Source organism: Siphateles boraxobius, unplaced genomic scaffold (assembly GCF_051911475.1).
Source record: "Siphateles boraxobius isolate OS27281-9 unplaced genomic scaffold, OSU_SipBor_1 63, whole genome shotgun sequence".
NCBI classification, from domain to species: domain Eukaryota; kingdom Metazoa; phylum Chordata; class Actinopteri; order Cypriniformes; family Leuciscidae; genus Siphateles; species Siphateles boraxobius.
In genome coordinates this window covers 963,014-1,034,318 of record NW_027509190.1, presented here as the reverse complement: position 1 = coordinate 1,034,318, position 71,305 = coordinate 963,014, and the positions used below count along the sequence as shown (strand labels likewise).

The 71,305-nt window shown below is 41.5% G+C and overlaps 22 non-coding genes across 22 annotated transcripts; 14 read left to right on the top strand and 8 right to left on the bottom strand.

Moving 5' to 3' along the window:
- The first annotated feature begins 11,080 nt into the window (after positions 1-11,080).
- Positions 11,081-11,152, top strand: trnag-ucc (transfer RNA glycine (anticodon UCC)). Its single transcript has one exon. It is a non-coding gene; the product is annotated as a tRNA-Gly (tRNA).
- A 1,343-nt stretch (positions 11,153-12,495) lies between these two features.
- On the top strand, positions 12,496-12,567 carry trnag-ucc (transfer RNA glycine (anticodon UCC)). Its single transcript has one exon. It is a non-coding gene; the product is annotated as a tRNA-Gly (tRNA).
- Positions 12,568-36,672: 24,105 nt separating this feature from the next.
- trnam-cau (transfer RNA methionine (anticodon CAU)) lies at positions 36,673-36,746 on the top strand. Its single transcript has one exon. It is a non-coding gene; the product is annotated as a tRNA-Met (tRNA).
- Positions 36,747-37,699: 953 nt separating this feature from the next.
- On the top strand, positions 37,700-37,773 carry trnam-cau (transfer RNA methionine (anticodon CAU)). The gene has a single exon. It is a non-coding gene; the product is annotated as a tRNA-Met (tRNA).
- A 666-nt stretch (positions 37,774-38,439) lies between these two features.
- Positions 38,440-38,522, bottom strand: trnal-cag (transfer RNA leucine (anticodon CAG)). Its single transcript has one exon. It is a non-coding gene; the product is annotated as a tRNA-Leu (tRNA).
- A 95-nt stretch (positions 38,523-38,617) lies between these two features.
- Positions 38,618-38,691, top strand: trnam-cau (transfer RNA methionine (anticodon CAU)). Its single transcript has one exon. It is a non-coding gene; the product is annotated as a tRNA-Met (tRNA).
- A 665-nt stretch (positions 38,692-39,356) lies between these two features.
- Positions 39,357-39,439, bottom strand: trnal-cag (transfer RNA leucine (anticodon CAG)). The gene has a single exon. It is a non-coding gene; the product is annotated as a tRNA-Leu (tRNA).
- A 95-nt stretch (positions 39,440-39,534) lies between these two features.
- On the top strand, positions 39,535-39,608 carry trnam-cau (transfer RNA methionine (anticodon CAU)). Its single transcript has one exon. It is a non-coding gene; the product is annotated as a tRNA-Met (tRNA).
- A 666-nt stretch (positions 39,609-40,274) lies between these two features.
- On the bottom strand, positions 40,275-40,357 carry trnal-cag (transfer RNA leucine (anticodon CAG)). The gene has a single exon. It is a non-coding gene; the product is annotated as a tRNA-Leu (tRNA).
- Positions 40,358-41,301: 944 nt separating this feature from the next.
- On the bottom strand, positions 41,302-41,384 carry trnal-cag (transfer RNA leucine (anticodon CAG)). The gene has a single exon. It is a non-coding gene; the product is annotated as a tRNA-Leu (tRNA).
- Positions 41,385-41,479: 95 nt separating this feature from the next.
- trnam-cau (transfer RNA methionine (anticodon CAU)) lies at positions 41,480-41,553 on the top strand. Its single transcript has one exon. It is a non-coding gene; the product is annotated as a tRNA-Met (tRNA).
- Positions 41,554-42,219: 666 nt separating this feature from the next.
- Positions 42,220-42,302, bottom strand: trnal-cag (transfer RNA leucine (anticodon CAG)). The gene has a single exon. It is a non-coding gene; the product is annotated as a tRNA-Leu (tRNA).
- Positions 42,303-42,397: 95 nt separating this feature from the next.
- Positions 42,398-42,471, top strand: trnam-cau (transfer RNA methionine (anticodon CAU)). Its single transcript has one exon. It is a non-coding gene; the product is annotated as a tRNA-Met (tRNA).
- Positions 42,472-43,524: 1,053 nt separating this feature from the next.
- Positions 43,525-43,598, top strand: trnam-cau (transfer RNA methionine (anticodon CAU)). Its single transcript has one exon. It is a non-coding gene; the product is annotated as a tRNA-Met (tRNA).
- Positions 43,599-44,264: 666 nt separating this feature from the next.
- On the bottom strand, positions 44,265-44,347 carry trnal-cag (transfer RNA leucine (anticodon CAG)). The gene has a single exon. It is a non-coding gene; the product is annotated as a tRNA-Leu (tRNA).
- Positions 44,348-44,442: 95 nt separating this feature from the next.
- trnam-cau (transfer RNA methionine (anticodon CAU)) lies at positions 44,443-44,516 on the top strand. Its single transcript has one exon. It is a non-coding gene; the product is annotated as a tRNA-Met (tRNA).
- Positions 44,517-45,322: 806 nt separating this feature from the next.
- Positions 45,323-45,396, top strand: trnam-cau (transfer RNA methionine (anticodon CAU)). Its single transcript has one exon. It is a non-coding gene; the product is annotated as a tRNA-Met (tRNA).
- Positions 45,397-46,449: 1,053 nt separating this feature from the next.
- Positions 46,450-46,523, top strand: trnam-cau (transfer RNA methionine (anticodon CAU)). The gene has a single exon. It is a non-coding gene; the product is annotated as a tRNA-Met (tRNA).
- Positions 46,524-47,189: 666 nt separating this feature from the next.
- Positions 47,190-47,272, bottom strand: trnal-cag (transfer RNA leucine (anticodon CAG)). Its single transcript has one exon. It is a non-coding gene; the product is annotated as a tRNA-Leu (tRNA).
- A 95-nt stretch (positions 47,273-47,367) lies between these two features.
- Positions 47,368-47,441, top strand: trnam-cau (transfer RNA methionine (anticodon CAU)). Its single transcript has one exon. It is a non-coding gene; the product is annotated as a tRNA-Met (tRNA).
- Positions 47,442-48,107: 666 nt separating this feature from the next.
- trnal-cag (transfer RNA leucine (anticodon CAG)) lies at positions 48,108-48,190 on the bottom strand. The gene has a single exon. It is a non-coding gene; the product is annotated as a tRNA-Leu (tRNA).
- Positions 48,191-48,284: 94 nt separating this feature from the next.
- Positions 48,285-48,358, top strand: trnam-cau (transfer RNA methionine (anticodon CAU)). The gene has a single exon. It is a non-coding gene; the product is annotated as a tRNA-Met (tRNA).
- The last annotated feature ends 22,947 nt before the right edge of the window (positions 48,359-71,305 follow it).

The following is a 71,305-nucleotide window of genomic DNA, read 5'->3' as shown; positions in this document are numbered from 1 at the left end:
TTCCTTTCTTGAGTATTCAAGAAGCTTCAAGGAAATTGAAGATCTTAAACAGTATCTGTCTCAAAGGCCAGATCCAGTGCCAGTTTTGACAGAGGATGACAATACTGTTGGATTTGGATCCAGAGCACAAGACACTTGGAGGAAGATTTGGGATACCAGGGCAGACGGAAATGCTTTCTTTATAATGAGGCAGAAGTGTGTGCCAGGCAGCAAAATGTACAATTTGCAGCAGTATCTTTTAAAACAGCAGCAAAAACAGATGACCAAAAACACTCCTCCGATGCCCTCACCATCAGCTTCCGCTGCAAGATGAAGGGGGTGGATTGGAATCCACTGCTGCTTCAATGTATATGTAATGATTGATTATAATTAAGGTATTAATCAATATTTTTCCTTCTAAATATCAAATGAATTGAATGACTTCTCTGGAGATTTTACTTTATTTATATAAGTTACCAGTGTGATTACTGAAATGTTCTTTTCATGTATTCTTTAATGTCTGTATTTGATATCTGAATGCAGTGCTTGCTTATTTAACACAGCTTCCAGAAATGAAATAGGGACTTGTTTTGTGTTTGAGAAAGGTCTTCAATGTGTTTAAACATATAGGGGTCATTGAAGCCAATCGTTTAAGGGGCCATTTCTTTGTTAAAGCCTTTCTTTCCAGTTAGACTAAAGTTTAGCTATCCTTGAGAGAAAGAAGGTTACCCTTAATAACAAACTATCATTTAGATGGAAGTGAATCAGTCAAAACTAACTTTAGCTGGAAAAAAACATTTTTCAAGAGCCACTATAAAACCAAACCAATCTCTGTTACCTTAAATTATATCTTTATCTCTGTAAAGCTGCTTTGAAACAATCTACATTGTTAAAAGCGCTATATAAATGAGGATGACTTGACTTGACTTGACTTGTATTGTGTTTGAGAAAGGTCTTCAATGTGTTAAAACATATAGGGGTCATTGAAGCCAATCGTTTAAGGGGCCATTTCTTTGTTAAAGCCTTTCTTTCCAGTTAGACTAAAGTTTAGCTATCCTTGAGAGAAAGAACGCATTATCTTGATGTTTTGAGAGGACTCTCCTGTTTATAGTGAGAGCCTGGCCAAATCCAACCTTGGAAAAGCTGTGTGTCGGTGTGTGTGTGTTAGTCTTCTTGGTTACAGGTTAAGGAACCACTGGCATTATTGGAGATTGACTGAGTTGTTGTTCTGGACATGCTGGCGCCCAGCAACCCAAATCTGCGACCTGGAAGGTCATGACGTGCCTAACTTCAGCTGCGTAATCGATGGAGATATGCTTCAGTCTATCTGTATATGTGTGGAAAATTACTGTGTTTATCTATTTCATAGCCAATGAGAATCATTCATCCTGTAAGCAATGACGTAGCTTAGACCTTGGAAATCGTATAACTGCTGTGATCTTTGTAACTGTAAGCGGGGCGGCCTACGAACTCCTGTGCGAGTATTGAAGCTGACTTCTGCTGATGAAACTGCAAACTATCTTCAGTAAATATTTTCTTTAATTTTTTATAATTCTGACTCTGGGTCTTCATTCTTCATATCTGGTTCTGGGTCTTTAACTGTATACCCCTTACAGTTTGGTGGAGGATGCGGCGGGCAATCATTCCGTGGTGACATCTCTGGCAAATCAACACACAAGGTAGTAAGCTTTTATTAATTGTTAGGGCTGTCAGACTGGAAGAGATTTTGAAGGAGAGCGGGAGAGCCTTCACTCCGATGAGGCGAGTGGAGGAGTAAGTAGCCTTCACTCCGATGAGGCGAGTGAAGGAGTAAGTTGTAGGCCTACTGCTGAGAGGATAAGAAGTCGCTGAGAGCGTCGTTAAGGGTAACGGCAGCAGACAGCGCAAGCGAAGCGTGCTCTGTGTGGGCCCCGCTGGGCATTAATGGTGTAGCACCACCCCAGCAGAGTACGTCCCTGGACGGGAGGTCCAGTGGCACCGTAAACCTGCTCAATCTCTTCCATCTCAGATAGGGGATCCCCGAATTTAGTGAATCAGGCAGTTAGGGATACCAACAAAAATAGGGTTGTTTGCCAGGGATGCATCAGGAACGATCCCGAGAGAGAAAAAAAAAAGAAAAAAAAAGTTGTGACCCAAATTGGCATGGACCAGTATATGTAACTGTGATTTTGGAGTATACTCTGCAGTTTCATCACGGAGAAGCCAAGCTGTGTTGTTCAAAGATCGCCGCCTCCATTTCTGCAATGACTTCAGGTGAGTTTGAACTGTTATTAAGATATGGCAGACAAACTGAGTAACTTGATCAGTAACCTGAACAGTCCTGAAACTAATAGTGAGACAGAAAAGAGCGAACGCTGTAAGCAGCTGTGCTCTGAAGCCCTCACTTCAGAGAAATTTGCAGAAATTATTAAGTAAATGGTTGTCTTGATAAGTTTTGCTTCTGTTTGGAAATTTAAACAACAACTTGACTGGCTACAAACAAACAAAGAAACTGAAAAATTAAAATGTTGAGCCTTGTATTGCTTACGATGATTACAAAAAGCAAGTATATTAAATTATGGGTCGAAGATCATTTCCTTGGACAAGTGTGACTAAAGTTAAACAGACACTTTGTGAAAACAACTTAGAATATTTTGCAGCTTATGACAATTAATGTTCTGCCAATAATAATGATGAAGATTATGATTGGGCTATTATGATTAAATCAGCCACTGCTGGACTGTAAAAGAATACAGAGAACTGCTTATCAGCTCGGTTTGGATTCCTGAATGGGACACACTGCTTCAAGGGTGTGCAGTAAGTTGGAGCCGAGAGTGTTTTAATGGTGGTCATCAGGACCATTTAATACGTAACTGTAAATGCCCACCGAGAAGGTGTTTAAAATGTGATAAAATGACAACACATTTTTGGTAATAATATTGGTTTGAAAGTAGATCAGTGTTTAAATGACGACAGTGACATTTTTCGTCTGAGAAATAAGAGATAAAAAGGTCAAAAGATTGAAGTCTTAAAGTGAATCCTTTTGAAGAAAATATCTATAATAGTAATTTCTATAATAGTAATTTTTATAAGTGAATTGATGAATACAGGTTGATGTAAAATTAATGACTCCAACAGATGTGAGTTGCAAAATATATCAAAGTAACTAAAAGGATGATTGTGTTGTAATTAAACATTTTAAAAAGGTTTTAGATGATATAGAGAGACTAATCTCACAGATGATTTACAATAACTGCAAAAGTATCACAAGCAGAGAGTGCTTGCCTCGTCAAACTTATAGTGTGAATCCTAATTGGAGATTGATAAACTCCAAGAGAAAACTAAAGTCAAATATTAAACTATGGTTGAGAACTTGACAATTAAAATTGAGATTGAGAAATGTGAAACGTTATTGAGAACTAGAATAATTATTTTTATGTAAGAACAAATAAGCAGAAGTAGTAGGCTACTGAATTAACAGTTGCTAAATGTAAAATGTGTAGAAAGGCATCTGATTAAACAAACAGCTTGAAAAGTTGACCATGAAAGAGCTAGAAGCTGATGTTTTGCTTTCAAAAGATAAGTCTGCTATTGGCTGTAATGAAACAGTTCGCTTATCTAAATCTGATGTGTGCTGTGGCTGAAACAGCCAGTGCGACAGAGACTCAATCTGAATGGAAATTTGTAATGTCTAGATTCCCTGACGTGGGCAAAAGACAACTGTAAAACTATGTTTATTTGAAAACACATGTAATTTCTGGCAAAGATGCCTTAAGCTGGGATAGAGTTAAAAGATGGTAGATAAAAGTTTGATGTTAGAAGTATATGAGAGAGCAGTGTACCAGTCTTGAATGCCTCTCTCTCATTCAATGTCAGCTAAAAGCTGTTATCTGAGCCTGTGTCATAAGTGATAATAAGCTATTTATAGTAAAGCACAGTGTTTCAGTTGAAAACCATAGACACAGAGATGTTAAAAGAAATCATTACCATTCAGAGGGCAATTTGTATTTAAATGTTAAAAATGTTAAAAGTAAAACTGAATTACTTTAAAGAAGTCTTTAAAATAATACAGACCTTAAACGATAGAGGTGACATTTTGATTAGCGTATTTTAGGACCAGTAACAACTTTGTCTCATTTAGTCTCCACCATTCAGGACCGATGGCTCCGGCTACAGATGAAGTACACTGAATGTACGGCTGTGATCTAAATTCACTGAGTATAGTCTAAGTAGCTAGGTTGCTGCTTTTAAGATAGTTAATGGATTTAAGTGATTAAATACTGTTGTTATTAACCTGTCTCCCTGTGAACACTATTAGGCAATCGGAATGGCTCTGGTGACTCTTGAACGTGCCTTTCCTAAGCTCCAGAAAACAGCTGAGTTCTGTTGAAGAAAACTGATTGTATTGGGAAAGAGCGGTCACCAGTGTGTACGTGTGTACGAGTGGCTACTCAATGACGGGATGATCTTCCTGGCCAGGGGACAGCCTAACGCAGGGGGTCACGAACATTGGGCACCTCCGGATGGAGGTGTTATTTGTGAGAAAGGTATGAGAGTTGAGCGCTGATTACTGGAGGCCACCGGGGTCAGCAGAGCATTGAGAAGTGAGATGCGCTGTGAGGTTAAAATTAATGTTACGGCAGTCTGACCCAGAAATGTGAGTTCCTCTATACCACTCACCAGAAACCGCATTGATTGTATGGCTTGTTTTTCATTGTGACAAGTGTCTGCAACTATGCCAGGGGACGACACCCTGAAGAGAAGAAAATTAAAGATAAATAGCTAACGGGAGTGGGCTTTCAGGAGCCAGCTGATTCCATGAGTTGATTGCCATTATTTGCTGCGGAGACAGTAACAAAACTTAATTATATGAGGGACATGATGTTGGTTGCCATATGGGCAAGTAAAATGTATAGAAGAGTTAATGTTGAGCTAATATGTCTATAACATAGTTTTAACTCCTGAAGGTCGTTAGGCATGGTGGTGGCTAAAGATGAAGACAGGCTTTTGTAGGTTTGAGAAGAGTCTGGATAACAAAGGTGAATGGTAAAAGGTTAATGTAATAAATTTAATATTACATTTTGTCTAAATTACAGTCTTAGGAGGCTGTTGAAAAGATTATTTGTTTATGGCGCTTTTCCATTACCAGTACCAGCTCGACTCGGCTCGACTCGCCTCGGCTCGCCTCGACTCGGCTCGCTTTTCGCTCCGTTTTCCATTGCAGATAGTACCGCCACAAATAGTACCCGGTAGTCATAGCGAAGCCGCAGGAAACTGCCGTGACGTATTCTTATACGCGACACACATCCGCTACCCACACACACAGGACAATGGGGGAAATCGAGTATATGCTGTTTTTGATCCTCGGGATGTGGCTGTTTCTCACAGCAAGAAGACAAACGTTGTTTCATGAGAGGCTGAGGGCAGAAAAACGAAACACTGCTGAAAAAAACAGGAGAGTTTGGGAATTACTACAGAGTTCAGACTACGAGACGAATCCGGTTGTTCAAAGCCGACGCAAGAGGGTAAGTTATGCTAACATAGCTAACGTTTGCATATGTGTAAATACTATACTATATGCAAAGTATTTAATCAACTTTATAGCTACCAGTATTACGTACTAAAATGTGCATGGTTTATGTGTTTCAGATCTGTTTAGCTTTGCAAAGTCGCCGCGGCAAACCGTCTGTTTGGGCTTTCAACCGAGCTACCGAGTGGTGGGATGTTATTGTTCCTGGTTTCACAAACGCGCAGTGGGTTCAGAACTTCAGAATGTCGGAAGAAACATTCATATATTTGTACAACAAACTGCGTCCAGTGATGGAGAGACAAGGTCCTTCAAGGTGTTGTAGATGGAAAAGGACTGTTCTGGAACGTGTTTGCAGGACTGCCTGGCAGCTTGCATGATGCTCGTGTTTTAAGACTGTCCACATTGTGGGAGTTGGCCAGCCGTGGCAACCACTTTCCAGCTTACACCAGGAATATTGGTGGGGTGAATGTTGCCTACTACATCCTGGGAGATTCTGCCTATCCCCTGCAGAACTGGCTCCTAAAGCCATTCACTGACACTGGACGGCTGACAGTAGAACAGCAGATCTACAACAAGAAAATATGTCGAGCACGGGTAGTGGTTGAAAACGCTTTTGGTAGACTGAAGGGAAGGTGGCGTTGCCTCATGAAAAGAAATGACTGTGATGTTACAATCGTGAAATCTATGATTCTTACTTGCTGTGCTTTGCATAACCTTTGTGAGAGTCATGGAGAGGACTATGACGATGACTGGGATGCACCTGCAGCAGCAGAGCCTGTGGTGCCAGTGGCACAGGGTGTTGAGGAGGAGGGCAGACATGTACGGGAGGGTCTGATGCGTTATTTTAATTGCTAAATAAATACATTATCATTAAATATGTTGTCTCTACTGTTTTTCATTAAAGGTTATCACAGTATAAAATCTGAAAATACTTGTTTAAACCCTTGTAAAAAGGCAAACCATCCAAAAAATACATAATGATCTGGATGATCATACGATCTGGATGAGCTCACAGATACTGTAACATCATATATAAGTTTCTGTGAGGATACATGCATTCCTACCAGGACATTCTTATCATTTACTAATGATAAACCATGGTTTACTGGGAAACTCAAACACCTTCGTCATGCCAAAGAGGATGCTTACAGAAGTGGGGATAAAATCTTGTATAACCAGGCCAGAAACAGACTGACAAAGGAGATCAGAGTTGCTAAAAGGAACTACTCTGAAAAACTGAAAAACCAGTTTTCATCCAACGACCCATTATCAGTCTGGAATGGCCTGAGGAACATCACCAACTACAAGTCACCATCCCCCCGATCTGTGGACAATCAACACCTGGCTGACGATTTAAATTCATTTTATTGCAGGTTTGAAAAGCCCTCATTCACACCACACACCGGCTCTAACCTGCACTTCACACATTCACCATCACCTCCTGCAATCCCACTCCCCCCTCCTGCCATCCAACCTGAGCTTAAGGTCTGTGTGGAGGACGTGAGCCGAGTCTTCAAAAAACAGAAGACTAGGAAAGCCTCAGGCCCAGACGGCATCTCATCTGCTTGTTTAAAAGCCTGTGCTGACCAACTGGCCCCGGTCTTCACACAGATCTTCAATAGATCATTGGAGCAGTGTGAAGTTCCCTGCTGCTTCAAACGCTCCACTATCATTCCTGTCCCCAAAAAAACCAAAATCACTGGACTTAATGACTACAGACCTGTCGCTCTCACGTCTGTGGTCATGAAGTCGTTTGAAAGACTGGTGTTGGCCCACCTGAAGGACATCACTGGACCCCTGCTGGATCCCTTTCAGTTTGCTTACAGAGCAAACAGGTCTGTGGATGATGCAGTCAACATGGGACTGCATTATATCCTGCAACATCTCGACAGACCTGGGACTTATGCAAGGATCCTCTTTGTGGACTTCAGTTCTGCCTTCAATACCATCATGCCTGATCTTCTCACAGCCAAACTGACCCAGCTCTCCATACCATCCTCGATCTGTCAGTGGATCTCCAGCTTCCTGACGGACCGGCAGCAGCGAGTGAGACTGGGGAAACACAAATCCAGGACTCTCACCACCAGCACTGGCGCCCCTCAAGGGTGCGTTCTCTCCCCACTGCTCTTCTCCCTGTACACTAATGACTGCACTTCTAAAGACCCCACTGTCAAGCTCCTGAAATTTGCCGACGACACCACTGTCATCGGTCTCATCCGGAACGGTGACGAGTCTGCTTACAGACTGGAGGTTGAACAGCTGGCTGTCTGGTGCAGTTACAACAACCTTGAGCTGAACACGCTCAAAACAGTGGAGATGATCGTGGACTTCAGGAGGAACAGCCCAGCACTCCCCCCACTCACCATCATGAACAGCACTGTGGAAGCAGTGGAGTCATTCAGGTTCCTGGGCACTATCATCTCTCAGGACCTGAAGTGGGACAATCACATTGACTCCATTGTAAAAAAAGCCCAACAGAGACTGTACTTCCTTCGCCAGCTGAGGAAGTTCAACTTGCCACAGGAGCTGCTGATTCAGTTCTACTCAGCCGTCATCGAGTCTGTCTTATGCACTTCCATCACTGTCTGGTTTGGTTCAGCTACCAAATCAGACATCAGGAGACTACAACGGACAGTCCGGACAGCGGAGAGGATCATTGGTGCCCCCCTGCCATCCCTCCAGGACCTGTACTCTTCCAGAGTGAGGAAGAGAGCAGGTAAAATCATCACTGACTCCACTCACCCTGGACACCACCTGTTTGAACTGTTACCGTCAAGACGGAGACTCAGATCACTGGCCACAAGAACATCTCGGCACAGGAACAGTTTCTTCCCACAGGCCATTTCCCTTCTGAACAGTTAACACACCTCCCAAGGCATATGCCTTTAAGTGCAATACTCCCACTGTTTAGTGCAATATCCTACAACTCAGGTGATACTTATACTAAGTGATACTTAGTATTATGTTTCATGTTTCTTGTTGTATTTGTATATGTCCACTGGAAGCCTCAGCACCAAAACAAATTCCTTGTGTGTGCAAGCACACTTGGCAATAAAGCTCTTTCTGATTCTGATTCTGATTCTGAAAAAAGACACTGTTTGTAATAAGTTTCAAAAAGGTTTTATTTAAACACGCATACAAATAGAAAAAAATATAATATTAATATAAATTCACACATCCAACTATATACATATGTTACATGTAGTGCAAACATTAAATTAAAATAAACAAAGGGGTTTCAGTCCAGGGGCGGTGGAACAGCATCCCGCCGGTTCAGTGCCTGGACAAGCTGGCTCAGGGTTCCCAGAAAGGCCTGGTTGAAGGACGACATTGCAGCCATCTCCTCTCTCCTTAAAGCCGCTTCTAGTTCTCGGGCATGTGCTGCATCATCGAGTGCCATCTGTAAATGGCGCTCCCGCTGTGCCCGGTTCAATTCCAGCTGCTCGACGTCCGATGTCTGCATCTCCCTCAGGACAGTCAGATGCTCCTGTTCCCTCTTTCGTTTCCTCCGTCCTGGCCAAAAAAATAATTACAATGAATGAGTTATAAAGAAAAACGGACAAGTCACGTTTCATTCAAAGGTTGTGTGTGTTGTAAATTGTTCACATGTATTATCATTACAGCTTCTACATAAAAAAAGACAAGCCCACAACTTACTATTACTTATATAGTATATAACGACTTAACATCTGAGTAAATGTATTTAATGTATTTATTAAACATCTATTTTAGTAAATGTCAACTTTAAAATACCATGTGTACAGTATAGGTGTACGTCTGGAAAGTTATAAAAATACTGAACAGGTTTATTAATGAATCCTGCATTCCCATAACTGGGAATGCTTCCTGTTGTTATTCAAGTACGTTTACGTTATATTAATGAGTTATTGATACGATTAATGATATATTAAAAAGTGTGTACAGATTCACAGACAACAGGCTAGAAGAGTTTACTTTTTCTCCAATTATACTAACCGGTTGCCGGTGTCGACGCTGCTGCGGGTCTCGGTGTCGACGCTGCTGATCTTGTTGGTGTCGATGGTGCCGCTGGTTCCGGTGCCGACGTGGCATCAGTGGGAGTCACTGAACCATTCTCGCTCGTCGAAAAGGAATCTAGATAGAAAGATCATACAAAAGTCAACACAATACGAAAATAGCAATGGCAGATAGTTAGCGGTAGCAGCAATTGTTATCTGCGACACAAGTTTACAGTCTTCGATGTTATAAGTGAGCTTCAGCTTTTCAAAAGCCAGCCTACAGAAAACAAAACTCTCAAGCAGAGTGCGCCTACATGATTAATGTAATGTAAATTTTAAACACTTACCATCCTCCAACAGCGACTCCAACAAACTGGTGGCCGAGTCAAGTCCACCCTCCCTCCCGTTGCTCGGTGGTCTATGGCCGTAGATACCGTCCATCTGTTCGTACCACTTCCAGCTTTTTCGGTTTGAACCACTGCGGCCGTTGTGGTCCTTTACAGCTCTGTAGTCACTTTTCAGTTTTTTTAACTTTTCCCTACATTGCTGGAAAGTCCTGTTGTAGCCATGTGGGGACAGCAGTTCGGAGATTTCTTGATAAACTTTTTCGTTCCTCGTTGCCCCATCTAGCTCTCGCTGGATCCTTTCTTCGGCAACCAAACATAGGAAAGTCTGCACCTCCTCGTTTGACCACGGCGTATTCTTCCGAGTTGCCATAATAGTAAGTTTAGAATATCTGGGCAAACTATTTAAAAATGGCGGGGTTATTCTCTGGTTATTCTGGATACTCCGTCTGCCGCGTGCAATGATGACGCAGTGAATAGTGACGATTCTCTCTGACCAATCAGCAGTCGGCATTGTATTACGTCACATTTTAGTATCGCCTTAGCTCGCTTAGAACCTCGCCGGAGGTGGTACGAAAAAAAGTACCCGAAAGCAGGTACAGGTACAACTTTTACACAGTGGAAAACCAAACAAAGGCGAGTCGAGTCGAGCCGAGCCGAGCCAAGGCGAGCTGGTACTGTGTAGTGGAAAAGCGCCATTAGAGAGAGAGAGACTGTCTGAGTGGAGGCAGGGATGGTAACTGTGTCTGTCTTTCTGTTATCGGCCTGCTAGAGCAAGCTGAAGCAAAATAGTGATAATGAACCAAAATCCAGCTGACTTTTCTAAGATCAACTGAATAATGAACAGACATGCTTTGAAACTGGTTAAGAGACCATGTAAAATTAGGTAAAAGCTACAGTAAAATGTGAAGTTTAAAATCTTACTTAAAATTTAAATCTTTTTAGAGATGATATAATGAAAAGCGAACATTAAAAATGAACAGTTAAAATATGTGTCTAATATGTGTGTGTGTGATGGTGACTGCACTCTATGTCTTGTATGTGTTAGTTTGGGGTACTATTATTTCCTGATTTTGAGGATATTGTGTCATTAACCTCTTGTTTTTTAATATGGTGCCTGGTAGGTCAGGTCAATAAGTTCATGCAATTTTTTTAAGTGCCAGGTCCAAACAAAGAGAGTTTCAGTTCATCTGCACCTGCCAGCTGCTAAAGTATTGCAAAAATTATTGCTGACCGCAGAACAGGGCTTCCGGTCTACATCCAACAGTCTTGCGTTGGTGGTATAGTGGTGAGCATAGCTGCCTTCCAAGCAGTTGACCCGGGTTCGATTCCCGGCCAACGTATCACATTTGTAAATTAAAGACCTTGATTACGAGCATTCTTGCTATGGGTTCGATTCCTGGGTCTGTCCATTCTTGCTGTATGCGTTGATTCCCGGCCAACGCATTGCATTTTTCTCAACCTGTCTTTAAAACAGTCGTCCGAGGCCCCTTGCCAACTTCTCCTGCAACTCGTTTGCTGGAGCAAAACATTTGTTAAGGTCTTTTGGCAGCAGTACAGGACTGGATCTCCCCGTCGGGGAATCGAACCCCAGTCTCCGCGTGACAGGCGGAGATACTTTCCACTATACTAACAAAGAGTTGCAGAGACAGGTAGTTGTATCCGATCAGCACGGCTTCCAGGAACAGCGTCATGCGTCATTTTAGCTCAACGCTTCACAGAAGCCAGTGAATCCAAAAAATAATCTAATACCGTTTAAATATGAAGTGTCTGTATAAAAAGTGTTACATTATTAAATTAGAGACCCTTTTTTTTAATATGGTGCCTGGTAGGTCAGGTCAATAAGTTCATGCAATTTTTTTAAGTGCCAGGTCCAAACAAAGAGAGTTTCAGTTCATCTGCACCTGCCAGCTGCTAAAGTATTGCGAAAATTATTGCTGACCGCAGAACAGGGCTTCAGGTCTACATCCAACAGTCTTGCGTTGGTGGTATAGTGGTGAGCATAGCTGCCTTCCAAGCAGTTGACCCAGGATCGATTGCTGGCCAACGCATCACATTTGTAAATTAAAGACCTTGATTACGAGCATTCTTGCTATGGGTTCGATTCCTGGGTCTGTCCATTCTTGCTGTATGGGTTCGATTCCCGGCCAACGCATTGCATTTTTCTCAAGCTGTCTTTAAAACAGTCGTCCGGGCCCCTTGCCAACTTCCCTGTAACTTGTTTGCTGGAGCAAAACATTTGTTAAGGTCTTTTGGCAGCAGTAAAGGACTGAATCTCCCCGTCGGGGAATCGAACCCCAGTCTCCGTGTGACAGGCGGAGATACTTTCCACTATACTAACAAGGAGTTGCAGAGACAGGTAGTTGTATCCGATCAGCGCTGCTTGCAGGAACGGCGTCATGCGTCATTTTAGCTCAACGCTTCACAGAAGCCAGTGAATGCAAAAAATAATCTAATACCGTTTAAATATGAAGTGTCTGTATAAAACGTGTTACATTATTAAATTAGAGACCTTGTTTTTTAATATGGTGCCTGGTAGGTCAGGTCAATAAGTTCATGCAATTTTTTTAAGTGCCAGGTCCAAACAAAGAGAGTTTCAGTTCATCTGCACCTGCCAGCTGCTAAAGTATTGCGAAAATTATTGCTGACCGCAGAACAGGGCTTCCAGTCTACATCCAACAGTCTTGCGTTGGTGGTATAGTGGTCAGCATAGCTGCCTTCCAAGCAGTTGACCCGGGTTCGATTCCCGGCCATCGTATCACATTTGTAAATTAAAGACCTTGATTACGAGCATTCTTGCTATGGGTTCGATTCCTGGGTCTGTCCATTCTTGCTGTATGCGTTCGATTCCCGGCCAACGCATTGCATTTTTCTCAAGCTGTCTTTAAAACAGTCATCCGAGGCCCCTTGCCAACTTCTCCTGCAACTTGTTTGCTGGAGCAAAACATTTGTTAAGGTCTTTTGGCAGCAGTACAGGACTGGATCTCCCCGTCGGGGAATCGAACCCCAGTCTCCGCGTGACTGGCGGAGGTACTTTCCACTATACTAACAAAGAGTTGCAGAGACAGGTAGTTGTATCCGATCAGCGCGGCTTCCAGGAACGGCGTCATGCGTCATTTTAGCTCAACGCTTCACAGAAGCCAGTGAATGCAAAAAATAATCTAATACCGTTTAAATATGAAGTGTCTGTATAAAACGTGTTACATTATTAAATTAGAGACCTTGTTTTTTAATATGGTGCCTGGTAGGTCAAGTCAATAAGTTCATGCAATTTTTTTAAGTGCCAGGTCCAAACAAAGAGAGTTTCAGTCCATCTGCACCTGCCAGCTGCTAATGTATTGCGAAAATTCTTGCTGACCGCAGAACAGGGCTTCCAGTCTACATCCAACAGTCTTCAATAGTGGTGAGCATAGCTGCCTTCCACGCGGGGGCCAGTCGCATGTAGGTTTAGAGCGTTGCTAGCCAATAAGAACGCAGGAAATTCCAGGGAGGCGGGCCTGAAAAAATACACATTACAGGTTCGAGTCTCGTCTCGACCACAACTACCATAAAGTGTATCTAGATTAAAAAATGATTAGAAACTCATGTTAAGTACGATTTACATATAATAAACTAACTTTGTGCACAAAAATAGAATAAAACGTGTAAGATTTGTTGTTGTGTAGAATGTACAAAATGTGCAACTACCTTAATAAACATTTATATTATAATAGGGTTTAGTTTTCTTTAATATAGAAAATATTTGAATGTGAATAATTGTAAAGAACATTTTGATAATGTTTTAGACCTTTACATTTTACATTGAGATATTTACATTATATTTGTTTAACTATGTACAGAAATCCAATATATATATGAAATATAACCAGTAAACACCAAATAGTAAGTTTCTCGTTTTATTTATAGTACAGAAATATACATTTTATTATGTAAAACTGAAAAGGTAATGTATTAAATACTTATAGATTAAACAACAATAACATTAATAATAATAATAATAAAATATAAAGCTGTGGAGAACATAGGAAAAAAACAAGATTTTTTTAAATCAAATAATTATGTAGTGTTTAATGACAACAGTTATTAACATTTAGTGTTTACACATCTGAGCAAGATAAAATAATGCAAGTCAATAAAATTTACTTTAAAAACACTAAAGTACAATGCAAACAAGGACACAATTGTTTGATTTTAATGAACAATGGAAATAAATGTAACAATTTAAAATGATAGATTATAGATTAAACAACAGCAATAATAATATCTAAAGTTGAGGAGAACAGGAAAAAACAAGAAAAAAAGTATTTTAAACTAAACAATTATGTACAGAGTATAATAGTACCAGTGCTTAACATTTAGTGTTTTTCAAATCTGAGCAAGATAAAATAATGCAAGTCAATGAATGAACTTAAAAAAACACTAAAATACAATAAAATACAATACTTTTGGTATTTTAATGAACAAATGGAAATAAATTAAATATTTAAAAAAATAATATATATATATATACATTAAAAGTGCAATAATATGTATATACATATATGCATAAGATTGTGCAAGGAATGTCTTTGAGCTATAAACAGTATTTGAGGTCTGGGCATGTCATTTGTCAGTGAAGTCATTTTTTCTTTTCCTCAATCCACCTCTGCTTCTCAGCCTCATAGAATGGAGACTGCTGAAAGTCTTTCCATGAAATTTAATTCCCTTAGCCTGATAAAGGGAAAACACTTTAGCAGGACAGTAAATGTATTTGCCTGCCACTCCAGGGAAACCAGTGTGAATATGAGGACTGTTGGGTCCTTGTTTCAGTGGTAGGTGGCAGAATCTGCACAGACGACCAGTAGAATGCTCCATTACTGACTTTCTCTTGCTTCTCTCCTCAATCACCCTCCTATTTTCTGCCCCTCTCTGCTTCGAGGACTCCAGTTCTCGCTGAAAAAAAGGAGTCTCTGCAAAGTCTTCAAAGGGCATTCTGAAGTTGGTCAGGCCCTCTGCGGAATATGTGTCAAAAACTTTCTTGGAGCAGTAGAAGTATTTAACATCACCACCTTGATAAAAGAAATGTATTGAGGTGCCATCACCCATGTATCGAGAATTAGGCTGACCACAGGCTAAACAGGATCTAGTGTGCTTTTTTTGCAGCATATGCTGTTGTTGTTGCTGCTGAACTGCCTGCTGCTTCTCTATGATGTCCTTCACCATCTTCTCAAGCGCTGCCTGGTCCAGAAAGACAGTCTCAGGAACACTCTTTGCGGGAGGATTGACTGGGGCAGGTGGCAGTACTGTCACTGGGACACTGATGGTTTCACTGCCTGAGTGAAGAAGCTGCCATAACTGCTGTGTCTCCAGGAGCTTTTCTGGGCTGGTGTTGAGTGAAGCATTAGTGTTCTTTTTTTTAGCAAGGTTTTTTATGTACCTGCTCATGTGCTGCTTTGTGGTTGAGTGCAAAAGGCTGCTTGGGTCAGTGCAGGCACTCTGTACCATAGCAGCATATTCACCATCCACCTTTGTCAGGAGGTCCTTGCTCCCATGGTGCTTGGCCAGCAAACCATCAATGGCATTTCTCATTGGATCTGTCCATCTGTTATGGTCCAACACAAAGACTCGACCGCCTGTCTTAATGGGTCCAGTCCGAGCAGCACAGGGAGAAGCAGCTAAAGGCAGTGGTGGTGTGCTTGGCAGTTCTAAAAGAGATTCACAAAATTATTAAACGAAGTATTTGTTTTGTGTGCATAGATTAGGCAAACAGATTACACACATTGGTGCCTGTATGAATAATATAATTACCTGCATCTAAAAGAAACTCCTCAGATGTTTGTTCCTTCACTGTCACAGCACTCGGAGTAGAAAAACATTGAAAATGAGAGTCTGGGGGGTGGCCTCTGGTTCAGGAGCAAGAGGGGTCTCAGCAGAAGAGGAATCCTCTAAGCATTTCTGAAATTCAGCAAAATTAGTGTTATATGCGAGCGAGAATTATTAACTATTTGTTTTATAATAAAAAGTTTGTTATCAAAGAACTTTAAAGGCTTACCTGAGTTGGAAATGAGAACTCAGTGCCAGATGAAGACTCTTCTTGCATCCCTAGGTCTGTCTTCCTGCTTTTGTGTTTGTCAAAGTCAAGAGGCACAGGTCGACAGCCTGGCTCCACATATTGTAGGCCAAACCTCTCTCTTGTGTCCCAGCTGGAGATGTGGAAGGCTGGATATTTGGGTTACCCAGTCTCTCTTATAGATGCCCTGTTTAACTCCATCATCAAAACAGGGTCAAACACTCCAGGTAAGACAAGCCCAGGCTGCTTCAGGTCCACCAGCCGCTGATAATTCCAGCGTGCGACACCAGTCATACCCTGCGCCTGGAACAGCTCAGGAGAGACGCGATTACCCGTTACTCACTGAGCCTGGTGGAAATGAAACCCCTCTTGCTGTGAAGTGCCTCTGACAGGGATCCCGATGGGCACAGCAGCTCCTTCACCCTTGACATGATTCAGTTGTACCGAAATTTTAGCATCGAGGGTTTAAAAAGGAAGATGTTGTTGGGATCCTTTGCAAGATGGAAATGGTGAAGTACTTCTTCCACTCTTTGGACCAGCTCTCTAGGATGTGGCACTTTTGTCCTGCAGTGCGCTCTGATGTGCTGCTTTGTGGGATTAGCAGGCTCAATTCCACAGAACTTGTATGCGTTCCTCAGTTTCTCCAGGTCACTCTGATCTACTACGGGCAGAAGAGAGGAACTGGCAGAACGAGCTATACAGAGGATGGTGCTCCGAAACACATTCCCTGGTGAATCGCCGCATACAGTGAAACAAGTCTAGTTTAACCACCATGTCCTCATTGTACTTCTGGCAAGCGGCATTTACATTCTTGAGGTTTTCTGATGTAACCTCTGCCACAGTAGCTTCAGTGGTCCTCCAAGCTTCCCACTGCTGGTGCTCATACGGTCCTGGGTCCATCACTCTGAAAGCAGCACAGCAGTCCCTAAGTACATAAAAGGGAAATACATTTTCATTTTAATGTATTCATTACCTTTGCTTACACATCTTGATGTGATGTGTGATGAGATGTGATTATTCTTACCTGTCCACCCACTGGTACTTGGCCTTGGGTATGCTAGCAGCACTGTAGCGATTGGCCATCCCACAGTACATTGAACTCAAGGATTGCTCACTCTCAGACTGCAGCATCACCCAGGACAGGATCATCCAGTTCTCGTTCATCACAGCGTAGGATGACATTGTGCCAGATGAGAGGGTCACTTTTCTAGCAACTTTGCGTGTGTGATCTGATCTGAACACCTGTCCAAAAGTTCCTTGAAGGAGCTGAGTGAGAGCTGCCTCTTGCCGGTGATATTCCTGAAGCAGGCACTCCACCAGATAATGTGCAGACACAGACACCCCATGCCACCCATCAGTATCTTCGTAACCCCCAAACGAAGCAGGTGTGTCATCCTTCCTCAATGCTCCTGTGATGGTTTTCTGGCCATACAGCCCTGCTTCAGCATCCCTGACGTTCTGCACAATGAGAAGGTATGCAAGGTGGGCTCTTTCAAACTTAAGGTGAAGCACCTCAGACAGCTGGTTGGCCTTGTCATAAGGGGATTTTCCAGAGCGCCTCAGTTCATCCATCACAGTTGTACAGATTGCCTTCTTATGAGTGAGGAAGGTTGGCAAGATGTTTCTGAATTGCTGTGGTAGCATGTCCACCCACTGAGGTTTATCAGCGAACCAGTATTTTTTACATGCCTTACAGCACAGACGTGAAGCAAGGATGTAATATTGCCCACTAGTGCCAAGGATCACTCGGGGTCTTCCCACACCTGAGGACACAACATGAGGATTTGGACAGCTGTAGAGTCAGGGCAGGATGTAGTTGTTTCTAAGCCTTTCATTTATACTGTGCTCAGGTTTCCAAATGAAAAAGGGATGGAGCTGGAAGTACTTTGGTGACGGAAGGCCCATGTTTGTCTCTATAAGCTCAGGCTGAGGTGGATAGCGCAACAAGGAGACCATATTCATTAGGTGTCTTACTGGGTGTGATCCTGGCCAGAGCCCCATGGACTCCATCTCTGTTTTCATCCAAATTCTTTGATGAAGAGAGCAGTTCCAGTGGCTAATATCTTGCAAGTAGCTAGTAACAGGTGCTTCCGTCTGTGCAGACGTCATTGATGCAGGAGCTGTAGGTGCTGATTGTGCTGCAGGAGGTGGTACAGAGCCATCAGTCTGTGAAGAAGGTCTACACACAGGAGCTGGTGGATTGGGAGAACTAGAGACTGCATGTGATGGTGGTGAAGGCTGTGGCAGAACTGCACGGAACACAAAGCAAAGGAAATAAATGCATATATATATATATATATATATATATATATATATATATATATGCGTGTATAACACATTTAATGCTCGTGTGTTTAACTGTCTTTACTTTTTTTGTTCAAGTAGCTGGGAACAGGGGTTTCAGTCAGTGCAGACGGCATTGGTGCAGGTGTAGGTGCTGATTGTGCTGCTTGAGGTGGTATAAAGCCTTCACCCTGTGAAGAAGGCCTACACACAGGAGCTGATGTTGATGGAGGCTGCGGCAGAGCTGCAAGGAAAAGCACAGGGAGGAAATTAAAAACATATTAAAACACTGAATGTACATGATATGTATTTGATTGTCTTGACTACATTAAATGACTAATCATTATTTATTATTTTATTCTATGTATTTTGTTATTTATTCTAGTAATGCACATTCTGATAATGTTCAAATGTCTGTAAGTAAACAGTCCACTTTTTCACAACAAATAAAAACAGTTTAAATAGCATGCATACAATTCATGAAGTGCACTCACCCTCACCACTGGTATATTCAAACCTTAACAGTAGTTAGAACAAAAGAACATGTTTTTTCGAACAGGCAAGAACAGTGCCAAAACAACAAATAAGATAATTAAAAAACAGAAATGTAAGATAAGTCTGTATGTAACCGAATAAGCCTCCAAAACTGTTGTGTAAAGTAACCTGTTGTAGATAAGACTGTGGATCCTGTGGCTGCAGATGATCCTAAAAAATAAGCATTATAATTTGAATGGTTTCTCTCCAGTATGTACAATTTTATACCAATTTTATAAGAATTTGACATGGGTATATATAACACACATGACACGATACTTGATTTACTTACTCAGCTGTGTGAGATATTTTGTTGGAGAAATACTAAGCATCATCCTCTCCAGTTCTTCATCCTCCTCCATTACTATAAAATATGACAAATGCATCAGTAGCTAGGCAGGCTTTAAGAATCAATATAAGCAAACTTGCATGAATTTTATTAACTCACCAGGCTGATCAGAGTCAGTAATGGAAGGAACAGGTGGTCTTGCAGCGGAAGCTGATGGTGAGGGCATCGGAGGAGTGTTTTTGGTCATCTGTTTTTGCTGCTGTTTTAAAAGATACTGCTGCAAATTGTACATTTTGCTGCCTGGCACACAGTTCTGCCTCATTATAAAGAAAGCATATCCGTCTGCCCTGGTATCCCAAATCTTCCTCCAAGTGTCTTGTGCTCTGGATCCAAATCCAACAGTATTGTCATCCTCTGTCAAAAAAGGCACTGCGTCTGGCCTTTGAGACAGATACTGTTTAAGATCTTCAATTTCCTTGAAGCTTCTTGAATACTCAAGAAAGGAAATGAGGCTATCCTTGCATGGACCCTCTGGGTTGAACTGCCCAGCCTGTTCTTCTTCCTCAACCTTATCGGACAGGTACAAAGCATAGCTGCCATCATTCTCTAATAACCACTTGAAAGACTTGCCCTTGTACTTGCCGAACTGAAGAATGCATTCTCCCAACACCTCTTGCTTGTCAGAGACATCCCCTCCTCTATGTAACACAACAGAACGGGCCTTCAACTTGACCAGATTTTCTCTTTGAGGTGTTGACTTGTCCTGCAGTGAAGGGTTGTCTTTAATTCTTTTTGCCTCTTCTGATGGGTCCCGGCGTTAATGGCCTGATGGGCCTTTCCTGAAAGACACTTTGACTTTCCCTGGGAAGAACACTGTTTTCTTCATGATGCTGTTCTGAAATCAGAATGTATTCATTAGCGTCTCAGCATAAGCATTTAAATACTTACAGTAACAAAATGAAATAAGACAGTTAATACTAAAGCCTCAGTGATATATATAAAAGAGTTATTTTACAATGCTATAATATTCTATAATATTACTGTTTCTTAACTGAATAAATGCAGCCTTAGAGCACGTACTGTTTATTAAATTTGCATTATTTAATATTCATTATTTAAATTGCTTTAAAAATTTATATATGTATATATAAAAAGTTAACAAGTTAACTAATTAAAAATGTTAAATTATACCATTAAATTGTACACATATATATATTTGTTTGTAATTTAAATGTAATATATGTGTGTGTCTGATATTAATTACATTATAGGAGGACCAAACCCGCAGAAATTAAATTAATAAATAAACATGTAAACAAATAAAAAGATAAATTTGATAATAGGAAAATAAATAAAGGAATAAACGACTTGATAAAATAAATATGATTTATTCTTTATCAAACTAATTTTTGTATTATTTCCCTTAATTTATTTTCTGCTTTTATTTATTTGTTAATTAATATTTATATTTGGTAAGCAAGACCAACCAACCTAATTATCATGCACATCAAAAAAATGTAAGAATAGATATAAAAATAAAGAAATAAAAATAAAAATAAATAAAGATTAAAATAAATAAATCTGGAAATAAATACATATTGGAATAAATAAATATACAAATAAATGAATGCATAAATAAATATAAGAATAAATGGAACAAACAAATAAATAAAATAATAAATAAATACAATTAAAAATTATACAAATACATTAAAATATAAAAGCAAAAAATTATAAATTAGGGGAAAAATATACAAAAATACATTTGATTAAAATGAATCATATTTATTTTATCAAGTCGTTTATTCCTTTATTTATTTTCCTATTATCACATTTATTTATCTATCTATTTATTCATTTATTTATTCATTCATTTTTAATTGCAAGTTTGGTCCTCCATACTACTGCACATTACATCTTACTGCACTGTTAACATATATTTTAAGCATAGTGAGAGATTAGGATGAAACATTCACCTTTACAAACAAAGATACTCTTATAAAATAACAGCTGTATTCACAACGAGGAGTTTACTGTTTCTTATCGTCACAATCCATTCAACACGATAACAATACGATTACATGACAATATACATGCAATTTAAATTATAAAATATTTGAATAATAATGTATATGCGGTCACCTGAGGGAAAATCTGTCTGCAGGTAGTTTAGACAGCAACAAAACAAAACAAGTTTGCTGACAAGTCGGTAAACAAATATCTCTCCGTTCGTAAAACGGGTCTCCCCTCCTCCACTGCGAATGACTGACAGATGACACTATGCTTTTTAAACTACCCGCCACGGAAAAGCGGAACAGCGCCAGGAAGTCTACGTGTGGCCAAAGGTATATTGCATCCGTAGTGTTAAGCACTACCATAGAGAATGAATGGGAAAAGTTAAGGGAAGTTAAGCTTAACCATTTTCGACTCCCGCCGCGAAAGGTCCTCAGTTCAAAACTGGCCGGAAACAAGTGGAGGCATTTTAAATATAAATGCTGCAATTCGCTACAAACCCTTACTTTTGAGACAGTTGAAGGCCATCGTACCAAGGAGCTGTAGGCAGACTGTTCGCCTCACACGCGAAGGTTCGAAACTGGGCGGAAACTGTGGGTGGTTTTTGTAAAAATTTCATATGCGATTTTCTGTTGAGCAGGTCAGTACACTTGCAGGGATGTTTGTGGTTCAATCTCTTTAGAAAAGGACAAAAATAAAACAAATGACCATTGAGGTTTCCTGTACAGTAATAAAAAAATGTTTGGTCTGCCAACAAAATTAGCAGCTTTTGCCATGTTGAAAACACTGGGCAGTCTATAGTTTAATTTGCTTTTGAACAAGCGTGCCCTAGAAGAGGTGGGACTGACATACAAATCAAGTTTCCGTAGTGTAGTGGTTATCATGTTCGCTTTATACGCGAAAAGTTCTCAGTTCAAAACCCGGCGGAAACAAGTGGAGGCATTTTAAATATAAATGCTGCAATTCGCTACAAAACCCTTACTTTTGAGACAGATGAAGGCCATCGTACCAAAGAGCTGTAGGTAGACTGCCATGCCGAATGACCTCTATACTGTTGTTTGTGGAATTTACAGACTGTCACACTGCTTGCAGGGCAGATTATGGGAAGGAGCCATCTTCTAAAAATACTATACTATACTACTATACTATACCTCGACTATACTAACGAGGAGTTGTAGAGACCGGTAGATGTACCTGATCAGCGCGACTTCCAGGAACGGCGTCATGTGTCAAATATGAAGTGTCTGTATAAAACGTGTTACATTATTAAATTAGAGACCTTGTTTTTTAATATGGAGCCTGGTAGGTCAAGTCAATAAGTTCATGCAATTTTTTTTAAGTGCCAGGTCCAAACAAAGAGAGTTTCAGTTCATCTGCACCTGCCAGCTGCTAATGTATTGCAAAATTTCCTTGCTGACCGCACAACAGGGCTTCCAGTCTACATCCAACAGTCTTGCGTTGGTGGTATAGTGGTGAGCATAGCTGCCTTCCAAGCAGTTGACCTGGGTTCGATTACCTGCCAACGCATTGCATTTTGCTCAAGCTGTCGTTAAAACAGTTGTCTGGGGACCCTGGCCAGCTCCTCCTGTAACTCGTTTGCTGCAGCAAAACTTTTGTACTGGTCTTTTGGCAGCAGTAAAGGACTGGATCTCCCCGTCGGGGAATCGAACCCCGGTCTTACGCTTGACAGGCGGAGATACTTTCCCATATACTAACAAGGAGTTGCAGAGACAGGTTGCCACCCCCGATCAGCGCGACTACAGCTCGCTACAAACAGCCTTCCCATTTCCAGGAAGCCAGTGAATCCAAAAAAAAGAATCTAATACCATTTAAATATGAAGTGTCTGTATAAAAAGTCTCACATTTTTAAATTAAATACCTTGATTATGAGAATTCTTCCTGTATGGGTTCAATTCCTGGGTCTGTCCAATCTTGCTGTATGGGTTCGATTCCCGCCCAACGAATTGCATTTTTCTCAAGCTGTCTTTAGAACAGTCGTCCGGGCCCCTTGCCAACTTCTCCTGTAACTTGTTTGATGGAGCAAAACTTTTGTTAATGTCTTTTGGCAGCAGTAAAGAACTGGATCTCTCCATCAGGGAATCGAACCCCAGACTATAGCGTGACAGGCGGAGATACTTTCCACTATACTAAAGAGGAGTTGCAGAGACAGGTAGTTGTCCCCGAACAGCGCGATTTCCAGGAACGGCGTCATGCATCATTTTAACTCAACGCTTCACAGAAGCCAGTGAATCCAAAAAATAATCTAATACCATTTAAATATGAAGTGTCTGTATAAAACATGTTACATTATTATATTAGAGACCTCTTTTTTAATATGGTGCCTGGTAGGTCAGGTCAATAAGTTCATGCAATTTTTTTAAGCCTACACCCAATGGTCTTGCGTTGGTGGTATAGTGGTGAGAATATCTGCCTTCTAAGCATTTGACCCGGGTTCGATTCCTGGCCAACACGTTGCATTTTGCTCAAGCTGTCATTAAAACAGTTGTCTGGGGACCCTGGCCAGCTCCTCCTGTAACTTGTTTGCTGGAGCAAAACTTTTGTACCGGTCTTTTGGCAGCAGTAAAGGACTGGATCTCCCAAGTGGAGGCACTTTAGACATAAATGCTGCAATTCGCTACAAAACCCTTACTTTTGAGACAGGTGAAGGCCATCGTACCAAGGAGCTGTAGGCAGACTGCCATGCCGAATGACCTCATCAATAGGTTTCTGTAGTGTAGTGTTCATCACGTTCGCCTAACGTGCGTAAGGTCCTTGGTTCGAAACTGAGCAGAAACAGCAGTTGTCTTCTGACAGAAGATTTAAACTGTTTGCCACGCTAGGTGGGTGTAGCGCTCATTTCCTTTATACGCTTTTTAAAAAGCGTGCACCTAATGATTTATGTCTGAATCCTGAAGATGTGTTTCCATAGTGTAATGGTTATCACATTCCCCTTACACGCAGAAGGTCCCCAGTTCGAAACTGGGTGGAAACTATGGGTGGTTTTTGCAAAAATATCGTATGTGATTTTCTGTTGAGCAGGTCTGTACACTTGCAGGGATGTTTGTGGTTTAATCTCTTTAGAAAAGGACAAAAATAAAACAAATGGCCTTTGAGGTTTCCTGTACAGTAATAAAACATGTTTGGTCTGCCAACAAAATTAGCAGCTTTTTGCCATGTTAAAAACACTGGGCAGTCTATAGTTTCAGTCGCTTTTGAACAAGCGTACCCTAGAAGCGTAGGGACTGACGTCCAAATCAAGTTTCCGTATTGTAGTGGTTATCACGTTCGCTTTACACGCGAAAGGTCCTCAGTTCAAAACTGTCCGGAAACAAGTGGATGCATTTTAAATATAAATGCTGCAATTCGCTACAACACCTTTACTTTTGAGACAGGTGAAGGCCATCGTACCAAGGAGCTGTAGGCAGACTGCCATGCTGAATGACCTCTGTTCTGTTGTTTGTGGAATTTACAGGCTGTCACACTGCTTGCAGGGCAGATTATGGGAAGCAGCCATCTTCTAAAAAGCACATGCGTCTCATCAATAGGTTTCCGTAGTGTAGTGGATAACACGTTTGCTTTACAATTTTTCTGAAATGTCAGGACTTGAAATTTCAAGTGCCATAGAATCCCATACATTGCACTAAAGTGTTACTTTAAAGGTCATGTACTGCAGGTCAGTGTTACTTTAATGTTTGGTTAATTCTAGCATGAACTGAATTGCAGTGCTTTGTCAACATTACTGCATTTCTGGATAAACTTGCCAGAGGGTTAAAGACTCTAGCTTGAGCCCGCAGCCAAAGGTTAGGTTTGTCAGAAGTGGGATTCAAACCCACGCCTCCAATGGAGACTGCGACCTGAACGCCAGCTGCCGAAGGATAGTCCGTCAAAATGGGGATAATGTTGAACGCCACAGCCAATCACGTCGACGCGCTATAACATTTGCAGCCAATTAGAGAGCGCCATTCTCGACATTATAACATTTGCAGCCAATCAGAGAGCGCCATTCTTGACTTTTTCCTTATCATTTTCGACATTTGACCAATCAGAGTACAAGGAAATGTCGATGGCACGTTTACGCTTAGCACCGCTAGGAGGAGGAGTCAGGAAGCTAGCCGAGTGTCAATCAAGTTGCCGAACTGAGCCGAAGGTGTACGAAGTAATGACATATCCTGAGGGGCGTGTCAGAGGTCAAAAAGTTCAGACGTCGAGCATCACTGTCACGGAGGTCAGGCATCATCATTTTAACGGAGGACTGCGAAACTTATTTTTCGGTAACTTTAACTGTATTTTCGGACAATGTAATTTTATATTTGTATATAATTGTATATATTATAATTGTAAATATCGTGTGTGCTTTTTTTAAAGAAATAATTTGTATTATAGTAGTTTTGTTCAAAACGATATAACCTAACCGTTAGCCCCCCAACAAAAAAATGTCTGGCAAAAAATCCCATAAAGCCATGTCAGATACTGACTGGATTGCAAGGCTAAAAAAGTTTGCAAGCACAGGAGTTTGGCCATCAAATGAGGGTAACAGGCCAGCTCCTCGACAGAAAAAGTGGCATGACGTGTACCAAAGGGTGAGTGTGCTTTTGTCACCTTTGCATGATGTAATAATTGTAATCATAATCATTTAATTCAATGTCATCATTATTTATAGATATGTATGTAGATAATGTTGCAGGTATTTGAGATTTATGTTTATTTATGTAAAAAAAAAAAACTTTTTTTTTGCACTGGGAGATTCAGAGATTTGAGGCAGTGGGGGTGGGGATGTTGAGTGAATGGATGTTTTTTTGAAGGTGTGAAATGTTCCTCTCTTGTTCTTTTAAAGGAGGATACAAACTTTACTCACTCTTTATCTCTAATTTTACAGTTTGTATCTCCCCTTCAAAGAACATGAATAAAAATAAATGACAGACTACAATAAATTAATGTGGCATTCATACTGATAAGTTAGAAATGCATGTATTCTATGTTATATGTGTGATAATGTTTACAGATTGAAAGATGTCCGATGCAGTCTCGCGGCCAGACAACCTTGCTCGGAGCGGTCCCAAAGTGCATATGTGGTTTTCACACTTAAAAGGTAACAATGTAAAGATGTAACTTGTATTTTTTTTATATATGTATAATTTACTGAACAAATTCTTCTCGTTCAACAATTATTGTAGCCTATGTATTTTTGTGGTTGTCTTAAGCAGGCCACAGCCTCTATTGGACAAACACCAAGGGTTGTTGAACAACGGTCTGCCGCTACTGGACCAGCACAGGAGGTCATGGCTCAGAGTCAGCGTCAGCTCCCACCCCAGCCTACTTCTAAAATTAAAACTTATATATAAGTTTGTCAAAGGTAATAACATTTTTTTTATATATATATAATTGCAGTTTTAATATACGTTTAGTATAAAGGTTTAAGTTCAGTGGAAATGGCTGGTATGTTTTTACACCTACCTGCCAGCTGTGACACCTTGTACAGGGGCGGCTGTAGTCTGCTTATTGGTCAGTTTCACTGTCTCAGGTTGGTTTAGATCAAGTAAAATGGTGAAAGAACAATGTAACCTATGTGATCTCTCTTTCTTCTCTGGGCTCTGCTCTTGCATTCTCCTCTTCCTCTCTAATTGGGCTTTGCCATTATGGGTTAAAGGACACTCGCGTCCTTCATGGCATCTCTCTTGATTTTTCCAACTGGCTACTGAAGCTACGTCTTTCATTCTGTATTTCTCAGGTAACATTCCACTTATGCACAATTAATTATACACGTATTATTAATTAAGTCATCATGAATCTGCTTTGTTGCCATTTCAAGGGTAACCTTCATTACTGTTAATAAACACTTTCTCTTACAAACTATGTGCAAACTATTTTTGATTTTAAGTCATTTTTAAAAGGTACTTGTTAAATTACTATATACTCACATTCTAGCAATACCTTCCCACACATTTTTCTATTCTAACTGTGCTTATTTCAATCTGTATAAGTAGTAGAGTGTGGTAATACACAGACAAAAAAATAAGTTAAAGAAAGAAAGCAGGTCCTTTAGTTATATAATGAATGATAGGATCAATAGATATTTTCTCATTTTACATTTTATTATATCTTTGGCCAATGTGCTGTTACAATTCAATTTGTCTTTTCATTGAAATTGTTTTGCCCTTTTTTAGTTTACCAAACCAAGATTTGGTGGGTCCCACATTGCTGCTGCAAAGCCAAATCTGAGTGTGGCTAGGAGACCATCTCAGGCTGTTGACCAACCCAGCGCAGCAGTGTCCAGTGCCCCTACACCAAGCACCACTGTCTCTGTAAGTACTGGCATAATCCACATTGCATTCTAAGACAAATTCCACATCTGTGCACTTTTTAGAAACTTGCATTCTAAGATACATTCCACATCTGTGCACTTTTTAGAAACATATTTTGTATTCCAGGAAACATCTCAGGCTGTTGACCAACCCAGCGCAGCAGTGTCCAGTGCCCCTACACCAAGCACCACTGTCTCTGTAAGTACTGGCATAATCCACATTGCATTCTAAGACACATTCCACATCTGTGCACTTTTTAGAAATATATTTTGTATGCAGGAAATCTTATCATAATGAATTAAGAGCAATAATATACAGTTTTCACACAATATGCAGTCAGTGAACACATTTCCACAATGCTTACATTTTCTTAACAGACAAGCTATACCTCCCAACAAAATTATGGATTGTTTTTGTAGTATTTACAAATGTTAACACACACCACCCCACAATAGCAAAAACAATATTCCAAACCTTAGATACACTATAAAAACCTCGGCTTCTTCAATGATATCAGTTCAAAAACAATATATCTCAGCTGATAATAAACAAACAATTGAATAATTGACACACACCTGATTTATGTTGGGTAAATTGGGCCAACCATAGCTGATTCCAGTCTGGCTTAGACTCAGTGGCAGGGGTTATTTTTTTCTGTTACATTGACACTTATACATTAAAAGGAGGACTTTGAGGAGTGATGTTTTTGGAAACAGAAAAAGACAAACACTGTAATGTCTGGACGAGGAAGAGTAAGAGCAAGGGGCCCAGGGAGAAGAGCAGGCCCAGTGAGAGGTGCAGTGAGAGATGCAGTGAGATGTGCAGTGAGATGTGCAGTGACAGATGCAGTGAGAGATGCAGTGAGATGTGCAGTGAGATGTGCAGTGAGAGGTGCAGTGAGATGTGCAGTGAGAGGTGCAGTGAGATGTGAGAGGTGCAGTGAGATGTGCAGTGAGATGTGCAGTGAGAGGTGCAGTGAGAGGTGCAGTGAGAGGTGCAGTGAGATGTGCAGATAGAGGTGCAGTGAGATGTGCAGTGAGATGTGCAGTGAGAGATGCAGTGAGATGTGCAGTGAGATGTGCAGTGAGATGTGCAGTGAGATGTGCAGTGAGATGTGCAGTGAGAGGTGCAGTGAGAGGTGCAGTGAGATGTGCAGTGAGATGTGCAGTGAGAGATGCAGTGAGATGTGCGAGAGGTGCAGTGAGATGTGCAGTGAGATGTGCAGTGAGAGGTGCAGTGAGATGTGCAGTGAGAGGTGCAGTGAGAGATGAGAGGTGCAGTGAGAGGAGCAGGGCCAGGGAGAAGAGCAGGCCTAAGCACTTCCAAAGGCTGCAAGAACAGTAGTCAGTGATAAAATTCGTGCCACTCTCATTGACCATGTAATCAACCACGGTCTTTCGCTAAGAGAGGCTGGTAAACAGTAAAGGGAAAAAAAACTGATTTGCTTTTTACTGGAATACTGTACATGTGGACATACAGTTCCCAACCAATAAATTTAGTGTAAAAATGGTGGATTGCATGTTTTGTATGCAAATACCTGTAAAACTGAAACACAAAAGTCTATGAAGTTTTTGTAATACAATAGCCAGTATTTTGAAACCCTAGTACTTTGATTGACTGCATGTACCTTGTGAAGTGAAAACAAGTGTTATTCTTTGACAGAATAATTTCATTCTGAGTCAGATTTCCAGTGTTTTGGTAAAGTTAGTGTGTGCAGAGAAAGATGTGTTCTATTTTGAAATGAAGAGTTAGTATATATTTACAGTTTTTTTCAATTGTTTACACGCAATTTTGAAAACCTCTACCTCCTTCTCCTCTTCATCTACCTCCTTCACCTCTTCCTCTACCTTCTTCTCCTCTTCCTCTACCTCCTTCTCCTCTTCCTCTACCTCCTTCTCCTCTTCATCTACCTCCTTCACCTCTTCCTCTACCTCCTTCTCCTCTTCCTCTACCTCCTTCTCCTCTTCATCTACCTCCTTCTCCTCTTCCTCTACCTCCTTCTCCTCTTCATCTACCTCCTTCTCCTCTTCCTCTACCTCCTTCTCCTCTTCCTCTACCTCCTTCATCTCCTCTTTGAGCCCCCCCTCTTATTCTCACTCTTCTTCTTCTTCTTCTTCTAGCTCCTTCCATTTTTGTTGAAGACAGGTGAACTCACCTGCTGCCTTTTATAGCACTCCTGAGTGATGCGTTTTCAAATTAGCACATGTGTGCTTCCACTCCTGATGGATGTGCATATCCAATTCATTCATTAGTGTGGTCAATGGCAATCCGGGGCTTTGTAATGACAAGGAAGTAACCTCACAATCCTTATCTGTGTCTAAGGTGTGAAAATGTGTGTAGAGTTTTACAAATCACTGTGTGTAATGTTTTGCTAAAAGGGTAAAACAGACATTGTGTGTAATGTTGTGCAAATCTGTGGAGGGGTTTTGCTCATTGGAGTAGAATTTTGCAAATTGCGTGGAAATTTTTATTTTAGTGTGTAAACAATCATAAAAATCTGTAACAAAATGTGTTATTGAGAAGAAAATTATCCATTTGGCCAATTGTGTTTTGTTGGTGTGAGTCTGTGTTAAGAGTTTAGGAAAAAGTATCTGAAGTATGGGTAAGCGCTTGTTAGCGATTGAAAAAAACTGTAAATACTTTTGAAAACAGATTCAAATAAGCGGCGATCCTAAATTGCAATATTATTTCCCACTATTACTGTTTTTGACTGTATTTTAATCATATTTCAAAAACAAAAAGAATCTTACTGAACATAGACCTTTAAACAGTATTGTATAATTCCATCTAGGATTAGTTAAAATTATTGGACAGTTATGACTGTTTCTTTCTCTTGTTATATATGCAACATATATTATATTTCATTGCATGTTGTCTCGGTAAGTAATTTCAAATTTTATTGGTCCAAAATAATTGAATTTGCATATTAACTGTCACAACTCAGTAGAGTCACACAAATTAGTGCTAGCAGCTGACACAATTCTGAAAACTATTGGAACAAATGTATACATTTTATTCTATAACCTTAAGTACGTATTTGACATCCAATATTTTCTATTTTATATGAGGGTAGTCTTGGATAGATAAAGCGGTAATTAAATAAATGACCTGCTAGACTAAATGTTTTGTCTTTTTCCTTCACAGACTACTCCTTCGGGGGCATTACTGCAAGATGCATCTGCAGTTCGACTGCATCGTTTGTGGTCGGACACTTTGCCACCAGAGGATCACAGGTGGATTGCCAGCAGGCTTTTTAAAATGGGGCCCAAGGGAAAACCAGAGCTTCGAGACAACCTACAGCTCTGGTATTACCCACCACAGCCAGCACTTATTTACAACCAGGCTCCAGCTCCAGACAGATTTTTTTGTCATGCTCTGTTGCTGTGGATGCCGTACAAGCTGTGGAAGATCAAGGCTCTCTGTCCCAATTCTGCCTGCGGGCAGCATCAGCTGACTGGAGGCGGTCTGCACAAAAGGGCACGGCAGGTTCTGGACATCGATAGGATGTACAACATGGTCACAGAAACCCTCATCTGTACCAAGTGTAAAGCCTCGCATGTGTCCTGGAGTCAGACTGTCCTGCAACAGCTGGATCTGGGCCATCGCTCTGAATTTCGGGTCATCCTCACGCGGAAGTAAGTACACTTTAATTCCACATCCAGTTGATAGCCCATCATCACATATGTTTGCAAATACTTTACAAATCAATTACGTAAAATATATGAATGTGTGGATTTTGCTTTTCCTAAGGTATGCCTGTGATATGAGAGTCATTCGGCTCCTGCGTGAGCATGGCCTAGGCAACAGTCCCACGCGGGTCATCAAACAGCTGCGTGAGAACCACAGTGTGGAGTGGCTCCAGCGTATGGCCCGGTACACCACCCAATGTGTGGACTTCCTCAAACGACCCGGGGTGTTGCAAATACAATTCCAGGAACCCCCAGAGCCTACAGTGGTCCCAAGCTGCAAGTGGCTGCTCACCGTGTACAGCCAAGACATCCTGACAAGGCTGGATGAAATCCATGCAAGGATAACATCTACGTATGGTTCAGTCTTGAAGATGGATTCTACTAAAAAGGTTAGCAGGGGATTTTTGTTAATTTATGGTGTTTACTGTTATATCATTATCAGAGCATGAGTATCATATTCTAGATGGTGTGATGTTTCATTGCATTGCATGCTTCCTGTCATCTACTGCAGATCACTAAGAAGCTGGCTGGGACGGCAAGGGGAACGGGACTCTGGCTTACCTCTGTTGGCAATGAGTTTGGTCAGGTGCTCATGAGTGTGCTGACAGCACAGGAAGGAGCAGGACTGGACATGATGGTCGATGGTCTGGTGAAAAGGTACCAGCAGGCTAGTGTGGATCCACCTGCTGTTTTGTACGTGGACTGTGGCTGCTGCACTGATGTTGGTGAGACCAAGCTGAAAACCAGATTCAGAGGGTGGCCTGATCTCATGATTCGGTTGGACATCTGGCATTTTATGCGCAGGATTGCCATGGGGTGTACAACTGATGCCCATCAGCTGTATCCCATCTTCATGTCACGGCTGTCAGCGTGCATTTTTGAGTGGGATGCGGCTGATGTTTCTATGCTTCGCAAAGCAAAGAGAGAGCTGTTGATATCCCAGGGTTGGCCTGCGCTGACAGATGAAGATGTCAACAAGCATCTTACCAGGAATGAGCTGGCACTCCATTGCCGGAGGAGGACCTGTGGAGAGGAGACTACCATCCTTCTCCTTGAGCGGCTGCTTACAGAGCTCCTGAGCAGCAAGGGCAAAGACTCCCTGGGTGTTCCTCTCCTGGACCGAGAAAGGATGGAGCACATCTGGAATGTCCAGAAGAAGCATGTGAAATGCATTCAAGACCCCCCTGGTGTTGTGCTCTATACAGAGACAGGGAGCCTAAACAAGGGAGGCGTGCTTCTGAAGACCTACAGATGTGCCAGAGGCTCCACTTCTCTCGAGTCCTTTCATTTACACCTGAACCGTTTCATCCCAGGTATTGTCTTTGTCACACACACTGTGCATGTGTAAAGAAAGAGCATTAAGTGTTTTTGTGTGTTCCTTTAACACCTCCTAAACACTGTTGTGTCTATTTACAGGGACCAGTGCAAACAGTCTGAACTTTCAGATTTATCTGCTGGAGGGTCTACACCGGTGGAACCAGGACCGGGAGGCTGCTTCCCTGTCATCGGAGCCATCAGCTTTGCGCAGCTACACAGGAGAACTTGTTCACTGTGTAAACGGCAATTATGAAAAGCTGTTTGGCAGGAAAGTGGTCCCCACGTTTTGTCCCCCTGCATGTTACACCGGTGAGAATTATTTTATATATTTTTTATTTTATCAACTTGCAATTTCTGTGTAACCTCCGTCTATATGTCAGATTTAACCCTATAGAGTCGATTGTATCATAATTGATATGCAAGTTTCTAAAGGACTCTAAATGATCAATATGATCAAAAAATTTTAGGAAACCTGGCCTCTGTCGTCTGATTGATTATAGTCTTTTAGTATAATTGTAAAAGTGTCCACCTTCAGCTCGTGCTTCACGTTTCTTTTCATTGTGAAACCTTTACTGATTTTATAAAGTAATTGTAAGAATAACTTGTATATTGTTACTAATATTTAATGACTAGTTACTAGACTGAAGCAGCTTGGGTTCACTTGATTAGAAAATCATGTTTCATGTAAATATCAAAATGATCATCAGACTTTTCTCTCAATCATCATTGTATTGCATTTCATTTCATGTTTTGCCCACATAATTAAACGTGTTGGGCCTCTAAATAAAACTGTTTTGTTTTTTTTCTCCTTGACGATGAGCTCTATATTCTCACACTATATGAGCTACTACAAAAGCCTAATGTATCAAATATGATACACAACATTCTATTTAATTTCCGTTTGTTTATTGTTTTTATTTCAGGTGAGCTCATTGGAGTGCAGTATCTGTTCCAGCAGACTGGTCAGGCACTGCAGGACATGAATCCTGACTCTGAGCAGACAGCAGAGCTCATTGAGGACCTCAGTGTGGAGGAGCGAGATGAAGATGAGGGCTTCTGTGACATCAGCGAGGATCACACAATAGCAGATCCGGAGGCTGTTCTGTCACCACCCTCTTCCACACTGACACTGGGTTCTTCCACCCTGGTCACCAGCAGTGCCACACCTGTACTGGGCTCCACATCCCCTTCACTGATCCCTGACCCCAGACTTGTCCTCACACAGTCTCCTTCATCACCTGGACCCTCAGGGACTGCTGTCACACCTGTTCCCTCTGAAACATCTGTTTCAACTCTCCCCTCAGAGCCAGAGGATGCTGGTCAGGATGTTGATGAAGAAGAGACGGTAAATAATACTCTTTTGTATGTCTTTCAAATTAACTAGAATAATTATGATGAATTAACATCCAGTGCTTTAAATCCAGACTTTCCACATATTTTACATTTAAAAGTACAGCCTAAATTCATTTGTAAGCTGCAAATACACATCAAGTCAAGTCATCTTTATTTATTTGGTGCTTTGTAAAATGTCAAGAATGGCGCTCTCTGCTTTGTACTATATGGAATTATGCATTAGACAGATGTGATGTAATAATTGTATTGCATGTTTGTGTTTTTTAATAGGCTGTTGACTACCAAAATATCCCGGGTTATCAACATGTGGACCAGCTGGCAGAATATCTGGTGGATCTCCGGGACCACACAGCCCTCAGCCTGACCAACCAGGAAGCCAACACCATAATTGCTCTTTGGCAGAACCTGGATGACCGGGACAAGGAACGGGTGGTGTATGACAGTCGATGCCGAAAGAGACTGCTGAGTGGACGCTTCAAGGTCCCGAAGAAGCCCACTCACCCTGGTGTAGAGAGCACCACCAGATGTGTGCTGGGTGCAAGCAGCGCACCTGCTCAGTGGCCTGACTGTTGCCGTCTGGTGGAGACCATCTTCATCAGACTTTGCACTGTCCACCCAAGCCCCAAAAGAAAAGGCAAGGGAGCCCTGTCAAGATGGTCTCTGATCCTGCAAGACTATGGCAGGATAAGGCAGCTTGTACTGGGCAACAGCTTGGTGATGGGAGGAACATCCATGCAGCTGGTGGAGGTTAACCAGAACACCCTGATTCAGTGGTATAACAAAAGACAGAAAAAGCAGGAGCTGTCTGTGCTGCTTCAGGGCATTCAGTTGCCTCAGCCCCTCCCTGAAGCTCATGAGCCTCTCCAGGTAGCCAAACGTCTACGGACTGAGCCAGAACAACCAGGGGAGCAGCACCAGTACAAGCTACCAGAGAGTACAGCTGGTCAGGCAAAGCAGAGGCAGACTTCTGTTGGGCGACCCCCTCTCAGACCCAAGGCACCAGCGCAGAGTCAGACGTTGCTGACACCATCTGCATCTGGAGCATCACTGCAGATGGTACCAAATATACTTATACCATCAGCACCAGGTTTCCAGGGTGTGCCCATGTTCCAGGCTGTGCCAATGTTCCAGGGTGTGCCAATGTTCCAGGGAGTGCAAATGATCCAGGGCATCCCAATGGCCCAGGGGATGCAAATGGTACAGCCACTGTTACAGCCAACAGCTGTACAGGGCACCCGCTTACCCGCTTCACCAGCTGCCAATCCAGACGCCATGCCCAAGAGACCCTACAGGAGAACCGTAGAGGCCAACACTTGCAAAAAATGTGGGCAATTTAAAACAAGTGCTACAGGACATAGCCAGTACAGGGGCAGGGTGTACTGCCCACAGACTGAGACTGTTTCAAAAGAGGTGTGGTTGGAGGAAATGCGGAGAACCATTTCCAAATAATGTATATATTTTCATGTATATAGCATCATGTATATAGTGTAAACAGTTGTTTAAATAGTTAATACATGTTGAATATTATTTAATTGTTTTTTTTAACGTTATTTAACATTTTAACTTTTTATTTCTTGTTTTTGAAAACCTATTTAACTCTTCATTTTATTTATTTATTTTTAAAACATGTTACCAGTATTTAACATTTTAATATTCATTACTGTTCTGTTGGCATGATTGGAAAATAAAAACAAATTGGCAAGTGATTTCTTTTTGACTTTGACTTTCATATAACACTAGTTCATCAGAACACTGCAACAATATAACATTTGTATATAAAAAATATAATTTATACATTTTGTTATTCTTGTGATTGACATTTTCAGCATATTAGTTACTATTTAATGGGTTGCATCTTTGTTCATTACAAATAACAGATTTGCAAGTGTCTTGTTTGAATGTAACCTAAAAAAATACTTAATCAGATCAATAATAATACAACAACTACTAAATAATAACACTGTTCCATTGGCAATTATATATTTTTATGAAAGAATATCAAAGAAACACAACAAACAAATTACATATGTATATTTTATTAACACTGGAACAGTATGCATTCAAAAAGAATTTGCTTATTTACTTTTACTTTCATATAACACAATATTTCATCAGTACACTGCACCAATATAACATTTGTATTTAAAAAGATAATTTGTCCATTTTGTTATTCTTGTGACAGACATTCTTCATATTAGTTACTATTTAATGGGTTGCATCTTTGTTCGTTGCATAATAATGCAAATAACATTTTTTTTTTAATGAAAGAATATCAAAAAACAACAAACAAATTACATATGTATATTTTATAAACACTGGAACAGTATGCATTAAAAAATTTAGCTTATTTACTTTTACTTTATTATAACAATATTTTATCAGTACACTGCAACAATATAACATTTGTATATAAAAAATATAATTTGTACATTTTGTTATTCTTGTGAAACATTTTACAGCATATAAGTTACTAATTAATGATTTGCATCTTTGTTCATTGCATAATAATGCAAATAACATTATTTTTCATGATAGAATATCAAAAAACACAACAAACAAATTAAATATGTATATTTTATTAAAACGGGAACAGTATGCAATCAAAAATAATGATTATTTATTCAAATAATAAATATTACAAAAAGTTGTCTTTAGCTGGATTCGAACCCCGGTCTTGGTGCACACCTGCAATAGAAAACAGTGTGATATAAATGCGTGATTTTCACACACGAAGAAACCGGAAAATGTATCATAAGATCTATGCTAATGAAGGCATATCTTTGAACATCAAATTTCAGCCTTTCTTTTCTTCGTTTTTTCTTTCTCTTCTTCCCCCTCTCTTTTTCTTCCTTCCCCTTTTCTTCCCTTCTTCCCCACCTTTGTTGGACTATTGTTCCCCAGCTTGAACGCAGCGCCTTAGACCGCTCGGCCATCCTGACATGACGGCCAGTGGTCAGCTGGCCACTTCCACCTACACGGAATGGCAGATGATCTAGAATCTAGGGCTTCACCGCTCACCCGAATCGGAGCACATGCCTCGTTGGCACAGTTAGGCAGCGCGTCAGTCTCATAATCTGAAGGTCGTGAGTTCGAGCCTCACACGGGGCAGAATGGTGCTTTTTGATACACGGAACCGTGTAAATAAAGGAGCTGCTTTCTGTATTCCCTTTTATGCCTTTGTCCATTTCTTCATATGCACTGTAATTGAAATCCAGTGTTTTTTTAAGACTAATGTTGAACAAATGCAGTAATAGTATTACTCTCATATTCATGTCATATGTGTCAGTGTTGTTACAATGTTTTGTTAAGGCTTATATCATTCTTTCATTCTAATGGCATGTCTTGTTAATGCTAATGTAATGTTTTACATGACATTCCTTGAATCTTGTGTCATGACACTCCACCCCATGCCCCCAAACCCATGACATTTCATTCCAAGAAATTTCCAAGAATCCTTGCCATGAAATTCTACTGCATCTACTGCATTCCTTGAATCTTGTGTCATGACACTCCACCCCATGCCCCCAAACCCATGACATTTCATTCCAAGAAATTTCCAAGAATCCTTGCCATGAAATTCTACTGCATCTTCTTCTGGTAAACAAACACATGTCATTTCGTGAAATTCAGTTGAATCCGATTCAATCAACATGTCCATTTTTTCTGAAATGTCATGACTTGAAATTCCAAGTGCCATAGAATCCCATACATTGCACTAAAGTGTTACTATAAAGGTCATGTACTGCAGGTCAGTGTTACTTTAATGTTTGGTTAATTATAGCATGAACTGAATTGCAGTGCTTTGTCAACATTACTGCATTTCTGGATAAACTTGCCAGAGGGTTAAAGACTCTAGCTTGAGCCCGCAGCCAAAGGTTAGGTTTTTCAGAAGTGGATTTCGAACCCACGCCTCCAGGGGAGACTGCGACCTGAACGCAGCGCCTTAGACCGCTCGGCCATCCTGACATGACGGCCAGTGGACAGCAGCATTTTTGCACCTACACGGAATGGCAGATGAAATAGAATCTAGGGCTTCACCGCTCACCAGAGTCAGAGCACATGCCTCGTTGGCGCAGTTAGGCAGCGCGTCAGTCTCATAATCTGAAGGTCGTGAGTTCGAGCCTCACAAGGGGCAGAATGGTTCTTTTTGATACACGGAACCGTGTAAATAAAGGAGCTGCTTTCTGTATTCCCTTTTATGTCTTTGTCCATTTCTTCATATGCACTGTAATTGAAATCCAGTGTTTTTTTAAGACTAATGTTGAACAAATGCAGTAATAGTATTACTCTCATATTCATGTCATATGTGTCAATGTTGTTACAATGTTTTGTTAAGGCTTATATCATTCTTTCATTCTAATGGCATGTCTTGTTAATGCTAATGTAATGTTTTACATGACATTCCTTGAATCTTGTGTCATGACACTCCACCCCATGCCCCCAAACCCATGACATTTCATTCCAAGAAATTTCCAAGAATCCTTGCCATGAAATTCTACTGCATCTTCTTCCGGTAAACATCACAACATGTAATTTCGTGAAATTCAGTTGAATCCGATTCAATCAACATGTCAATTTTTTCTGAAATGTCATGACTTGAAATTCCAAGTGCCATAGAATCCCATACATTGCACTAAAGTGTTACTATAAAGGTCATGTACTGCAGGTCAGTGTTACTTTAATTTTTGGTTAATTCTAGCATGAACTGAATTGCAGTGCTTTGTCAACATTACTGCATTTCTGGATAAACTTGCCAGAGGGTTAAAGAACCTAGCTTGAGCCCGCAGCCAAAGGTTAGGTTTGTCAGAAGTGGGATTCGAACCCACGCCTCCAGGGGAGACTGCGACCTGAACGCAGCGCCTTAGACCGCTCGGCCATCCTGACATGACGGCCAGTGGTTAGCAGCATTTTTGCACCTACACGGAATGGCAGATGATCTAGAATCTAGGGCTTCACCGCTCACTCGAATCAGAGCACATGCCTCGTTGGCACAGTTAGGCAGTGCGTCAGTCTCATAATCTGAAGGTCGTGAGTTCGAGCCTCACACGGGGCAGAATGGTGCTTTTTGATACACAGAACCGTGTAAATAAAGGAGCTGCTTTCTGTATTCCCTTTATGCCTTTGTCCATTTCTTCATATGCACTGTAATTGAAATCCAGTGTTTTTTTAAGACTAATGTTGAACAAATGCAGTAATAGTATTACTCTCATATTCATGTCATATGTGTCAGTGTTGTTACAATGTTTTGTTAAGGCTTATATCATTCTTTCATTCTAATGGCATGTCTTGTTAATGCTAATGTAATGTTTTACATGACATTCCTTGAATCTTGTGTCATGACACTCCACCCCATGCCCCCAAACCCATGACATTTCATTCCAAGAAATTTCCAAGAATCCTTGCCATGAAATTCTACTGCATCTTCTTCTGGTAAACATCACAACATGTCATTTCGTGAAATTCAGTTGAATCCGATTCAATCAACATGTCCATTTTTTCTGAAATGTCATGACTTGAAATTCCAAGTGCCAAAGAATCCCATACATTGCACTAAAGTGTTACTATAAAGGTCATGTACTGCAGGTCAGTGTTACTTTAATGTTTGGTTAATTCTAGCATGAACTGAATTGCAGTGTTTTGTCAACATTACTGCATTTCTGGATAAACTTGCCAGAGGGTTAAAGACTCTAGCTTGAGCCCGCAGCCAAAGGTTAGGTTTTTCAGAAGTGGGATTCGAACCCACGCCTCCAGGGGAGACTGCGACCTGAACGCAGCGCCTTAGACCGCTCGGCCATCCTGACATGGCGGCCAGTGGACAGCAGCATTTTTGCACCTACACGGAATGGCAGATGATCTAGAATCTAGGGCTTCACCGCTCACCCGAGTCAGAGCACATGCCTCGTTGGCGCAGTTAGGCAGCGCGTCAGTCTCATAATCTGAAGGTCGTGAGTTCGAGCCTCACAAGGGGCAGAATGGTTCTTTTTGATACACGGGACCGTGTAAATAAAGGAGCTGCTTTCTGTATTCCCTTTTATGTCTTTGTCCATTTCTTCATATGCACTGTAATTGAAATCCAGTGTTTTTTTAAGACTAATGTTGAACAAATGCAGTAATAGTATTACTCTCATATTCATGTCATATGTGTCAATGTTGTTACAATGTTTTGTTAAGGCTTATATCATTCTTTCATTCTGATGGCATGTCTTGTTAATGCTAATGTAATGTTTTACATGACATTCCTTGAATCTTGTGTCATGACACTCCACCCCATGCCCCCAAACCCATGACATTTCATTCCAAGAAATTTCCAAGAATCCTTGCCATGAAATTCTACTGCATCTTCTTCCGGTAAACATCACAACATGTCATTTCGTGAAATTCAGTTGAATCCGATTCAATCAACATGTCAATTTTTTCTGAAATGTCATGACTTGAAATTCCAAGTGCCATAGAATCCCATACATTGCACTAAAGTGTTACTATAAAGGTCATGTACTGCAGGTCAGTGTTACTTTAATTTTTGGTTAATTTTAGCATGAACTGAATTGCAGTGCTTTGTCAACATTACTGCATTTCTGGATAAACTTGCCAGAGGGTTAAAGAACCTAGCTTGAGCCCGCAGCCAAAGGTTAGGTTTGTCAGAAGTGGGATTCGAACCCACGCCTCCAGGGGAGACTGCGACCTGAACGCAGCGCCTTAGACCGCTCGGCCATCCTGACATGACAGCCAGTGGACAGCAGCATTTTTGCAGCTACACGGAATGGCAGATGATCTAGAATCTAGGGCTTCACCGCTTACCCGAGTCAGAGCACATGCCTCGTTGGCGCAGTTAGGCAGCGCGTCAGTCTCATAATCTGAAGGTCGTGAGTTGGAGCCTCACAAGGGGCAGAATAGTTCTTTTTGATACACGGGACCGTGTAAATAAAGGAGCTGCTTTCTGTATTCCCTTTTATGTCTTTGTCCATTTCTTCATATGCACTGTAATTGAAATCCAGTGTTTTTTTAAGACTAATGTTGAACAAATGCAGTAATAGTATTACTCTCATATTCATGTCATATGTGTCAGTGTTGTTACAATGTTTTGTTAAGGCTTATATCATTCTTTCATTCTAATGGCATGTCTTGTTAATGCTAATGTAATGTTTTACATGACATTCCTTGAATCTTGTGTCATGACACTCCACCCCATGCCCCCAAACCCATGACATTTCATTCCAAGAAATTTCCAAGAATCCTTGCCATGAAATTCTACTGCATCTACTGCATTCCTTGAATCTTGTGTCATGACACTCCACCCCATGCCCCCAAACCCATGACATTTCATTCCAAGAAATTTCCAAGAATCCTTGCCATGAAATTCTACTGCATCTTCTTCTGGTAAACAAACACATGTCATTTCGTGAAATTCAGTTGAATCCGATTCAATCAACATGTCCATTTTTTCTGAAATGTCATGACTTGAAATTCCAAGTGCCATAGAATCCCATACATTGCACTAAAGTGTTACTATAAAGGTCATGTACTGCAGGTCAGTGTTACTTTAATGTTTGGTTAATTATAGCATGAACTGAATTGCAGTGCTTTGTCAACATTACTGCATTTCTGGATAAACTTGCCAGAGGGTTAAAGACTCTAGCTTGAGCCCGCAGCCAAAGGTTAGGTTTTTCAGAAGTGGGATTCGAACCCACGCCTCCAGGGGAGACTGCGACCTGAACGCAGCGCCTTAGACCGCTCGGCCATCCTGACATGACGGCCAGTGGACAGCAGCATTTTTGCACCTACACGGAATGGCAGATGATCTAGAATCTAGGGCTTCACCGCTCACCCGAGTCAGAGCACATGCCTCGTTGGCGCAGTTAGGCAGCGCGTCAGTCTCATAATCTGAAGGTCGTGAGTTCGAGCCTCACAAGGGGCAGAATGGTTCTTTTTGATACACGGGACCGTGTAAATAAAGGAGCTGCTTTCTGTATTCCCTTTTATGTCTTTGTCCATTTCTTCATATGCACTGTAATTGAAATCCAGTGTTTTTTTAAGACTAATGTTGAACAAATGCAGTAATAGTATTACTCTCATATTCATGTCATATGTGTCAATGTTGTTACAATGTTTTGTTAAGGCTTATATCATTCTTTCATTCTGATGGCATGTCTTGTTAATGCTAATGTAATGTTTTACATGACATTCCTTGAATCTTGTGTCATGACACTCCACCCCATGCCCCCAAACCCATGACATTTCATTCCAAGAAATTTCCAAGAATCCTTGCCATGAAATTCTACTGCATCTTCTTCCGGTAAACATCACAACATGTCATTTCGTGAAATTCAGTTGAATCCGATTCAATCAACATGTCAATTTTTTCTGAAATGTCATGACTTGAAATTCCAAGTGCCATAGAATCCCATACATTGCATTAAAGTGTTACTATAAAGGCCATGTACTGCAGGTCAGTGTTACTTTAATGTTTGGTTAATTCTAGCATGAACTGAATTGCAGTGCTTTGTCAACATTACTGCATTTCTGGATAAACTTGCCAGAGGGTTAAAGACTCTAGCTTGAGCCCGCAGCCAAAGGTTAGGTTTGTCAGAAGTGGGATTCGAACCCACGCCTCCAGGGGAGACTGCGACCTGAACGCAGCGCCTTAGACCGCTCGGCCATCCTGACATGACGGCCAATGGTCAGCTGGCCACTTCCACCTACACGGAATGGCAGATGATCTAGAATCTAGGGCTTCACCGCTCACCCGAGTCAGAGCACATGCCTCGTTGGCACAGTTAGGCAGCGCGTCAGTCTCATAATCTGAAGGTCGTGAGTTCGAGCCTCACACGGGGCAGAATGGTGCTTTTTGATACACGGAACCGTGTAAATAAAGGAGCTGCTTTCTGTATTCCCTTTTATGCCTTTGTCCATTTCTTCATATGCACTGTAATTGAAATCCAGTGTTTTTTTAAGACTAATGTTGAACAAATGCAGTAATAGTATTACTCTCATATTCATGTCATATGTGTCAGTGTTGTTACAATGTTTTGTTAAGGCTTATATCATTCTTTCATTCTAATGGCATGTCTTGTTAATGCTAATGTAATGTTTTACATGACATTCCTTGAATTGCAGTGCTTTGTCAACATTACTGCATTTCTGGATAAACTTGCCAGAGGGTTAAAGAACCTAGCTTGAGCCCGCAGCCAAAGGTTAGGTTTGTCAGAAGTGGGTTTCGAAACCACGCCTCCAGGGGTGACTGCGACCTGAACGCAGCGCCTTAGACCGCTTGGCCATCCTGACATGAAGGTCAGTGATGAGCAGCATTTTTGGACCTACACGGAATGGCAGGTGATCTAGAATCTAGGGGTCAACGCTCACCCGAGTCAGAGCACATGCCACGTTGGCGCAGTTAGGCAGCGCGTCAGTCTCATAATCTGTCGGTCGTGAGTCATTTCTTCATATGCACTGTAATTGAAATCCAGTGTTTTTTTAAGACTAATGTTGAACAAATGCAGTAATAGTATTACTCTCATATTCATGTCATATGCGTCAGTGTTGTTACAATGTTTTGTTAAGGCTTATATCATTCTTTCATTCTAATGGCATGTCTTGTTAATGCTAATGTAATGTTTACATGACATTCCTTGAATCTTGTGTCATGACACTCCACCCCATGCCCCCAAACCCATGACATTTCATTCCAAGAAATTTCCAAGAATCCTTGCCATGAAATTCTACTGCATCTTCTTCTGGTAAACATCACAACATGTCATTTCGTGAAATTCAGTTGAATCCGATTCAATCAACATGTCCATTTTTTCTGAAATGTCATGACTTGAAATTACACGGAATGGCAGATGATCTAGAATCTAGGGCTTCACCGCTCACCCGAGTCAGAGCACATGCCTCGTTGGCACAGTTAGGCAGCGCGTCAGTCTCATAATCTGAAGGTTGTGAGTTCGAGCCTCACACGGGGCAGAATGGTGCTATTTGATACACAGAACCGTGTAAATAAAGGAGCTGCTTTCTGTATTCCCTTTTATGCCTTTGTCCATTTCTTCATATGCACTGTAATTGAAATCCAGTGTTTTTTTAAGACTAATGTTGAACAAATGCAGTAATAGTATTACTCTCATATTCATGTCATATGTGTCAGTGTTGTTACAATGTTTTGTTAAGGCTTATATCATTCTTTCATTCTAATGGCATGTCTTGTTAATGCTAATGTAATGTTTTACATGACATTCCTTGAATCTTGTGTCATGACACTCCACCCCATGCCCCCAAACCCATGACATTTCATTCCAAGAAATTTCCAAGAATCCTTGCCATGAAATTCTACTGCATCTTCTTCCGGTAAACATCACAACATGTCATTTCGTGAAATTCAGTTGAATCCGATTCAATCAACATGTCCATTTTTTCTGAAATGTCATGACTTGAAATTCCAAGTGCCATAGAATCCCATACATTGCACTAAAGTGTTACTATAAAGGTCATGTACTGCAGGTCAGTGTTACTTTAATGTTTGGTTAATTCTAGCATGAACTGAATTGCAGTGCTTTGTCATAATTATTGCATTTCTGGATAAACTTGCCAGAGGGTTAAAGACTCTAGCTTGAGCCCGCAGCCAAAGGTTAGGTTTGTCAGAAGTGGGATTCGAACCCACGCCTCCAGGGGAGACTGCGACCTGAACGCAGCGCCTTAGACCGCTCGGCCATCCTGACATGACGCCCAGTGGACAGCAGCATTTTTGCACCTACACGGAATGGCAGATGATCTAGAATCTAGGGCTTCACCGCTCACCCGAGTCAGAGCACATGCCTCGTTGGCGCAGTTAGGCAGCGCGTCAGTCTCATAATCTGAAGGTCGTGAGTTCGAGCCTCACAAGGGGCAGAATGGTTCTTTTTGATACACGGGACCGTGTAAATAAAGGAGCTGCTTTCTGTATTCCCTTTTATGTCTTTGTCCATTTCTTTATATGCACTGTAATTGAAATCCAGTGTTTTTTTAAGACTAATGTTGAACAAATGCAGTAATAGTATTACTCTCATATTCATGTCATATGTGTCAATGTTGTTACAATGTTTAGTTAAGGCTTATATCATTCTTTCATTCTAATGGCATGTCTTGTTAATGCTAATGTAATGTTTTACATGACATTCCTTGAATCTTGTGTCATGACACTCCACCCCATGCCCCCAAACCCATGACATTTCATTCCAAGAAATTTCCAAGAATCCTTGCCATGAAATTCTACTGCATCTTCTTCCGGTAAACATCACAACATGTCATTTCGTGAAATTCAGTTGAATCCGATTCAATCAACATGTCAATTTTTTCTGAAATGTCATGACTTGAAATTCCAAGTGCCATAGAATCCCATACATTGCATTAAAGTGTTACTATAAAGGCCATGTACTGCAGGTCAGTGTTACTTTAATGTTTGGTTAATTCTAGCATGAACTGAATTGCAGTGCTTTGTCAACATTTCTGCATTTCTGGATAAACTTGCCAGAGGGTTAAAGACTCTAGCTTGAGCCCGCAGCCAAAGGTTAGGTTTGTCAGAAGTGGGATTCGAACCCACGCCTCCAGGGGAGACTGCGACCTGAACGCAGCGCCTTAGACCGCTCGGCCACCTACACGGAATGGCAGATGATCTAGAATCTAGGGCTTCACCGCTCACCCGAGTCAGAGCACATGCCTCGTTGGCACAGTTAGGCAGCGCGTCAGTCTCATAATCTGAAGGTCGTGAGTTCGAGCCTCACACGGGGCAGAATGGTGCTTTTTGATACACGGAACCGTGTAAATAAAGGAGCTGCTTTCTGTATTCCCTTTTATGCCTTTGTCCATTTCTTCATATGCACTGTAATTGAAATCCAGTGTTTTTTTAAGACTAATGTTGAACAAATGCAGTAATAGTATTACTCTCATATTCATGTCATATGTGTCAGTGTTGTTACAATGTTTTGTTAAGGCTTATATCATTCTTTCATTCTAATGGCATGTCTTGTTAATGCTAATGTAATGTTTTACATGACATTCCTTGAATTGCAGTGCTTTGTCAACATTACTGCATTTCTGGATAAACTTGCCAGAGGGTTAAAGAACCTAGCTTGAGCCCGCAGCCAAAGGTTAGGTTTGTCAGAAGTGGGTTTCGAAACCACGCCTCCAGGGGTGACTGCGACCTGAACGCAGCGCCTTAGACCGCTTGGCCATCCTGACATGAAGGTCAGTGGTGAGCAGCATTTTTGGACCTACACGGAATGGCAGGTGATCTAGAATCTAGGGGTCAACGCTCACCCGAGTCAGAGCACATGCCACGTTGGCGCAGTTAGGCAGCGCGTCAGTCTCATAATCTGTCGGTCGTGAGTCATTTCTTCATATGCACTGTAATTGAAATCCAGTGTTTTTTTAAGACTAATGTTGAACAAATGCAGTAATAGTATTACTCTCATATTCATGTCATATGCGTCAGTGTTGTTACAATGTTTTGTTAAGGCTTATATCATTCTTTCATTCTAATGGCATGTCTTGTTAATGCTAATGTAATGTTTACATGACATTCCTTGAATCTTGTGTCATGACACTCCACCCCATGCCCCCAAACCCATGACATTTCATTCCAAGAAATTTCCAAGAATCCTTGCCATGAAATTCTACTGCATCTTCTTCTGGTAAACATCACAACATGTCATTTCGTGAAATTCAGTTGAATCCGATTCAATCAACATGTCCATTTTTTCTGAAATGTCATGACTTGAAATTACACGGAATGGCAGATGATCTAGAATCTAGGGCTTCACCGCTCACCCGAGTCAGAGCACATGCCTCGTTGGCACAGTTAGGCAGCGCGTCAGTCTCATAATCTGAAGGTTGTGAGTTCGAGCCTCACACGGGGCAGAATGGTGCTATTTGATACACAGAACCGTGTAAATAAAGGAGCTGCTTTCTGTATTCCCTTTTATGCCTTTGTCCATTTCTTCATATGCACTGTAATTGAAATCCAGTGTTTTTTTAAGACTAATGTTGAACAAATGCAGTAATAGTATTACTCTCATATTCATGTCATATGTGTCAGTGTTGTTACAATGTTTTGTTAAGGCTTATATCATTCTTTCATTCTAATGGCATGTCTTGTTAATGCTAATGTAATGTTTTACATGACATTCCTTGAATCTTGTGTCATGACACTCCACCCCATGCCCCCAAACCCATGACATTTCATTCCAAGAAATTTCCAAGAATCCTTGCCATGAAATTCTACTGCATCTTCTTCCGGTAAACATCACAACATGTCATTTCGTGAAATTCAGTTGAATCCGATTCAATCAACATGTCCATTTTTTCTGAAATGTCATGACTTGAAATTCCAAGTGCCATAGAATCCCATACATTGCACTAAAGTGTTACTATAAAGGTCATGTACTGCAGGTCAGTGTTACTTTAATGTTTGGTTAATTCTAGCATGAACTGAATTGCAGTGCTTTGTCATAATTATTGCATTTCTGGATAAACTTGCCAGAGGGTTAAAGACTCTAGCTTGAGCCCGCAGCCAAAGGTTAGGTTTGTCAGAAGTGGGATTCGAACCCACGCCTCCAGGGGAGACTGCGACCTGAACGCAGCGCCTTAGACCGCTCGGCCATCCTGACATGACGCCCAGTGGACAGCAGCATTTTTGCACCTACACGGAATGGCAGATGATCTAGAATCTAGGGCTTCACCGCTCACCCGAGTCAGAGCACATGCCTCGTTGGCGCAGTTAGGCAGCGCGTCAGTCTCATAATCTGAAGGTCGTGAGTTCGAGCCTCACACGGGGCAGAATGGTGCTTTTTGATACACGGGACCGTGTAAATAAAGGAGCTGCTTTCTGTATTCCCTTTTATGTCTTTGTCCATTTCTTTATATGCACTGTAATTGAAATCCAGTGTTTTTTTAAGACTAATGTTGAACAAATGCAGTAATAGTATTACTCTCATATTCATGTCATATCTGTCAATGTTGTTACAATGTTTAGTTAAGGCTTATATCATTCTTTCATTCTAATGGCATGTCTTGTTAATGCTAATGTAATGTTTTACATGACATTCCTTGAATCTTGTGTCATGACACTCCACCCCATGCCCCCAAACCCATGACATTTCATTCCAAGAAATTTCCAAGAATCCTTGCCATGAAATTCTACTGCATCTTCTTCCGGTAAACATCACAACATGTCATTTCGTGAAATTCAGTTGAATCCGATTCAATCAACATGTCCATTTTTTCTGAAATGTCATGACTTGAAATTCCAAGTGCCATAGAATCCCATACATTGTACTAAAGTGTTACCATAAAGGTCATGTACTGCAGGTCAGTGTTACTTTAATGTTTGGTTAATTCTAGCATGAACTGAATTGCAGTGCTTTGTCAACATTATTGCATTTCTGGAAAAACTTGCCAGAGGGTTAAAGACTCTAGCTTGAGCCCGCAGCCAAAGGTTAGGTTTGTCAGAAGTGGGATTCGAACCCACGCCTCCAGGGGATACTGCGACCTGAACGCAGCGCCTTAGACCGCTCGGCAATCCTGACATGATGGCTAGTGGTGAGCAGCATTTTTCCACCTACACGGAATGGCAGGTGATTTAGAATCTAGGGGTCAACGCTCACCTGAGTCACAGCACATGCCACGTTGGCGCAGTTAGGCAGCGCGTCAGTCTCATAATCTGAAGGTCGTGAGTTCGAGCCTCACACGGGGCAGAATGGTGCTTTTTGATACACGGGACCGTGTAAATAAAGGAGCTGCTTTCTGTATTCCCTTTTATGCCTTTGTCCATTTCTTGATATGCACTGTAATTGAAATCCAGTGTTTTTTTAAGACTAATGTTGAACAAATGCAGTAATAGTATTACTCTCATATTCATGTCATATGTGTCAGTGTTGTTACAATGTTTTGTTAAGGCTTATATCATTCTTTCATTCTAATGGCATGTCTTGTTAATGCTAATGTAATGTTTTACATGACATTCCTTGAATCTTGTGTCATGACACTCCACCCCATGCCCCCAAACCCATGACATTTCATTCCAAGAAATTTCCAAGAATCCTTGCCATGAAATTCTACTGCATCTTCTTCCGGTAAACATCACAACATGTCATTTCGTGAAATTCAGTTGAATCCGATTCAACATGTCAATTTTTTCTGAAATGTCATGACTTGAAATTCCAAGTGCCATATAATCCCATACATTGCACTAAAGTGTTACTATAAAGGTCATGTACTGCAGGTCAGTGTTACTTTAATGTTTGGTTAATTCTAGCATGAACTGAATTGCAGTGCTTTGTCAACATTACTGCATTTCTGGATAAACTTGCCAGAGGGTTAAAGAACCTAGCTTGAGCCCGCAGCCAAAGGTTAGGTTTGTAAGAAGTGGGATTCGAACCCACGCCTCCAGGGGAGACTGCGACCTGAACGCCAGCTGCCGAAGGATAGTCTGTCAAAATGGGGATAATGTTGAACAATGTTGAACGCCACAGCCAATCACGTCGACGCGCTATAACATTTGCAGCCAATCAGAGAGCGCCATTCTTGACTTTTTCCTTATCATTTTCGACATTTGACCAATCAGAGTACAAGGAAATGTCGATGGCACGTTTACGCTTAGCACCGCTAGGAGGAGGAGTCAGGAAGCTAGCCTAGTGTCAATCAAGTTGCCGAACTGAGCCGAAGGTGTACGAAGTAATGACATATCCTGAGGGGCGTGTCAGAGGTCAAAAAGTTCAGACGTCGAGCATCACTGTCACGGAGGTCAGGCATCATCATTTTAACGGAGGACTGCGAAACTTATTTTTCGGTAACTTTAACTGTATTTTCGGACAATGTAATTTTATATTTGTATATAATTGTATATATTATAATTGTAAATATCGTGTGTGCTTTTTTTAAAGAAATAATTTGTATTATAGTAGTTTTGTTCAAAACGATATAACCTAACCGTTAGCCCCCCAACAAAAAAATGTCTGGCAAAAAATCCCATAAAGCCATGTCAGATACTGACTGGATTGCAAGGCTAAAAAAGTTTGCCAGCACAGGAGTTTGGCCATCAAATGAGGGTAACAGGCCAGCTCCTCGACAGAAAAAGTGGCATGACGTGTACCAAAGGGTGAGTGTGCTTTTGTCACCTTTGCATGATGTAATAATTGTAATCCTAATCATTTAATTCAATGTCATCATTATTTATAGATATGTATGTAGATAATGTTGCAGGTATTTGAGATTTATGTTTATTTATGTAAAAAAAAAACCTTTTTTTGCACTGGGAGATTCAGAGATTTGAGGCAGTGGGGGTGGGGATGTTGAGTGAATGGATGTTTTTTTGAAGGTGTGAAATGTTCCTCTCTTGTTCTTTTAAAGGAGGATACAAACTTTACTCACTCTTTATCTCTAATTTTACAGTTTGTATCTCCCCTTCAAAGAACATGAATAAAAATAAATGACAGACTACAATAAATTAATGTGGCATTCATACTGATAAGTTCGAAATGCATGTATTCTATGTTATATGTGTGATAATGTTTACAGATTGAAAGATGTCCGATGCAGTCTCGCGGCCAGACAACCTTGCTCGGAGCGGTCCCAAAGTGCATATGTGGTTTTCACACTCAAAAGGTAACAATGTAAAGATGTAACTTGTATTTTTTTTATATATGTATAATTTACTGAACAAATTCTTCTCGTTCAACAATTATTGTAGCCTATGTATTTTTGTGGTTGTCTTAAGCAGGCCACAGCCTCTATTGGACAAGCACCAAGGGTTGTTGAACAACAGTCTGCCGCTACTGGACCAGCACAGGAGGTCATGGCGCAGAGTCAGCGTCAGCTCCCACCCCAGCCTACTTCTAAAATTATACCAAGTTTGTCAAAGGTAATAACATTTTTTTTATATATATATAATTGCAGTTTTAATATACGTTTAGTATAAAGGTTTAAGTTCAGTGGAAATGGCTGGTATGTTTTTACACCTACCTGCCAGCTGTGACACCTTGTACAGGGGCGGCTGTAGTCTGCTTATTGGTCAGTTTCACTGTCTCAGGTTGGTTTAGATCAAGTAAAATGGTGAAAGAACAATGTAACCTATGTGATCTCTCTTTCTTCTCTGGGCTCTGCTCTTGCATTCTCCTCTTCCTCTCTAATTGGGCTTTGCCATTATGGGTTAAAGGACACTCGCGTCCTTCATAGCATCTCTCTTGATTTTTCCAACTGGCTACTGAAGCTACGTCTTTCATTCTGTATTTCTCAGGTAACATTCCACTTATGCACAATTAATTATACACGTATTATTAATTAAGTCATCATGAATCTGCTTTGTTGCCATTTCAAGGGTAACCTTCATTACTGTTAATAAACGCTTTCTCTTACAAACTATGTGCAAACTATTTTTGATTTTAAGTCATTTTTAAAAGGTACTTGTTAAATTACTATATACTCACATTCTAGCAATACCTTCCCACACATTTTTCTATTCTAACTGTGCTTATTTCAATCTGTATAAGTAGTAGAGTGTGGTAATACACAGACAAAAAAATAAGTTATAGAAAGAAAGCAGGTCCTTTAGTTATATAATGAATGATAGGATCAATAGATATTTTCTCATTTTACATTTTATTATATTTTTGGCCAATGTGCTGTTACAATTCAATTTGTCTTTTCATTGAAATTGTTTTGCCCTTTTTTAGTTTACCAAACCATGATTTGGTGGGTCCCACATTGCTGCTGCAAAGCCAAATCTGAGTGTGGCTAGGAGACCATCTCAGGCTGTTGACCAACCCAGCGCAGCAGTGTCCAGTGCCCCTACACCAAGCACCACTGTCTCTGTAAGTACTGGCATAATCCACATTGCATTCTAAGACAAATTACACATCTGTGCACTTTTTAGAAACATATTTTGTATTCCAGGAAACATCTCAGGCTGTTGACCAACCCAGCGCAGCAGTGTCCAGTGCCCCTACACCAAGCACCACTGTCTCTGTAAGTACTGGCATAATCCACATTGCATTCTAAGACACATTCCACATCTGTGCACTTTTTAGAAACATATTTTGTATTCCAGGAAACATCTCAGGCTGTTGACCAACCCAGCGCAGCAGTGTCCAGTGCCCCTACACCAAGCACCACTGTCTCTGTAAGTACTGGCATAATCCACATTGCATTTTAAGACACATTCCACATCTGTGCACTTTTTAGAAATATATTTTGTATGCAGGAAATCTTATCATAATGAATTAAGAGCATTAATATACAGTTTTCACACAATATGCAGTCAGTGAACACATTTCCACAATGCTTACATTTTCTTAACAGACAAGCTATACCTCCCAACAAAATTATGTATTGTTTTTGTAGTATTTACAAATGTTAACACACACCACCCCACAATAGCAAAAACAATATTCCAAACCTTAGATACACTATAAAAACCTCGGCTTCTTCAATGATATCAGTTCAAAAACAATATATCTCAGCTGATAATAAACAAACAATTGAATAATTGACACACACCTGATTTATGTTGGGTAAATTGGGCCAAACATAGCTGATTCCAGTCTGGCTTAGACTCAGTGGCAGGGGTTATTTTTTTCTGTTACATTGACACTTTTACATTAAAAGGAGGACTTTGAGGAGTGATGTTTTTGGAAACAGAAAAAGACAAACACTGTAATGTCTGGACGAGGAAGAGTAAGAGCAAGGGGCCCAGGGAGAAGAGCAGGCCCAGTGAGAGGTGCAGTGAGAGATGCAGTGAGATGTGCAGTGACAGATGCAGTGAGAGATGCAGTGAGATGTGCAGTGACAGATGAAGTGACAGATGCAGTGAGAGATGCAGTGAGATGTGCAGTGAGAGATGCAGTGAGATGTGCAGTGAGAGGTGCAGTGAGAGGTGCAGTGAGATGTGCAGTGAGAGGTGCAGTGAGAGGTGCAGTGAGATGTGCAGTGAGAGGTGCAGTGAGATGTGCAGTGAGATGTGCAGTGAGATGTGCAGTGAGAGGTGCAGTGAGAGGTGCAGTGAGAGGTGCAGTGAGATGTGCAGTGAGAGGTGCAGTGAGAGATGAGAGGTGCAGTGAGAGGAGCAGGGCCAGGGAGAAGAGCAGGCCTAAGCACTTCCAAAGGCTGCAAGAACAGTAGTCAGTGATGAAATTCGTGCCACTCTCATTGACCATGTAATCAACCACGGTCTTTCGCTAAGAGAGGCTGGTAAACAGTAAAGGGAAAAAAAACTGATTTGCTTTTTACTGGAATACTGTACATGTGGACATACAGTTCCCAACCAATACATTTAGTGTAAAAATGGTGGATTGCATGTTTTGTATGCAAATACCTGTAAAACTGAAACACAAAAGTCTATGAAGTTTTTGTAATACAATAGCCAGTATTTTGAAACCCTAGTACTTTGATTGACTGCATGTACCTTGTGAAGTGAAAACAAGTGTTATTCTTTGACAGAATAATTTCATTCTGAGTCAGATTTCCAGTGTTTTGGTAAAGTTAGTGTGTGCAGAGAAAGATGTGTTCTATTTTGAAATGAAGAGTTAGTATATATTTACAGTTTTTTTCAATTGTTTACACGCAATTTTGAAAACCTCTACCTCCTTCTCCTCTTCATCTACCTCCTTCACCTCTTCCTCTACCTTCTTCTCCTCTTCCTCTACCTCCTTCTCCTCTTCCTCTACCTCCTTCTCCTCTTCATCTACCCCTTCACCTCTTCCTCTACCTCCTTCTCCTCTTCCTCTACCTCCTTCTCCTCTTCCTCTACCTCCTTCTCCTCTTCATCTACCTCCTTCACCTCTTCCTCTACCTCCTTCTCCTCTTCCTCTACCTCCTTCTCCTCTTCCTCTACCTCCTTCTCCTCTTCATCTACCTCCTTCATCTCTTCCTCTACCTCCTTCTCCTCTTCCTCTACCTCCTTCTCCTCTTCCTCTACCTCCTTCTCCTCTTCCTCTACCTCCTTCTCCTCTTCCTCTACCTCCTTCTCCTCTTCCTCTACCTCCTTCTCCTCTTCATCTACCTCCTTCTCCTCTTCCTCTACCTCCTTCTCCTCTTCCTCTACCTCCTTCATCTCCTCTTTGAGCCCCCCCTCTTATTCTCACTCTTCTTCTTCTTCTTCTTCTAGCTCCTTCCATTTTTGTTGAAGACAGGTGAACTCACCTGCTGCCTTTTATAGCACTCCTGAGTGATGCGTTTTCAAATTAGCACATGTGTGCTTCCACGCCTGATGTATGTGCATATCCAATTCATTCATTAGTGTGGTCAATGGCAATCCGGGGCTTTGTAATGACAAGGAAGTAACCTCACAATTCTTATCTGTGTCTAAGGTGTGAAAATGTGTGTAGAGTTTTACAAATCACTGTGTGTAATGTTTTGCTAAAAGGGTAAAGCAGACATTGTGTGTAATGTTGTGCAAATCTGTGGAGGGGTTTTGCTCATTGGAGTAGAATTTTGCAAATTGCGTGGAAATTTTTATTTTAGTGTGTAAACAATCATAAAAATCTGTAACAAAATGTGTTCTTGAGAAGAAAATTATCCATGTGGCCAATTGTGTTTTGTTGGTGTGAGTCTGTGTTAAGAGTTTAGGAAAAAGTATCTGAAGTATGGGTAAGAGCTTTTTTTAGCGATTGAAAAAAACTGTAAATATGTCACGAAGACTGCTGCGTGAGGAAACTTCAGGAGACGAAAAGCAGGTTAACAGTCTTTAATGAAAAAACAAGGCAGAGCCGAAACGGCCGATCAACAGAAATGTCTCAAAATGTTCGTGAAGAAACAGAGAAGCGCTCGCAGCAGGTCTCGTGGACTGGAGAAGCGCAGATCCCTCACACCTCTTCTGGACTCAACACAGGTAACCGCTGATCTGGTAAAGTAGCAGGTGGATAACTGACAACTGGACTAGACAGGACATAACAAATAACAGGAGATCAATAGCGGTAACAAACGTGACGGTCAACAATAATCCGACAAACTAGAGTGGAACACAAGAGACTAGAAATAGAGAGAAGCTAATGAAATGATAGAGAACAGGTGCGATAATGAGAAGATGAGAAACAGCTGGGGAAGATAAGTGAATGAAGAGTGAGAGCGAACAAAAGGGAACAGATACAGAGAATGACCAGAAGAGGGAGACAGAGACCAATAAAACACGAGAAGGGAACCAGGATCATGACAGTTCCCCCTCCTCAAAGTGCGCCCCCTGGCGCACTCAAAGAGGAAGACTGACGAGAGCGAAAGAAGTCGTCGATGAGCGAGCGGTCCAGGACATCCCGGGCGGGAATCCAGCTTCTCTCCTCAATACCATAACCCTCCCAGTCGACCAAAAACTGATGGCCACGACCACGAGGACTGACATCAAGGATCTTACGGACCCGGTAGACTGGGGAGCCCTCGACACGAACCGGAGGGTTAACAGGGCGGGGGGGTGGGCGAACAACGGGCTTGAGAGAAGAGACATGAAACACGGGGTGAACACGGCGGAGATTGGATGGCAATCTGAGCCTCACAGAGACAGGGCTAAGGACTGGAATTATGCGATAGGGCCCAATAAATTTGGGAGCCAGTTTACGAGACGGATACTGGAGAGGGAGATTGGCGGTGGAAAGCCACACTCTTTGACCAATGACATAACGGGGACTCTTGATACGACGTCTGTTAGCAGACCGACGGGTGATGGAGCGAGACCTTAAAAGAGCGGATCTCACCGTCCTCCAGGTTCGTTTGCAGCGTTGGATAAACGTATTTACAGATGGAACATTAGATTCCGGACTCGAGGAAGGAAAGAGAGAGGGTTGGTACCCTAAACAGCTCTGAAAAGGAGACAGGCCGGTGGCGGACGAGGGAGCGGAATTGAACGCGTACTCTGCCCATGGAAGTTGCTCAGACCAGGAGGCAGGGTTGCGGTACACGAGGCTACGCAGAATTCGGCCAATGGTCTGATTAGCGCGTTCAGCTTGTCCATTGGTCTGGGGGTGAAAACCCGAGGAAAGGCTGACCGTGGCTCCGATGAGGCGACAGAACTCTTTCCAAAACAGGGAAGCGAACTGTGGCCCTCTATCGGATACGATATTCTCAGGGAGACTGTGGATCTTAAAAATGTGATCGACAACAATTTGGGCGGTCTCCTTGGCGGAGGGAAGCTTTGGAAGAGGGACAAAGCGAGCCGCTTCCGAAAATCGATCGACGACAGTAAGAATTACAGTCTTTCCACCCGAAGGAGGAAGTCCTGTAATAAAATCAAGGCCAATCTGAGCCCACGGACGTGACGGAACAGGCAACGGTCTAAGGAGACCAGCGGGAGGTCTATTACTAACCTTAGTCTGAGCACAGACAGGACATCCCGCAATGAAACGACGGATATCACGTTCCCGAGTGGGCCACCAAAATTTCTGAGACACAGACGCAATAGTACCCCTAACCCCAGGATGGGCGAAAAGCTTGGAGGGGTGGCCCCACTGAAGAACGGCACGACGAGCGGAGGGGGGAACAAATAATGAACCCTTAGGGCAGCCACGTGGAGTTATTGCGGGAGAAAGCGCGCGCTTGACGGTTCGTTCTATTCCCCAAGTAACAGCCCCTACCACTCGTTCCTGAGGAAGGATAGACTCAATGGGTGACGACTCGGGGGAGGAGAATTGACGAGACAGCGCGTCAGGCTTTAAATTCTTAGAACCAGGGCGGTAGGAGAGGGAGAAATCGAAACGAGCAAAGAATAGAGACCAACGAGCCTGACGAGCGTTGAGTCTCTTAGCGGATCGGATGTACTCAAGATTTCGGTGGTCTGTCCAGACCACGAACGGAAAGGAAGACCCCTCTAGCCAGTGGCGCCATTCTCCCAGGGCTAAACGGACGGCGAGAAGTTCGCGATTACCCACGTCATAGTTTCGTTCAGACGGAGAGAGACGATGCGAAAAGAAAGCGCAAGGATGGATCCTCTCGTCAGCAGAAGACTGCTGCGAGAGGATGGCTCCTACTCCTACCTCTGAGGCATCAACCTCGACAATGAAAGGCTTAGAAGTGTCAGGGGTGACGAGAACCGGCGCGGTCGTAAACAATGTCTTAAGATGATCAAAGGCGGTCTGAGCCGCGTTACTCCAGACAAAACGAGACTTGACAGAAGTTAAAGTGGTTAGCGGAGCGGCCACCTGACTAAAGTTCTTTATAAACTTACGGTAAAAGTTAGCGAACCCTAAAAAACGTTGGAGCGCAATACGAGAGTCGGGTGTTGGCCAATCGGTGACCGCGCGAACTTTAGCTGGGTCCATACTGATGCTCTGTGCCGAGATGACGGAGCCGAGAAATGTAACAGACTGAGCATGAAACGTGCATTTCTCGGCTTTGACGAACAATTTGTTCTCTAAAAGTCGTTGGAGGACTCGACGTACATGCTGCACAGGAACCTGTAAAGACGGAGAGAAAATCAAAATGTCATCAAGGTAGACGAAGACAAAAACGTTTAGCATGTCTCGCAGAACGTCATTGACCAAAGCTTGAAATACAGCAGGAGCGTTGACCAGGCCGAACGGTAAAACCCGGTACTCAAAGTGGCCCAGCGGGGTATTAAAAGCGGTCTTCCATTCATCACCCTCCTTGATGCGGACTAGGTGATACGCGTTGCGAAGATCCAGTTTTGTGAAGAAGTTAGCTCCCTGCAAGATTTCAAAGGCTGATGACATAAGTGGCAAGGGGTAGCGGTTCTTGACAGTTATGTCATTCAAACCTCTGTAATCGATGCAGGGACGTAACGAGCCGTCCTTCTTCTTCACAAAAAAGAACCCTGCACCAGCCGGAGAGGAAGAGGAAACTATGGTGCCAGCGTCTAAGGATTCAGAGAGATACTTCTCTAACGCCTGACGCTCCGGGACAGAGAGAGAATAAAGCCTTCCCCGAGGAGGAGTAGTTCCAGGAAGAAGCTCAATGCTGCAGTCATACGGGCGATGAGGTGGAAGGGATGCCGCCCGGGATCGACTGAAAACCGCTCGCAAATCGCGATACTCCTCGGGAACTCCTGACAAATCACCTGGCTCCTCCTGAAAAACAGAGACAGAAGACACAGGAAACACAGCAGACACCAAACACTTAGCATGACACGAGAGATTCCATGACAAGATTGTGTTCTTGGACCAGTTAATCTGGGGGTTATGTTCTACCAGCCACGGATGACCCAGCACCACAGGTATATTAGGGGAATGAAACACCAGAAATGAAATGGTCTCGCGGTGGTTACCGGACACGGTGAGACTCAAGGGGGCAGTAGAATGGTGAACCCTGGCGAGAACCCGTCTATCCAAGGTGTAAATAGTGGTGGGCTCCTGAAGATCAATGAGGGGAACGCCATGCCTAAGAGCCCAGGCCTCGTCCACAAAATTGCCCTCGGAACCAGAGTCAATAAGAGCCTGACAATCTATAGAAGAGTCGGACCAGCGGAGATGAACAGAAAAAATAGTCCGAGAAGGCGGCGGAGGGCTTAGAGAAGATGCGCTCACCAGTAACCCTCGCTTTACTGGGGAGCTTTGTCTTTTAAAGGACAGGAGGTGACGAAATGGTTGTTAGCGGCGCAATAAAGACACAGACGGTTCATAATTCGACGCTAGCGTTCTGAAGCAGAGATCCGGATTCCACCCAGCTGCATGGGTTCCTGGTCCGCCGCAGGTGCAGTAGCAGGGAAGCCGATAGACGATGAGAGAGAAGGCGGGGCCGCTGGACGTGCTCGTCGACGCAACTCAAAACGTTCCTCCACACGTAGAGCCAAATCAATGAGGGGGTTGAGGAAAGATGGTATCTCACGAGCCAGAACCTCATCCCTGATCTCGGCGTTTAACCCTTCGACAAAGCGCGCTACCAGCGCGGGCTCGTTCCAGCCACAAGAGGTAGAGAGCGTGCGGAATTCCACCGAGAAGTCGGCGACAGAGCGTCTTCCCTGACGCAGAGTGGATAACTGACGAGAAGCCTCCGGTCCCCCCACCGAACGGTCGAACACTCGTAACATCTCGTCCTTAAAAAGGGAATAACTGTCGAGGCAGATGGCTTCGGAATTCCAGACCGCTGTTCCCCACTCACGAGCCCGTCCCTTGAGAAGTGAGATGATGTAGGCTATGCGAGTCCGTTGTTCAGAATAAGTGTGTGGCTGAAGCGAAAACACAACTTCACATTGGGTTAGAAAAGACATGCACTCGGTAGGCTCACCCGCATAGCAGGGGGGATTATTCACACGTGGCTCGGAAGCGGAGGAATCAGAGGACCGGACCGGATCTGTTCGAAGAAGATGAAACTGCCCAGACAAATCAGACATCTGGGAAGCCAGCGTCTCAACAGCCTGGCGAGCGGCTGCGAGTTCCTCTTCGTGTCTCCCCAGCATGGCTCCCTGGATCTCAAGCACGTTCTGAATGGGTTGCCCATCAGCTGGATTCATGGTGGTCGGATTATTCTGTCACGAAGACTGCTGCGTGAGGAAACTTCAGGAGACGAAAAGCAGGTTAACAGTCTTTAATGAAAAAACAAGGCAGAGCCGAAACGGCCGATCAACAGAAATGTCTCAAAATGTTCGTGAAGAAACAGAGAAGCGCTCGCAGCAGGTCTCGTGGACTGGAGAAGCGCAGATCCCTCACACCTCTTCTGGACTCAACACAGGTAACCGCTGATCTGGTAAAGTAGCAGGTGGATAACTGACAACTGGACTAGACAGGACATAACAAATAACAGGAGATCAATAGCGGTAACAAACGTGACGGTCAACAATAATCCGACAAACTAGAGTGGAACACAAGAGACTAGAAATAGAGAGAAGCTAATGAAATGATAGAGAACAGGTGCGATAATGAGAAGATGAGAAACAGCTGGGGAAGATAAGTGAATGAAGAGTGAGAGCGAGCAAAAGGGAACAGATACAGAGAATGACCAGAAGAGGGAGACAGAGACCAATAAAACACGAGAAGGGAACCAGGATCATGACAAAATACTTTTGAAAACAGATTCAAATAAGCGGCGATCCTAAATTGCAATATTATTTCCCACTATTACTGTTTTTGACTGTATTTTAATCATATTTCAAAAACAAAAAGAATCTTACTGAACATAGACCTTTAAACAGTATTGTATAATTCCATCTAGGATTAGTTAAAATTATTGGACAGTTATGACTGTTTCTTTCTCTTGTTATATATGCAACATATATTATATTTCATTGCATGTTGTCTCGGTAAGTAATTTCAAATTTTATTGGTCCAAAATAATTGAATTTGCATATTAACTGTCACAACTCAGTAGAGTCACACAAATTAGTGCTAGCAGCTGACACAATTCTGAAAACTATTGGAACAAATGTATACATTTTATTCTATAACCTTAAGTACGTATTTGACATCCAATATTTTCTATTTTATATGAGGGTAGTCTTGGATAGATAAAGCGGTAATTAAATAAATGACCTGCTTGACTAAATGTTTTGTCTTTTTCCTTCACAGACTACTCCTTCGGGGGCATTACTGCAAGATGCATCTGCAGTTCGACTGCATCGTTTGTGGTCGGACACTTTGCCACCAGAGGATCACAGGTGGATTGCCAGCAGGCTTTTTAAAATGGGGCCCAAGGGAAAACCAGAGCTTCGAGACAACCTACAGCTCTGGTATTACCCACCACAGCCAGCACTTATTTACAACCAGGCTCCAGCTCCAGACAGATTTTTTTGTCATGCTCTGTTGCTGTGGATGCCGTACAAGCTGTGGAAGATCAAGGCTCTCTGTCCCAATTCTGCCTGCGGGCAGCATCAGCTGATTGGAGGCGGTCTGCACAAAAGGGCACGGCAGGTTCTGGACATCGATAGGATGTACAACATGGTCACAGAAACCCTCATCTGTACCAAGTGTAAAGCCTCGCATGTGTCCTGGAGTCAGACTGTCCTGCAACAGCTGGATCTGGGCCATCGCTCTGAATTTCGGGTCATCCTCACGCGGAAGTAAGGGCACTTTAATTCCACATCCAGTTGATAGCCCATCATCACATATGTTTGCAAATACTTTACAAATCAATTATGTAAAATATATGAATGTGTGGATTTTGCTTTTCCTAAGGTATGCCTGTGATATGAGAGTCATTCGGCTCCTGCGTGAGCGTGGCCTAGGCAACAGTCCCAAGCGGGTCATCAAACAGCTGCGTGAGAACCACAGTGTGGAGTGGCTCCAGCGTATGGCCCGGTACACCACCCAATGTGTGGACTTCCTCAAACGACCCGGGGTGTTGCAAATACAATTCCAGGAACCTCCAGAGCCTACAGTGGTCCCAAGCTGCAAGTGGCTGCTCACCGTGTACAGCCAAGACATCCTGACAAGGCTGGATGAAATCCATGCAAGGATAACATCTACGTATGGTTCAGTCTTGAAGATGGATTCCACTAAAAAGGTTAGCAGGGGATTTTTGTTAATTTATGGTGTTTACTGTTATATCATTATCAGAGCATGAGTATCATATTCTACATGGTGTGATGTTTAATTGCATTGCATGCTTCCTGTCATCTACTGCAGATCACTAAGAAGCTGGCTGGGACGGCAAGGGGAACGGGACTCTGGCTTACCTCTGTTGGCAATGAGTTTGGTCAGGTTCTCATGAGTGTGCTGACAGCACAGGAAGGAGCAGGACTGGACATGATGGTCGATGGTCTGGTGAAAAGGTACCAGCAGGCTAGTGTGGATCCACCTGCTGTTTTGTACGTGGACTGTGGCTGCTGCACTGATGTGGGTGAGACCAAGCTGAAAACCAGATTCAGAGGGTGGCCTGATCTCATGATTCGCTTGGACATCTGGCATTTTATGCGCAGGATTGCCATGGGGTGTACAACTGATGCCCATCAGCTGTATCCCATCTTCATGTCACGGCTGTCAGCGTGCATTTTTGAGTGGGATGCGGCTGATGTTTCTATGCTTCGCAAAGCAAAGAGAGAGCTGTTGATATCCCAGGGTTGGCCTGCGCTGACAGATGAAGATGTCAACAAGCATCTTACCAGGAATGAGCTGGCACTCCATTGCCGGAGGAGGACCTGTGGAGAGGAGACTACCATCCTTCTCCTTGAGCGGCTGCTTACAGAGCTCCTGAGCAGCAAGGGCAAAGACTCCCTGGGTGTTCCTCTCCTGGACCGAAAAAGGATGGAGCACATCTGGAATGTCCAGAAGAAGCATGTGAAATGCATTCAAGACCCCCCTGGTGTTGTGCTCTATACAGAGACAGGGAGCCTAAACAAGGGAGGTGTGCTTCTAAAGACCTACAGATGTGCCAGAGGCTCCACTTCTCTCGAGTCCTTTCATTTACACCTGAACCGTTTCATCCCAGGTATTGTCTTTGTCACACACACTGTGCATGTGTAAAGAAAGAGCATTAAGTGTTTTTGTGTGTTCCTTTAACACCTCCTAAACACTGTTGTGTCTATTTACAGGGACCAGTGCAAACAGTCTGAACTTTCAGATTTATCTGCTGGAGGGTCTACACCGGTGGAACCAGGACCGGGAGGCTGCTTCCCTGTCATCGGAGCCATCAGCTTTGCGCAGCTACACAGGAGAACTTGTTCACTGTGTAAACGGCAATTATGAAAAGCTGTTTGGCAGGAAAGTGGTCCCCACGTTTTGTCCCCCTGCTTGTTACACCGGTGAGAATTATTGTATATATTTTTTATTTTATCAACTTGCAATTTCTGTGTAACCTCCATCTATATGTCAGATTTAACCCTATAGAGTCGATTGTATCATAATTTATATGCAAGTTTCTAAAGGACTCTAAATGATCAACATGATCAAAACTTTTTAGGAAACATGCCCTCTGTCGTCTGATTGATTATAGTCTTTTAGTATAATTGTAAAAGTGTCCACCTTCAGCTCGTGCTTCACGTTTCTTTTCATTGTGAAACCTTTACTGATTTTATAAAGTAATTGTAAGAATAACTTTTATATTGTTACTAATATTTAATGACTAGTTACTAGACTGAAGCCGCTTGGGTTCACTTGATTAGAAAATCATGTTACATGTAAATATCAAAATGATCATCAGACTTTTCTCTCAATCATCATTGTATTGCATTTCATTTCATGTTTTGCCCACATAATTAAACGTGTTGGGCCTCTAAATAAAACTGTTTTGTTTTTTTTCTCCTTGACGATGAGCTCTATATTCTCACACTATATGAGCTACTACAAAAGCCTAATGTATCAAATATGATACACAACATTCTATTTAATTTCCGTTTGTTTATTGTTTTTATTTCAGGTGAGCTCATTGGAGTGCAGTATCTGTTCCAGCAGACTGGTCAGGCACTGCAGGACATGAATCCTGACTCTGAGCAGACGGCAGAGCTCATTGAGGACCTCAGTGTGGAGGAGCGAGATGAGGGCTTCTGTGACATCAGCGAGGATCACACAATAGCAGATCCGGAGGCTGTTCTGTCACCACCCTCTTCCACACTGACACTGGGTTCTTCCACCCTGGTCACCAGCAGTGTCACACCTGTACTGGGCTCCACATCCCCTTCACTGGTCCCTGACCCCAAACTTGTCCTCACACAGTCTCCTTTATCACCTGGACCCTCAGGGACTGCTGTCACACCTGTTCCCTCTGAAACATCTGTTTCCCCTCAGAGCCAGAGGATGCTGGTCAGGATGTTGATGAAGAAGAGACGGTAAATACTACTCCTTTGTATGTCTTTCAAATTAACTAGAATAATTATGATGAATTAACATCCAGTGCTTTAAATCCAGACTTTCCACATATTTTACATTTAAAAGTACAGCCTAAACTCATTTGTAAGCTGCAAATACACATCAAGTCAAGTCATCTTTATTTATTTGGTGCTTTGTAAAATGTCAAGAATGGCGCTCTCTGCTTTGTACTATACAGTGCTTTACGGTGATAAACAGGAAAATAACACAATCAGTTATGGAATTATGCATTAGACAGATGTGATGTAATAATTGTATTGCATGTTTGAGTTTTTTAATAGGCTGTTGACTACCAAAATATCCCGGGTTATCAAGATGTGGACCAGCTTGCAGAATATCTGGTGGATCTCCGGGACCACACAGCCCTCAGCCTGACCAACCAGGAAGCCAACACCATAATTGCTCTTTGGCAGAACCTGGATGACCGGGACAAGGAACGGGTGGTGTATGACAGTCGATGCCGAAAGAGACTGCTGTGTGGACGCTTCAAGGTCCCGAAGAAGCCCACTCACCCTGGTGTAGAGAGCACCACCAGATGTGTGCTGGGTGCAAGCAGCGCACCTGCTCAGTGGCCTGACTGTTGCCGTCTGGTGGAGACCATCTTCATCAGACTTTGCACTGTCCACCCAAGCCCCAAAAGAAAAGGCAAGGGAGCCCTGTCAAGATGGTCTCTGATCCTGCAAGACTATCGCAGGATAAGGCAGCTTGTACTGGGCAACAGCTTGGTGATGGGAGGAACATCCATGCAGCTGGTGGAGGTTAACCAGAACACCCTGATTCAGTGGTATAACAAAAGACAGAAAAAGCAGGAGCTGTCTGTGCTGCTTCAGGGCATTCAGTTGCCTCAGCCCCTCCCTGTAGCTCATGAGCCTCTCCAGGTAGCCAAACGTCTACGGACTGAGCCAGAACAACCAGGGGAGCAGCACCAGTACAAGCTACCAGAGAGCACAGCTGGTCAGGCAAAGCAGAGGCAGACTTCTGTTGGGCGACCCCCTCTCAGACCCAAGGCACCAGCGCAGAGTCAGACGTTGCTGACACCATCTGCATCTGGAGCATCACTGCAGATGGTACCAAATATACTTATACCATCAGCACCAGGTTTCCAGGGTGTGCCAATGTTCCAGGCTGTGCCAATGTGCCAGGGTGTGCCAATCTTCCAGGGAGTGCAAATGATCCAGGGCATCCCAATGGCCCAGGGGATGCAAATGGTACAGCCACTGTTACAGCCAACAGCTGTACACGGCACCTGCTTACCCGCTTCACCAGCTGCCAATCCAGACGCCATGCCCAAGAGACCCTACAGGAGAACCGTAGAGGCCAACACTTGCAAAAAATGTGGGCAATTTAAAACAAGTGCAACAGGACATGACCAGTACAGGGGCAGGGTGTACTGCCCACAGACTGAGACTGTTTCAAAAGAGGTGTGGTTAGAGGAAATGCGGAGAACCATTTCCAAATAATGTATATATTTTCATGTATATAGCATCATGTATATAGTGTGAACAGTTGTTTAAATAGTTAATACTTGTGTTGAATATTATTTAACTGTTTTTTTAACGTTATTTAACATTTTAACTTTTTATTTCTTGTTTTTGAAAACCTATTTAACTCTTCATTTTATTTATTTATTTTTAAAACATGTTAGCAGTATTTAACATTTTAATATTCATTACTGTTCTGTTGGCATGACTGGAAAATAAAAACAAATTGGCAAGTGATTTCTTTTTGACTTTGACTTTCATATAACACTAGTTCATCAGAACACTGCAACAATATAACTTTTGTATATAAAAAATATAATTTATACATTTTGTTATTCTTGTGATTGACATTTTCAGCATATTAGTTACTATTTAATGGGTTGCATCTTTGTTCATTACAAATAACAGATTTGCAAGTGTCTTGTTTGAATGTAACCTAAAAAAATAGTTAATCAGATCAATAATAATACAACAACTACTAAATAATAACACTGTTCCATTGGCAATTATATATTTTTATGAAAGAATACCAAAGAAACACAACACACAAATTACATATGTATATTTTATTAACACTGGAACAGTATGCATTCAAAAAGAATTTGCTTATTTACTTTTACTTTCATATAACACAATATTTCATCAGTACACTGCACCAATATAACATTTGTATTTAAAAAGATAATTTGTCCATTTTGTTATTCTTGTGACAGACATTCTTCATATTAGTTACTATTTAATGGGTTGCATCTTTGTTCGTTGCATAATAATGCAAATAACATTTTTTTTTAATGAAAGAATATCAAAAAACAACAAACAAATTACATATGTATATTTTATAAACACTGGAACAGTATGCATTAAAAAATTGAGCTTATTTACTTTTACTTTATTATAACAATATTTTATCAGTACACTGCAACAACATAACATTTGTATGTAAAAATATAATTTGTACATTTTGTTATTCTTGTGAAACATTTTACAGCATATAAGTTACTAATTAATGATTTGCATCTTGGTTCATTGCATAATAATGCAAATAACATTATTTTTCATGATAGAATATCAAAAAACACAACAAACAAATTAAATATGTATATTTTATTAAAACGGGAACAGTATGCATTCAAAAATAATGATTATTTATTCAAATAATAAATATTACAAAAAGTTGTCTTTAGCTGGATTCGAACCCCTGTCTTGGTGCACACCTGCAATAGAAAACAGTGTGATATAAATGCGTGATTTTCACACACGAAGAAACCGGAAAATGTATCATAAGATCTATGCTAATGAAGGCATATCTTTGAACATCAAATTTCAGCCTTTCTTTTCTTCATTTTTTCTTTCTCTTCTTCCCCCTCTCTTTTTCTTCCTTCCCCCTTTTCTTCCCTTCTTCCCCACCTTTGTTGGACTATTGTTGCCCAGCTTGAACGCAGCGCCTTAGACCGCTCGGCCATCCTGACATGACAACCAGTGGTGAGCAGCATTTTTGGACCTACACGGAATGGCAGATGATCTAGAATCTAGGGATTCACCGCTCACCTGAGTCAGAGCACATGACTTGTTGGCGCAGTTAGGCAGCGCGTCAGTCTCATAATCTGAAGGTCGTGAGTTCGAGCCTCACACGGGGCAGAATGGTGCTTTTTGATACACGGGACCGTGTAAATAAAGGAGCTGCTTTCTGTATTCCCTTTTATGCCTTTGTCCATTCTTTCATATGCACTGTAATTGAAATCCAGTGTTTTTTTAAGACTAATGTTGAACAAATGCAGTAATAGTATTACTCTCATATTCATGTCATATGTGTCAGTGTTGTTACAATGTTTTGTTAAGGCTTATATCATTCTTTCATTCTAATGGCATGTCTTGTTAATGCTAATGTAATGTTTTACATGACATTCCTTGAATCTTGTGTCATGACACTCCACCCCATGCCCCCAAACCCATGACATTTCATTCCAAGAAATTTCCAAGAATCCTTGCCATGAAATTCTACTGCATCTTCTTCCGGTAAACATCACAACATGTTATTTCGTGAAATTCAGTTGAATCCGATTCAATCAACATGTCCATTTTTTCTGAAATGTCATGACTTGAAATTCCAAGTGCCATAGAATCCCATACATTGCACTAAAGTGTTACTATAAAGGTCATGTACTGCAGGTCAGTGTTACTTTAATGTTTGGTTAATTGCAGTGCTTTGTCAACATTACTGCATTTCTGGATAAACTTGCCAGAGGGTTAAAGACTCTAGCTTGAGCCCGCAGCCAAAGGTTAGGTTTGTCAGAAGTGGGATTCGAACCCACGCCTCCAGGGGAGACTGCGACCTGAACGCACAGCAAGTGCCTCGTTGGCGGTACCTGACAACCGTGCGTCTGTAAAGTCTATCCAATACAATGTCGAGCTCCATCTTTTACAAAACCAATTACGTTACGAACTCCATTTTTGGCCGTCCAATGAAATGTCAAGGTCCATTTTTCAAAGACAAATCACCGCACATAGTCCATTTTTGTCCATCTTTGAGTTTGAGCAGATTCCATCCAATCTCCGCTAATATTCTCTTTTTTGGCCGTCCAATGAAATGGCAATGTCCATTTTTCATACACCAATCACCGCACGTTGAGCATAAATGCTTCACCGCTGTAATTTATATTCCGCTCAGGTAACGTTATGTTATTTATAGTTATTGTATTTATTGTTAATAAACATTTTCTGTATTTTAGGAATAGCAAGATTGCTCCTTAAAACGATCAGGTAAGTTAACGTTAGCTGTAATTGTAAGTAATAGGGTATAATTGTCAAAGCTCAATTTGTAATGTAAATAGTTTTTTTCGATTTTGTCTGACTTTGTGTAACTTCAGTCAGCAAGCAAAACTTATTTTTTTTGTATAGGTAATGTAAGCTAACGTTACGTTAGCTATAGCTAACGTTATCATCGAGCTTGGCAATTGTACATTTTTGTCAGTAACAAAACTTATTTTCAAACAGAAAATGTCCAAACAACAATCCAAAAGCCACAAGGCTATGGATGATACTGAGTGGGTCTCGCGCTTTAGGTCTTTTGCCTCCACTGGTGTCTGGCCATCAGATGCAGGTAACCGACCTGCTCCAAGGCAAAATAAGTGGTACAGTCTGTATCAGAAGGTATGTAGAAAAAGTATCAAAAGGAATATATATATATATATATATATATATATATATATATATATTAATTTTGAGTAGTACACATATTATATTTTCAGTATGTACAGTATGAGCATAAAACAAGAACTTGTTCAAATAAATATAAGTGGCATCTTTTGTTTTGTTTACAGATAGAGAAGTGCCCTCTTCAGCTGAGAGGATAGCTAACGCTTTTCTCCCAGCCACAGATGTGTTTGTGTGGATTTCATCCTCATAAGGTAGGCTAATTTGGGCTCTTTCAGTTTAACTACAGTTGATGCAGTGTGCACACAATATAAAGATGTGGTATTTCTTAACATTAATGTATTCTTGGACAATTTCTGTTGTTTCTATCTGGGGTGGTTTGGCAACAGGTCTGTTCCACAGCAGAGGAAATTGCGTAGTAGGTAAAAGAAGGTCATAAGGTTGAAACTAACTACATCACTAATAACTGAATAAAAAACCCACATCTAAATTTGTCACGTCATTTGCATGAAAGGGGTTCTTATACATTATTGTTTATACTATTAACATAGAATAGAACAGTAGTATTGTGCTTTCTTTAAATCACTGGTGATTTTGTCCATCATCTTTCTAAGTCTTTCATACTGTATTTCATACTGTATATATGCACTGTTTAATACATTTTTGTTATGCAGCAGCAAGAGCCTACAGCCTCATCTAGACCCACAAGCAGTGCAGACCAATCAACTAGTGGTCAATGTAGCTCCTTAATGGTAGGTAGATTTTATAGCATTATGTGAGAGAGAATTCATAATGGAAATATTTTATATTCTTGTCATATTTCAGCTCCCAACCACTGCTCCAGTAGAACGTCCCACAGCTGACACTACACCCGCAAGTTTGGTGAAAAGGCCCAAGCTCACCCTTTCCTCGGTACATATGATGGCATGTGTTTTAAAATGGTTCACAGTTGTCATATTAATACTTCTCTCTTTAAAGTTTAATAAGTCCAAATTTGGTGGAAAGCATGTGGAGAGTGCAAAGCCAAATTTACATGTTGGACGGAAAGCTCATGTAAGTAATGAATAATTATTATTTCTTTGCTACAAAAAAAAAATTCCAATGATACAATTTTTTTATACCTTGTATTTTTAGACTCATTCAACCACTGCTACAAATGCAGCTGCCCGTGTGTGTGAGGCTCCAGTGCTAGCAGGTGGTCCTCCTCAAACCATCTCTCCACCACAGCCTCCAAGTGCAGAATCATTTTTTCTTGCTCCTCCATTACCGCCTCCAAAACAACGGCATCGGCCAGTGGAGGGGCAGAGTTTAGGAGTGAATGTGGTAAAACATTGCACTTGTTACTATGTTTGGTTAGTATTTTTTTGTCTTTATTTGACCTGTCCTTTTCTGTCTACAGAGCGCATTCCAGCCTGAGCACTCTGCTGCAGTTCCTCTCCTGTGGCCTAAAACCATGCCCCAGGAGGATCACCAACGGGTCTCCACAGGATTGTTCAGAGTTGGTGCTCGTGGGAATTTGGAGCTCCAGGACCATCTCCAGTTGTGGTATTTCCCTCCACAGCCATCCCTTATTTACCACCAGGCACCAACATCAGCCAGATTTTTTGCCCATCCCTTACTGCTGTGGATGCCGTATAGGCTGTGGAAAGTCAGGCTGCTGTGCGCGGACCAAGCCTGTAAAAGCCCTCTGACTAGTGGAGGTCTTCACAGACGGGTGCGTCAGGTCCTTGACATTGACCGCTTTTACAACCTGGTCACAGAGACTCTGATTTGCTCCAAGTGCCGCCGCAGCTACCTGTCTTGGAATAGGGAAATACTTGAGCAGCTGGACATGGCCCATCGTTCTGAGTTTAGGGTCATTCTTACCCGCCGGTATGTTACATTATTGTGTGATTTTTGTCAGTTGCTTATCCATGTATATTTAATTTATTTCTTATTACAGATATGCCTGTGACATCAGGGTGATACGCCTCCTACGGGAACGTGGTCTGGGGAATGGCCCTGTCCGACTGATTGGCCAATTGAAAGAGAACCACAGTGAAGAGTGGCTGAAAAGGGTTGCGCGGTATACCAGCGAGTGTGCTTCTTTTACCAGCAAAAGTTGCCTGATGCCACCAACATTTGAAGAGCCTCCCCAACCTGTGGCAATTCCCAGCTATAAGTGGCTTTCAGTGGTGTACAGCCAAGACATCCTGTTCAGGCTGGAGGATATCAAGGCTAGTATCACCTCCACTTATGGATCCTTCTTAAAACTGGATTCCACCAGAAAGGTACATCTTTAATTATTATAGTATTGAGGTTATGCAAATTCTATTTATATTTAAATCTAAATAGAAATGGAACCTCAAATGAATGAACAACTTAAACAATAACATAAGATGGAATGTCAAATTGAGGGACAATTCAAAGATTAAAACAGGAATAACATTGCATAATTTTGTGATGAAAGAATACCAAAGAAACACAACACACAAATTACATATGTATATTTTATTAACACTGGAACAGTATGCATTCAAAAAGAATTTGCTTATTTACTTTTACTTTCATATAACACAATATTTCATCAGTACACTGCACCAATATAACATTTGTATTTAAAAAGATAATTTGTCCATTTTGTTATTCTTGTGACAGACATTCTTCATATTAGTTACTATTTAATGGGTTGCATCTTTGTTCGTTGCATAATAATGCAAATAACATTTTTTTTTAATGAAAGAATATCAAAAAACAACAAACAAATTACATATGTATATTTTATAAACACTGGAACAGTATGCATTAAAAAATTGAGCTTATTTACTTTTACTTTATTATAACAATATTTTATCAGTACACTGCAACAACATAACATTTGTATGTAAAAATATAATTTGTACATTTTGTTATTCTTGTGAAACATTTTACAGCATATAAGTTACTAATTAATGATTTGCATCTTGGTTCATTGCATAATAATGCAAATAACATTATTTTTCATGATAGAATATCAAAAAACACAACAAACAAATTAAATATGTATATTTTATTAAAACGGGAACAGTATGCATTCAAAAATAATGATTATTTATTCAAATAATAAATATTACAAAAAGTTGTCTTTAGCTGGATTCGAACCCCTGTCTTGGTGCACACCTGCAATAGAAAACAGTGTGATATAAATGCGTGATTTTCACACACGAAGAAACCGGAAAATGTATCATAAGATCTATGCTAATGAAGGCATATCTTTGAACATCAAATTTCAGCCTTTCTTTTCTTCATTTTTTCTTTCTCTTCTTCCCCCTCTCTTTTTCTTCCTTCCCCCTTTTCTTCCCTTCTTCCCCACCTTTGTTGG